At 34.7% G+C, this 69999-nt stretch overlaps 2 protein-coding genes across 2 annotated transcripts; both read right to left on the bottom strand.

Annotated features, from left to right (window-relative positions):
- Positions 1 to 10803: 10803 nt before the first annotated feature.
- On the bottom strand, positions 10804 to 15697 carry LOC145137452 (jasmonate-induced oxygenase 2-like). Its single transcript, XM_079071583.1, has 3 exons — positions 15098 to 15697; positions 11230 to 11560; positions 10804 to 11144 (listed from the first exon to the last, which is right to left on the bottom strand). Exons 1-3 carry the CDS (start codon positions 15595 to 15597, stop codon positions 10896 to 10898), a joined length of 1080 nt encoding a protein of 359 aa, XP_078927709.1. The 5' UTR covers positions 15598 to 15697; the 3' UTR covers positions 10804 to 10895.
- Positions 15698 to 63686: 47989 nt separating this feature from the next.
- On the bottom strand, positions 63687 to 66547 carry LOC145140550 (calcium-dependent protein kinase 13-like). Its single transcript, XM_079074002.1, has 7 exons — positions 65681 to 66547; positions 65106 to 65249; positions 64835 to 64987; positions 64646 to 64761; positions 64397 to 64564; positions 64098 to 64328; positions 63687 to 64005 (listed from the first exon to the last, which is right to left on the bottom strand). The coding sequence occupies exons 1-7, from the start codon at positions 66306 to 66308 to the stop codon at positions 63853 to 63855; spliced, it is 1593 nt and encodes a 530-aa protein (XP_078930128.1). The 5' UTR covers positions 66309 to 66547; the 3' UTR covers positions 63687 to 63852.
- Positions 66548 to 69999: the final 3452 nt, after the last annotated feature.

Raw genomic sequence — 69999 nt, 5'->3', positions numbered from 1 at the left:
TATTTTTTAATTAAATAAAATGATTCAATTGATTTATTGCCAAGTGAGACCCACTTGTAATCCCTTCCAGCTCCCACTCCCACCAACGGTCACCGGCCACCATCAACCATCACCAAGTGTCACCACCAACTGCCATTAGACTACAACCACTGGAAAATAACTCCACAACATGCAACACTACCGGTATCTAACCTCAAACAATTATCAAAATCTAATCGCAAACAATTATCAAACCATTATTTAACCTCAAACCTGAAAATCAACAAACTCTTCGAAAATCAAACTAGAATCAAATCTTAAAAAACGGAAATCAGGACAACCATTGCTGTAATCCTCTCTATTTCTTTCTCCGGTGATGTCGAACCTAATCTCCTACTCCTGATGAACTTCGTTTTCAGATTTGGTGAAATAGGTGCTGGCGACGAAGATCTAAAAAAAGGAAGAAGACAAAAATCTTGTGGGCAGAGCTTGCAGGTCAACAGAGATCGGAGATATGGAGGTTTCCGGCTCCGGTGGCGGCTATTGACCAAGATGTAGGTTTCCGCTGCAAGAGGATTTAGTCCCAAATATGTGGAAATCAAAAATCCATCTTCTTCTTCTCCGTTTTTGAATTGTCGAGTAGTAGAAATCAAAATCAAAAACCCCTTTCTTAATCGAGGCTTTTTTTGGTGATTTTGTTTATGTTCTTCTTAAGTAGACTCGAGATCGATGGTAGTGGTGGTGATATTAGGGTCAACGTTGGGTCTGTTAGAAGTTGATTCAAAATTTGAATGAGTGTTTGAATGAGTGTGATACTGACCTGGTCTAAGGCAGTAATTTTAGGAGTCATTTAGTTCTTGAATAAGTTCCCGTTTTTTTTGCTCTAGTTGTTATGCCTATTCAAGGGTATAAATAGGAAGCTTTGTTTTATGTATTGCTTATCAACGCAGATCAATAAAATCACACTCTTTTTCTGCATACGTATTCCAACATTGTGGTATCAGAGCACATGCTCTTTTTTTTTTCTTCAGAAAAGGAGGGTGATTCATGAAGAATGGCAAATGCAATGTCGTCCACACATCAACTGATTCCAGTGTTCAAGGGTGAAGGATATTAATACTGGAGCATAAGGATGACGACCTTACTCAAGTCACAAGATTTGTGGGAGATAGTTAAACATGGCTACCTGACTGAAGATAAAGATGACATACTCAGAGAAAATAAGAAAAAAGACGCAAAGGCTCTAGCGATCATTCAACAAGCTGTTCATGATAGTATGTTTTCAAGAATTGCAGCAGCAAGCACATCCAAAGAAGCATGGACAATGCTAAAAGAAGAATTTCATGGTGATGCCAAAGTTGCAGTAATTAGGCTTCAATCCTTACGACGGGATTTCGAAAATCTGGCTATGAGGGAAGATGAATCCATTGGAGATTTCCTGTCAAAATGTATGGACATTGTAAGCAAGATGAGGTCCTACGGAGACACGATAAACGATCAGACTATAGTGGAGAAAGTATTGAGAAGTTTGCCCGAGAAATTTGATCATGTGGTTGCATCGATTGAGGAATCAAAAGATCTTGCTGAACTCACATTTAACCAACTCATGGGGTCGTTACAGTCACATGAGGCCAGGATCATCAGAAGATCACATGTCAAGGTTGAAGAAAAAGCCTTTCAAGCTCAATACTCATCAAGTGGAGGTGAACGTGGAGGATTCAGAGGACGATCACGTGGAAGAGGTTTCGGTAGAGGCAGAGGAAGAGGAAGAAGCAACTCTCAGCTGCAATGTGATCACTGCAAACGGTTTGGCCATGTCAAGAATGATTGTTGGTTCAAAGATCAACAGTTAAATTGGGTTGGTGAAGGAGACGAGACAAGAAAAGATGAAGAAGAGAAATTGTTTGTTCTATGTGCAGGTCACACTGAAAATGATGTGTGGTTTGTTGATAGCGGGTGCTCTAATCATATGACGAGCAAGAAAGTATCATTCGATATGCTTGATGATGCACAAAAGATGATAGTACGAATGGGCAACAAGACATCCTTACAAGTTGAAGGCAGAGGTACAGTGAAGGTAGAGTCAGATGATGGAAGAATGAAATCCTTGCAAAGTGTTCAATATGTGCCAGACTTGGGGTACAACTTGCTTAGTGTTGGGCAAATGATGAGGGCCGGATATGCAGTTCATTTTGAAGATACAACATGTGTGATCAGTAAGGATAAGAAGGTTTTGATTACCATTGAAATCACTAAAAATAACATGTTCCCACTTGATTTTTCAAAGCTTCAGAGCGTAGCACTTGCTGCAAAAGGTGAAGACATGTCAAGAGTGTGGCACTTACGGTATGGGCACTTGAATCAACAGGGTCTGCAACTTCTCTCTAATAAATGTATGGTGCATGGGTTACCAGACATCAAGAATATGGATATGTGTGAAGGATGTATTTATGGAAAACAACACAGGAAGTCGTTTCCCACTGGCGGTGCGCAAAGAGCTCAAAGCCCACTTGGTCTGGTCCATGCAGATTTATGTGGACCCATGCAAAACAAATCACTTGGAGGTAGTTTGTATTTTCTACTTTTCACAGATGATTATGTAGTGACAAAGAATATGGTTTGGCATGCGGAATTAAAGTTTGCACAATTGAACACGGTGATTTGGGTGCTAAAAGATATATTCGATCATAGTAAATGAGTACAAAAAGGGATCTAGTCTAGAACTTCAAAAATATCTCACTCACTAATCACAATGAACTACATCTCTCAAGCACACCTCTACAAGTGGACAAACCCACCTTATATAGAGGTGTTTACATGTCTCTCTCTCACTCTCTATCTCACATGAGTCTAAAGGCTAATGCACCACATGCAAGTGGGTTTTACAAAAATCAAACAATACAAAGTCATTCAAGAATAACTTTGCACCCCAACATTCTCCCCCTCAAAGTTAGGAATGAATGACCCACTTCAAATCTTCCAAAATCAAGCAACTACGCGGTTCGAGCCTCAAAGGTGACACATGTCGAAACGAACTTCAATCTTCAATTCTTCCATGATTCTTCAATTTGGGCTTTAGGATGTGAAACCATACAAACCGAGCAGCAACGAATGATTAACTCCAAACAATAAGTTGCGCATAAAAACACATCCCAAAAATCTTTAATAATACCAAACCCATTTCGAAAATAAATCTTTTCGAACTTCCAATTGCATCATCTCGTAAGCTTCAAAAATTAAGATCACTTCGGTCTTCAAATCCGCGTAATATGAAAAATTCAAGTTCGAATTTCCATATAAATTTCTCCCCCTTTTTATAATCAAAATTTGATTATAAAACCTTCAAGGAAAGAGAACGTGCTCTATTCGGAATTTTTCGTGTCAAAACTCCCCCTTAACATGTGGCATAAACATTGTTCTTTAATCCGGAAAATCGAAAAAATATTCAATTTTTAGCTTCGTTCACGGATCGCCTTTGACAAAATTTCTCAAAAATGGGTAGAAATTGTCAATTTCAAAATTCTGCAGTGACCCGGTGCGCCCAAAACAGCAAAATATGCAAAACTCTCCCCCTTTTCTAAAGCTGGGTAAAAAGCGTCAATTTGCACAAACTACAGGGGCTTGAAATGCATTTTCTTCAATTTTCAGCAAAAATAGTCCTTTTTCGAATTTGTGTATGAACCGCCAAACATTCGAAGCCTCAGGGACTATTTTCGAAAATTCTGCCATTTGCACCAAACATACGAAGAATCCCCAAAATATTCGAAATTTCAGAAAATATTCGAATTTGGGTGAAAAGTGTCAAACATTCGAAACTTCAAAATTTTCGAATTTGGGTGAAAAGTGTCAAACATTCGAAACTTCAAAATTTTCGAATTTGGGTGAAAAGTGTCAAACATTCGAAATTTCAGGGGCTGAATTCGAAAATTCTGCTTTTTGATCAAAATGTTCGAAACTTTTGCCAATCATTCGAAGCCTTGCCCCAACATTCGAAGTTAGACCATTTGTGTCACTTTGTTAAAAGAGCAGGGACCAAAATTGTAACTGTTAGTTTTCTTCTCCAATTCACCAATTCACGTGATCGCTTTTTCTTATAAACGCTTCGTATGAAAATCTCAGGAACCAAACACACGAAAATTTTTCACCCAAACATATGAAGATTTTCCTTCTCTCTCCTCTTCGTATGAAAATCATCTTCCCAAAATGTTTCCCAAACACACGAATGCGAAGCATACGAAGACTCTGAATGTACAGTAACCTCTTAATCGTTCCTCTGAATCGACTTTTCCAGTTCGTTCTTTCAACCCAGTTCATACAGTTCTTCATTCTTTCTCAAACACCAACTGTTCGTCAATCTATCGTCGACTCTAGTTCTTCGTTCTTTTCATTACAGGGACCCCAAAATCGATTTCCTTTAGACACGAATGAGCACACATATAGGCACGAAATCAACCCCTTAAATCCAAAATTAACAATTTGCTTTTACAGATCATCGACTCCAATCATGCGAAATCCAGATTTCTTCGATCATTCATTCACAGCTCAAGGTTCGTTCATCCCCAAAACAAATCCAGTTTCTTTAATCAACCCAAATACACCTTCTTTCAAATCCCGATCACCCTTTGATCATTCGAATATCAAACCCAAAATACAGTCTTCGTTAATCAACATCACCCATTTCAATTCTTCGCATATGAAACCCAAGGAATTACACCGATTTCAATAACTAACACCAAATTATCCAAATTACCAGTCTAACCATTCGAATTCCAACCCAATCGATCATTTGTTCTAACCCAAAATTGACAATCGTCTTTACACATCAACAAACATTCGACTGTAAACCAAAGCTTCAACCATCGACTCCCAAAATTAATCTTCAATCGTTCAAACCTTCGATTTCATAGCCTTTGAAACACAGAAATCGACATACAAACCATGATTCGTATCCCAATGTTCCATCTTCCAAATAACGAACAACTGAGTTTGTGAATCTCAGTTCGTTCGTCGTATATCAATTTTCAAGAAGTAAAATCAAAATCAAATCTTCAAACTTTTGAAAAATCGATGAAAAGCTTCTTGCAAGATCACACACGTCGATTTCAACATCAAAACTCAATTTCGACTTTCATGCGACCATTGAAATCGATATACACATTCACTGGATACGAAACATGCGAATTAAGATATCCAATTCAATCTAATTGACTTTGAATCGATGCTTCAGTTGATTAACAAAGAAACATGCGATTTGATTTTTAATCGATATACACATTCACTGGAGACAAACTCAGATCAAAATTATCAAGAACAGAAGAAGATTAAGATATCCGATGATTCAATGGTACAAGTAATTGATGCGTGAAACAAGATCTGGAACGATGTAAATGATTTTTGGGCTCACAAATGAATTAAGATCAATTATATCTCACTTGTTGGGCTTAAAACAACAATGAATAGTAATTTCGGGTTTTTGGGCTCAATGATACGATATGAACAGTATCGATCTTTTGTTTGGGTTTCATGAACAGTAATTCTTGAATTTAAATTGATTTGGGCAAATGTAATTCAAATTGGGCTGAATCAAAGAAAATATGAGTTTGATCAACAACAATTAGGCACGAAACAAATATGATTGATCATTAAAAATAATAATTGGATCAACAATGGGGTTTTTCAAAAAGAATTTGATCCAATGATTCAAATCGATCAAAATTCAAAAATGCAACGCACGATTTAATGATTACGAGAGATCATAGAGAGAGACTCACCATAAATGCTCCAATTGTGACAGATTTTGCCAAACCGAGAATCGTTCTTCAAATATCACATTGATCTTGAAGACCCGCTCTGATACCAATTGTAGTGACAAAGAATATGGTTTGGCATGCGGAATTAAAGTTTGCACAATTGAACATGGTGATTTGGGTGCTAAAAGATATATTCGATCATAGTAAATGAGTACAAAAAGGGATCTAGTCTAGAACTTCATAAATATCTCACTCACTAATCACAATGAACTACATCTCTCAAGCACACCTCTACAAGTGGACAAACCCACCTTATATAGAGGTGTTTACATGTCTCTCTCTCACTCTCTATCTCACATGAGTTTAAAGGCTAATGCACCACATGCAAGTGGGTTTTACAAAAATCAAAGAATACAAAGTCATTCAAGAATAACTTTGCACCCCAACAGATTATACAAGGATGAGTTGGGTTTATTTCTTGGAAAACAAAGGAGAAACCTTCTCCAAATTCAAGCTATTCAAGGCCAAAGTAGAAAAGCAAGGTGAATGCAACATCAAAACACTAAGAACAGACAATGGAGGAGAGTTTACATCAAAGGAATTTACTTTGTTCTGTGAAGAAAATGGAGTACATAGAGAGCTCACGACAGCCTACACACCGGAGCAAAACGGAGTCGCAGAACGTAAAAATAGAACTGTGCAAGAGATGGCACATAGCATGTTGAAAGAGAAAGAGTTGCCAAATAAATTTTGGGCTGAGGCTGTTGCAACCTCAGTATATTTGCTAAATCTATCCCCAACTAAAGCAGTGATGAACATGACTCCATTCGAGGCTTGGACTGGAATTAAGCCATCGGTAAGACACTTACGTGTTTTTGGTTCAATCGCATATGCTTTGATCCCATCTCAGGTACGAAGGAAATGGGATGACAAATCCACCAAATGCATCTTTGTTGGTTATTCAATACAGTCCAAGGCATACAAGTTATATGATCCACAACAAGAGAAAATAATTACAAGAAGGGATGTGGTTGTAAATGAAAAAGAGAAATGGTGTTGGAAAGATGAAAGTCAAGCCCACGTGGAAAGCACTATACCAATAAAAGTAACCTCCGACAACGGCTCTATGGAACAATAAAATCAGTCAACAATCATTTCAACACCCAGCACACCATCAACATCAAGTGTGCAACCAAACTCGAACTCGGAAACAGATTCATCAGCAGAGCGCACTGGTCCACGAGGCTACAGATCCTTAGCGGATGTGTATGCTTCATGTCAATATGCTCTTGTTGCCACAGACCCACTCATGTATACTGATGCAGCAAGAAAACAAGAATGGCAGCAAGCCATGGAAGAAGAGATATCTTCAATTAACAAGAATGGAACATGGCAGTTGGAAGATCTACCAGATGGAAAGAAAGCTCTTGGCCTAAAGTGGGTTTTCAAAACGAAGTATGGTGCAGATGGTAAGGTGGTTAAGCATAAAGCAAGGCTTGTTGTAAAGGGATACGAACAACAACAAGGTGTGGATTTTGAAGAAACTTTCACACCTGTGGCAAGATTTGAAACGGTCCGAGTGATTCTTGCATTAGCAGCTCAAAAGCAATGGATGGTGTATCAGTTTGATGTGAAGTCAGTGTTCCTTAATGGAGAACTTTTGGAGGAAGTATACGTTGATCAACCAGAAGGTTTCATTGCCAAGGGTGAAGAAAAGAAAGTGTACAAGCTGCATAAAGCTCTTTATGGCCTTAAACAGGCGCCACGTGCGTGGTATAGCAGACTAGATAGCCATCTTAAGAGAAAGGGGTTTGATCGAAGTGAAACTGAACCAACCTTGTACACAAAAACAAAAACAGGTGTTGCACTTGACTTTCTTATTGTGTGTGTATATGTAGATGATATCATCTATACTAGCTCCTCTAGTGCAATGATTGAAGAATTCAGGGTCCAGATGAAAGAGGAGTTTGAAATGAGCGACATGGGTCTTTTGCACTACTTTCTGGGACTAGAAGTACATCAAACCAGAGACGCAATCTTTATTAGTCAAGCAAAATATGCAAAAGAGCTTCTGGTAAGAATGGGAATGAAAAACTGCAGCACGGTAGAAACTCCAATGAATTTTAATGAGAAGCTAAGTCTGGAGGATGGAGAAGAAAAAGTTGACCCAACAAGGTTCAGAAGTATGGTTGGTGGACTGATATATCTGACCCATACAAGACCTGACATCGCATTTGCGGTTGGAATGATATCAAGGTTTATGCATCAACCATCCACAATCCATTTTGGAGCTGCAAAAAGAATTCTAAGATATGTGGCTGGAACAACAGAATACGGATTGTGGTACACGCAAGTGGAAAGAGCTGGGCTAGTAGGTTTCTCAGACAGTGATTGGGCTAGCTGTGTGGATGATAGAAAGAGTATATCAGCAAGTGTGTTCATGTTTGGCACAACTGCCATCACCTGGAGCTCCAAGAAGCAGAGCATCATTGCACTCTCAAGTACAGAGGCTGAGTATGTAGCAGTAACTTCTGCAGCATGTCAAGCAGTATGGATCAGATCACTTTTGAGGGAACTACATGAAGTACAACACCAAGCAACCGATGTCTTATGTGATAATCAATCTGCAATTTTCATGGCTAAGAACCCAGCTTTACATAGCAGAACCAAGCATATTGACACTCGCTTTCATTTCATTCGCAAGCTAATAACAGATGGTGAAATTTGTGTTAAGTATTGTAGCACTCATGAACAGCCAGCCGATCTTCTAACAAAGGCTCTGCCTACTGCAAAGTTCATGTACTTCAGGAACAAGTTAGGAGTATGCAAATTTGAATCAAGGGGGAGTGTTAGAAGTTGATTCAAAATTTGAATGAGTGTGATACTGACCTGGTCTAAGGCAGTAATTTTAGGAGTCATTTAGTTCTTGAATAAGTTCCCGTTTTTTTGCTCTAGTTGTTATGCCTATTCAAGGGTATAAATAGGAAGCTTTGTTTTATGTATTGCATATCAACGCAGATCAATAAAATCACACTCTTTTTCTGCATACGTATTCCAACAGGGTCTTAACAGGGGCGACAATGAATCTTAACAGAGAGGAAGCATGGGCGATGATGGATCTTAACAGAGGCGGCATTAGATCTTAGAAATGATAAAGAAGAAAGATATGGTTGCGCTGATGTTAGATTTTATGGAAAATGATGGTGGTGTGTGGCATTCTTCAGATTTATGGTGTTCACCAAAGTATTGTTTGTCGGAGCTGAGAGAGGAGAGGAGGAGGCGACCCAGTGGTGTGTGGCATTCTTCGGATTTCTGACCGACGGTCCAGCAGTTCCGGCCGCATTTAGGTGGTCGGCTATGGTTCTGTTCACGTGATCAAGTGATGGGAGGTAGAAAGAAAGGGTTTAAGAGCTGAAGAGGTGGGATGAAGTATGACCTCTTTTATTTTCTATTTTTTTTAATTATTACGTAATAGATAAATAATAAAAAATTGAAAATTAAAATATATAGGCCAATATAGTCTTTTTCATGTATGTAAGGATGAAAAAGGAAACAAAACCATACCACATGGATGGCCCGAATGCAAAAGAAAAGATAGAGACCAAACGTGAAATTTTGGAAAACCACATCCTAAGCTCAGTTGATTGTTGAAGCAGTAGCTCTGGATCGAGAGCAGGATGCTTACCGTGGGTATTCTGAAAAGGGGAAAGGCTTTTTTTATAGAGAGAGGTATAGGAGAATGGAAGACCAAAGAGACAGCCAGGCCAGATAAGAATGTGCCCTCTCCTTGTTTCCATGATAGTCTAGATCCGGTTTAGCGCTTGATAGTTACATTTTTTTTGTTGGCATCCGATCACGTCGACACGCTGGGCTGAGTGAAAAAAGATATTCTGAGAAAGTAGGTTTAATACAATAATATCGTAGTATAAAGAGTGATGCATCAACAGGTCAAGGATGAGTAATTTGTTGTTGTTTTTTTTAACTGTTGTATTAAAAGAAAAATAAAAACAAAATAAAAAGGGTAACTTCATCAATTTAGGTATTTTCAAAACAAATTGGACAAAACTCGCAACAAAAAACTTATTTTGGATCAGTGTTGCAACTCCCAAACTTTTTGGACTAGAGTCTTAATTTTTGATATACCACAAAGACAATTTTTGTAATTTTGCCATTTTAATATAAAAAGTTTTATGCAAAGAAAAACTCTAAATTTAAATTTAATAACATATGTTTAAAGATATTACAAAACATAAAAACATTTATAGATTGCATAAATATTATAAACAATTTTTCTACGCAAATTTATATACATGGAAAATCAAGGAAAAAATTATCAAAAATGTTATTTGAAGTAAAAATTTAAAAATCAAGGAGAAAAAAATTATATACAATGTCAAATCAGATAAACGAAGAAGGAAAATTATAATTCTAATCAAGTAATTACTAATAAGTTGGGTTACTTTGATCAAAATTTAGGCATTATAAATTTTATAAATTTATAATACCTAAAATTATATATTTATCGGAGTCAGGTCCAATGTTGGGGAATAAAGGTAACCCAATCCCCATCCTCATCCGTGTTTTTTTATTGATTCCTTATCCCCAGTCAATTTGAGGATTCCTCGGGCAAAGCCGAATAAGGGTTTCAGGTTCCTAACGGTATGAGAATTTTTTCCATCCTTTCTAAAAAATACAATCGAAATAGTTTTTTTTTTTTTTTTCCAAAAAAGTAACCATTTTTCAAATGGAGTCCATTTTGATATTATAGTGATTATCCATAACTTATAACATTGAAGTTAATAATTTTGTTAACACAGTTTTGAACAAACATGGTTTAAAAGTGATCAAAACCTCCGACTTTGGAGAGATGATCGGCGCCTTTAAATTCTTGCAAGCCCTTGTTGATTAGTGCATGTAAGTCAAAGAACCGAGGAGCTAGCAAATACTCATATAGAAGATGTATCAAATCATATTTCTTTTTTGTTCGAAAGCAATGTCGGTAGAGAGAAAAGACAAAAATGGATGCAACCAGTTTATATATTCAATTAAATAGTTTTAAATTTATCGTACATGTTGAAATAATACGGCATAGAAGTGATCCAAGAGTCCACACTAAAAGTAATATGAAAGTTTTTTAACATGGAATAAGCATATGCGCGCAGATTGTCAGTGTTGACATTTGAGCGACTCAACTTGTGATTTCCCATGAAGACCATTTAACCTGATGAAAGTACGATACTCATTAAAAGTCATGGGATGGTACAAGGCAGGTTCATCGCCTGTTACTAGCTGCTTGGCTGGCTGAATAGGAACATCTCCCCTCGGGTTGTAGAAGAAGGCTAATGAGACTCGCTCTTCATTTGAATTAACAATCACACGATGCTCTACACTCTTGTACTTAGCATTGCTTAGAACCTTTAATTTCTCAACCAAAATACAAACAAATAAAGATCATATATAAAAAATGTATGTGAGTTCATATACAGATATAGAGCAATACCTGAAGTTGATCCGCAAGGTTTACAATGAAAGCATTAGGGATTGGCTTAACTGTGACCCAAGCATCATCTTTACGGACTTGTAGGCCATAAACATGATCATCAGGCAGCAAAATGATGATACCACCTGGATCAGAATGTGGTGAGATTCCCAAAGTCAAATCCGGCTGAGGGCATTTTGGGTAAAAATTAACTCTCAGTGAAGCCGAGATTTCATCCCCTCCAAATGCGTTTTGAAGATAATCCTCTTCTAATCCAAGGTTCAGAGAGAAAACTTTCATCAATTGTCGACATAGTTTCACGACTTCATCATTGTACTCGGCCACCATTTTCCTACACATCAATTTAAAGATTATGTCATTCGTTGATGGTACCAGATAAAGTTTTGACCATATGCATTGAAAAACATGCACCATTTAAGTTAAAACACCATCTACGTAGTAGCTTCACCCATGGACCACTAAAATGGTGGCTTTTCAAACCAAGAAATTAAACAAGTGTATTATTTTGTATTGAACGACCATTATCAATCAAAGATCAGATCTTCATTATTTATGACATTATTGAAATTGTGTGTACATTAAATGACCCCATTCAACTAAGTTGACATATTCTTATTGGGAAGATCAAAGTAAAAAGCATTACGAAATTTGGGTGCAAACATTTTTAGGATAGATCGGAAATATCTCTTGTTTTTATTATAAGACCGCTACTGGTTTTGAATAATATAAATATATGCTTCATCACAATTTCTTTACAATATATTACGTAAAACTTTTTTAGATGTACTAAATTAAAAGTCACATTATGAAGAGCAAAAATATCGTATAAAAAGTATGACTTTAGCCATTCAAAATATGATAGTACTGATAGCATACAGAAATAAGAAATAGAGATGGATTGCTTCTCATAAGTAATATAATAACTTGATAAATGTTAGTATATAAAAAGACATTTTTAGGTGATAAACTGATAACTGATACAAATAAATGATATAACATTTAATCTTTATTGATAATTTCAATCATATTTAATAATAAGTTAATTATTTCTTTAAAAATAATTAAAAGTCAATATTGGTGGGTTAAACTCATAGTTGTTAAGATCCGATTTTGATATTAAATCTTACAATTTTAAGATTCTACAAACAAAAAACGATCCAGATATCAATAGGATCTAACTGAAACAAGATCTATAGTGGGATCTTAAGATTCCGACTAGGATCTTAAGATCTTAACACGATCTAATTTCACTTCTTTAGTTTTATTATATAGTCGAGCTTCAAAAATTCTTCCATTTAACTTAAAATCAAGCATTGTAAGTTGCAAATCCTCATAGATCATCATCAATTCATCATTTCATCTCACATTAGGTAGTTACACTCATGATATTTCATTTGTGATCTTAAGGCTTTAGTTGTAAATCATAATGATCTTGTTTCTTTTTGTAATTAACATGTTTTCTTTCAAATTTTTATGGTTTACAATAACAAAAATCATGCTTCATGTTAAAAAGTTAATGTTCACTTTTAATCGACATCAAATTATAATATATAGTGTACACCCAAGAGCTTACGAGCAAACTTTAATATAAGTTCATTCTGGTAGGATCTTCCGATCTCGACTCGATCTTGCAAAATAGAAAACGATATTGGATAAGATCCCCATCTCGACAACCTTAGTTAAGCCAATCCTTTTATGTTTCATAAAAATTTGCATTCATTTCCCTCTATAATTTTGGGCAAATCTGGACATATGCTATAACCCAAACACCAAAAATCTCATTTTTAGTCCATTATAATTCAAAAATGATTATTTGTTGTGTCAAAGTAGTGTAAAAGAATAATAAAAATTGATATTAATTAATCTTTAAAGTCATTTTGACGTTGAACTTCATTTGTAAAGTTTAGTCCTTCAAACTTGAGTTTATGTATATCTAGTTAATTGAATTATATAAGTACATTTTACATATAATATTTGTTACTTGTAATATTATGCTAGCTGTATTAATTAATTATATTTTTAGAATAACCAATGAATATTATTAAACCTAAATTAGTAAGAAACTAGCAGAAAAAATAATTATATCATGTTTAATAAAAACAAATTAAGATATTACAACAAAAAGTATTATAGACAAATTTGTACAAAATTAATAAACATAAGGGGTATTTTTGAAAATTTATATAAATCAGAAAAATAAAAAGAATATATTTAGAATATTATTTTATTGTAAAAAATGGTGCAAGAATTTGGATGTGCAAAAATAGTAAAGAGCAGATAAGTATTTTTGATTATTTTATTAATTGAAGTAAATAATTTGTTTTAACTAAAAAATCAAACTTTCAAAACATTCTATATAAGGAAACAAGCTTTACATTTTTCATTTAAGGTAAACCAAACTAGGGGTGAGCATGGTGCGGTTCGGTGCGGTTTTTGGCTAAAACCGAACCGAAAATCGCAACTTCGGTTTTTTGAAATTTAGAAACCGCACGTTCGGTTTTTATGCGGTTCGGTTTTTGCGGTTTTTATTGCGGTTTTTTACGGTTCGGTTTTTTTGCGGTTTTTTGTTAGTTTTTTTTTTTTTTTTTTTTTGCCTTTTTACTAAAACTCAAGTAACTCAGAGAGTTACATTGACTCAAATGAGGAGTGCTAAACATTTTTTGGAAATAAATTGATACCACCACCTCTTAGTTTGAAATCAAATTACATAACCACTCATCCAACATGTTTCTAATGCTTGAATATAATACAAATTTAATATAATATTTGTTTCACAGGTACATGAGATAATATCAATTAATGTATTCATAAAAATGATACTATCACTAGTACTCTTCATATTTAAATGTTAAAAAATGCAATAAACATTATTTGTTATTGTAATTACCACTAAATGTATGCTTAAAAATATACAATCATCATCCGATAGATAATATATATATTTATATTTATAGAAATTTTAATTGTCATAAGTTCTTGGTTTTTACAAATATCAGCACTTAATATATATATATATATATATATATATATATATATATATATATATATATATATATATATATATGCAGTGCGGTTCGGTTTTTTGCGGTTTTTGCGAGATTAGAAACCGCACCGCACCGAGTATTTTCGGTTTTTGCAAAACTAAAAACCGCACCATCGGTTTTCATTTCGGTTTCGGTTTTTCGGTTTCGGTTTATACGGTTTTTTCGGTTTTTTTGGTTTGCGGTTTGGGTTTTGCTCACCCCTAAACCAAACTGTAATTTTCTTTTTCTATTTTGGTTGATGGTTTTGGTGAAAAAAGTTATATCAAACTCAATATAAAAAAATTATCTTATCCACTAATTATCGGATTATCGGTTACCCAAAATCGGAAAGCAAATAAAATCTGTTTACCTTAAATAGGTATTCTTAAGACCCGTTGTCTTAAAACAAGAAAATAAATTAATAAATATATCTAATTCGATAACATTTTTTCGTCCAGTTAACCCTATAGCTTTTAGCCTAAAAATAAGACAAGAGAAGAAAGATAGATAAACATATAAGTTAAAATGAGACTACTGTGAATGACAATACTTAATTAGAGCACTATCTATAAGCTAGGTGATGCTTAGACATGACTGAGAACATTCTAACTAGCATTATTTGGATCAAACACATATTCTTTTTCCATTAAACCAATAAAAGATTTAGAATGATATAACTTTAATTCAGGACCTTATTATAAATCTTTAAATATATAAGTTTGGACTTATATAGTTATATATAGAGTAAAAAAAACATGTAACATGTGGAGGCCTGCTCCATACGTTAATACCAGAAAAGAGACAGAACATGCAAAATTATAGAACACTCGTTTTAATGATCTAACCTGCAAGATGCTGGCTGAGCTGGCCACCTACGTTCATTTCTAACTGAAGTTGGGTGGCAGTGAAGGAAGAAGTAATCACTCCAATCCAATTTCGCACCTTTCTCCACCCCAAGACGGCTGCCGTAGCCCTCGTAGGTGGCCGGAGAGTTGGCATACTCCTGTTTCACGTCTAAAGGTAGATGGAAGAACTCCCGCCAGATATTCCTTGTTGCCGCCATCAGATGGTGGCTGACACCATGGTTGATGACCTGGAAGAAACCCCACTGGCGGCAAGCGTCTGAGATGAGATTCAATGTTGTTTGGCGTAAGGTAGGGTTACTGGTGTCAATGTTAGCGAGATCAATAACAGGAATGTTGGCTTCTGTTGACCGGAGGTCATGGGCGTAGGGCCGATCGTATATTGGTTTAACGTAGCACTCAGGAATAGAGTTTATTCCGCTGTCTGAGACTGATTGAACTCGCACAACAGGTTCGGGCCAGCTTTGCAAGATGCTTACCATATCTGTATAATGGCTATGGGTTCTCGATCTTACCGCCGTGAAAACAGAAAAAGATGGTCCTCCTCTACAAAAACAATGACTTCAATCGAATCTATATATAGAAATTAGAGAACGTTGACGCCACAAATTAAATGCTCTCTCTCTCTCTCTCTCTCTCTCTCTCTCTCTCTCTCTCTCTCTCTCTCTCTCTCTCTCTCTCTCTCTCTCTCTCTCTCTCTCTCTCTCTCTCTCTATATATATATATATATATATATATATATATATATGTTCAGGTTCATTTTAGACCATACTAATTTTGTGAAACGCAATATAAAAATAATTTTAAAATGCAAAATAAAAGAAAAAATTCGAAATTTCTTTTTTTTTTAATTATTATTTTCGTCATTTTATTTACCTAAAAAACAAAAATAAATAAATAAAATTTACCGTTTTTTTAAATAAGCGAAATATTTTAATAAAATATTACACTGTAGATATTTTAATGTGATTTTTAGAATATATTATAATATTCTACTATTCTACTAGATTTGTCATATATGTAAAATATTCTAATATTCTACTACAATATGTAAAAAAATGGTAATTTTTTTATTATTTTTTTATGTTTTGGAAAATATAAATGACGAATAATATTTAAAAAAATTCGAAAATTTTCAATTATTTTACATTTTAAAAATATTTTTTATCTATAAAATGAATGGTTGGGATTACGTCTTACGATCTCACAAAATTAGGCCGTCTCACATAAACCTATATATATATATATATATATATATATATATATATATATATATATATATATATATATATATATATATATATATATGGAGGAGGAACATAATATTCATATATAAATATAAATGTAAGTATATATTCTAACATATTTCTAATCCGCTTAACCGCTCCACGTGTCGGGACAACGGAACAAATAATATTCATATATAAATAATCATTTGAGAATATGAATATACTTATACGTATATGAATATATTTTCTTAATGAATATACTTATTTAAATATGAATATTAAATTCTTTCGTCGTGCTGGTGCGTTGGATGGTTTTGTGGTAAAAAGAAATATGTGGCCCAATGGTGGTTGCATTAGCTGCGGTGGTGGTGGTTTATATTCACGTATGAATATTAAGTTCCTCCATCACGCCGGTATACGGGAGGGTTTTGGAAAAAAAATATGTAGCCCAAATTCGTTTTTGCATTCTCAATTATATAATTGTTCTTATTTGAATCTAAGTCTCTCTCTCTCTCTCTCTCTCTCTCTCTCTCTATATATATATATATATATATATATATATATATATATATATATATATATATATATATATATATATTGCTCTTTATTATGCAAATTTGGTCAAATGTTGAATTTTAAAAGATACATGACCAAATGCAATGTGTACAACCATTTAAAGCATTACATCATCTATGGTGAACCATTGAATCCATCAAAGGTAATACAAATAGTTTTTGAATGTTTTGACTTCAAGGATAAGATTTATTATGTGTATCTTTTCGAAATTCAATAATCATGAATAATAGATCTTTATCTATCTTTATTTCAGCACCTTCGTCAATATATATATATATATATATATATATATATATATATAAACAACACCACTAATGAGAGTTAGAATATATATATATATATATATATATATATATATATATATATATATTCTAACTCTCATTAGTGGTGTTGTTTTTTTTCTTTGGTGTTTACAGATACCTCTTAATCTATATGCAACACAACCATCAATAACCTAGGAAAAAATATATTCAGGTAATGAAATCGTGCTTGTGTGTGTGTGTGTGTTTTTGTGTTTACATGTACCATTTTAACTTCATATTGAATGGTGTTTTTGTATGTTTTTTGTTGTTGACATGTACCAAAGCAGTCAACAACATCTAAAAAACAAAAAGATATAATTACTATTCTCTTTAATGGTGTGTGTGTGTGTGTGTGTGTTTTGTGTTTACATGTACCGAACCATTAAACCACCAAATCAGCCAGCAACAATCAACCAGTGATCTTCTTTTCCTATACAAAAAAAATCAGGCACAAAGTCTCTCTCTCTCTCTCTCTCTCTCTCTCGCACGCTTAATACCTGAAATTATCACAACTATGTTTATTCTTTATTAATTTTCTTAATACCCATCTCCAGTTTGTTTTCCTGCGTAAAAAAATACAACTCAGGTAAGTTCTTAATACCCAAAACCTCTTCTTGATTGAAGGCTTAAAAAGACAAGTGAAAAATGTTAATAATAATTTCATAAGAATGTGATTAGGTATTAGGGAATGTGAGATAGATACGTTAAATTGTTTTTTGCTACATGAAAGGTATAATAAATTCAACTTCATGCATCACACCATCAAATGCACGTTGCTCATCCTCATTCTTCATATTTGCTCATCCTCATTCACCTTCACACTTAGAAAATATTACGGAAACAAACATATGATGCCACTAACAAAAGAAATCAAAGATAGTGTTTGATATGATGGTTCCTTCCATTTGAATGGAAACAAACAAGGAAAAATAACAAATTCATATTTAAATAATTTAACGACACATCCTTTTTAGAAATTTCATACATAGGGAATATATTTTAAAATATTTGATGTTTACTTGGAAATGGATGTAGAAGTTGTTGTCGATGTCATTGTGTGTGATATATGTGGAGATGTAGGGTATGAGCATTTACTTACTACATGTAGTAGATTCATGGATGGCGCTGTACACACTTATTGCACGAAGAAAATGCCAAATAAAGTTCTCAAACATGGTTGGTTATGTGAAGAGTGCAAAAATGGCGAGGGCTATGATCTTCCAAATCATAGTGAAATGGTTCAAGTGCAACCTTTCAACAAACACGCCAATAAATTATCAACTTCAAATAAAAATAAAGAAGAAGAATGTACTACCAAAATTCCATCTGTACACCTATTACAAAGAAATCATTCATGTAAATGAGGAAGCGGATAAAGATCAAAATTAGTGGACAACGTATGGTCGTTATATGATTGTCGACAAAAATGGACTTCTCTTGGGTAAACACAGAAAATTGGATGAAGACCAATACATGAACATAACGTAAACATAGATTCATTTAGTTCCAATATAACATCCTACTTTTGTTTATTTATTTATTTGTAAATGATTTTATGGTTTATTGTTGGGTTGATAATTATTGAGTTTGAACCTAAATGCAAAACAAATTGGGTAAGTCTAGAGCTATTTGTAATCACAACTAATATATTAAAATGTTGTAATACAATGTTGTACTCTCAAGTTACTAGGGGTTTTTTTGCCAATTTATATTATATCAAGTTAACAAAGTTGTCTAACAAGTCTCAAATATCATAAACTAATTTATTAGCATTTTCATATATGTAATTTTTGTTCAGGAAAAATTACAAAATAACACAATGTACTTGCTCCATTTTACAATTTATCTATTAGAATATTACTATAACCAAATATACTAAAATATTACAAATGCATAAATACAACTTTATTGTTTTTAAAATTTCAACCAATGCATCAAATAGCATCCTACTTTCAAAAATTGAAATAATAAATTGCTCTTTCTTATGGGTACCTTAAAGTAAGCTGTTGTTTCTCGGAATAATTCAATATTTCTATTTGATTTTAAGAGGTACATGGCCAAATGCAATATGTACAACCATTTAAAGCATTGCAGGATCTATGGTCAACCATTGAATCAGTCAAACGTAATACAAATGTTTTTAATGTTTAAACTTCAAAGATAAGATTTATTATGTATATCTATTCCATAAATACTCTCATTATCCTATAACTTTCTACATTATCTATCCTAACTAAATAAATGTTTGATATTACTTTGACATTTATCATTATATATATATTGCAGTTAAATAGGATGACAATTGTAATTAATAAAGGAAGCCTTAATTACCGAATTTTTGTTAATGTTTTTTATTAATCGGAAATACAGGAAAATCAGTTTACACAATGGAGAATGGCATTTCTGGAAATCTATTTATATAGTTTAGGCGGGAAAATAGGATTGGAGGAGGTGGATCTAATGGCACGTGACAAACCACATTAGGATTAGGATTTAAAATTCAAAATTTAAATGATACCTATTTTATCCCTTAATAACAAACAAACTTTAACAGGAATATCATTATATATACTATTGTCACCAAATTCCAACTCTTTTTTTCAGTCAAATTGAATATTCCAATTATCAAAAAGTATGTTCATCTATTCGTTATTGTTTTGCATTTCATTTTGAAGTTATGTTTACTTATATTAATTAATAATCTTAACTTTCTCGACAGCCATCATGCAGGCCTTTAACAATGATGTGGATACAACAAAACATGAAACCGATGAAAAACAACTTTCTCTCCAATAAAAGAAAAAAACATGATTTGGCACTTAAATCTTGGAAATGGAATGAAGTTATTGATCTTGTAAGTTCTGATACTCAACATCATGATAATCAACATCAGTTGACTGGTGAAGATGTGGATACAACAGATACAACTGAGTCAGTAAAACCGTTCAAAATGGCCCGACACACAATCTAGACCCAAAACAGGTTCTTTAAGCTTCGTCATCTACCGGATGACGAAGATTGCGGGTATGTCATGATGTTTTAATTTGTATTTAAATAGTTATTTCATAATTTTATAAAAGTAATTTAGTTTATATATTATATTTTTAAATTTTAATCACTTTAATGCTAAATTGATTATTTCTAATGTTTTTAAATTGTAGGTGTTTATTAATAATATTTTTAAATTACCTTTTACATAAATTGGTTGGAGTCACTTGTAGATATGAACCATCCAATACAATGTGAAGATGATGCACCACATCAAGTTGAAGTTGATGTTGGTGTGATCCAGCCAAATCAGGTTGAAAATGATGTACGTCATCCAACAGGAGTTGTTGTTGCTTGGCCGGATGAAGAATGAGCCTAGCAAAGAAAGATCGTTAATTTTATTTTTTAATAATTTGAATGACTTTTGGTAGTACATTCAAGTCATAAATTTGGAATTTTATATTTATGACTATATGGTTTTAGCTGCTACGATATTGGGATTTTAAGTTTTTTCTTATGATTATTATTGAATTTATGGTTTTTTAATCATACTTTTCATAGTATATTTGTTTATTCTTTATTGTTTATTATAGCATCCTACTTTCATTTCTTATTACAGGATTATACAAATATTTAAGTACAATGCATGATTGAGATAACCATTGAAAGTAGAATTTGTATTATAAAGAAAAGAAACTACGATGTTGTGGTTTTCGGATACCTCGTCAGATATCCACTTTCTAAAACAAGATACGAAAAACAAAAGTATATTCGAGTCAAAGGCTGTTTTCAACAGAAAATGCTCTTACATGAACATGTATTTTCCAAATGAATTGTGTTTTAAACAATACAATGAAAGTACAATGTTATAATTTAGACTTTTCAAAGTAAAATTCTTACATAATAAACAAAATATGTATTAATGGGTTGTTTGGTAGGCATGCATACACTACTACACATGTTATAATTTAGACTTTTCAAAGTAAGACGCAGTTGGTCGGCATGCATACACTACTACACATGTAATATAGTGAGAAGATTCACCTCACATATAGCAGCTAAATCAAGATAGCTCTCACACAGTGGAGACTGGTACTACGAAAACACCTAGCAACAGTAAAAATTACCCACTCAGTCTACACCCTAAATCCTCTAAATTAACCAAAAGTCAACTATAGACACAAGTCAATGGTCAAAGTCAACTTGATCAGCCTCCACATCATGTCCCCTCACAGCCATGCCGTGGCCACTCCAAGACAAAACACTCGGCAAATGATCAACTCACATGTCGTGACCACTATGGGCCACGTCATGGCAATCATCCAGCAAGATGGTCACGAAGACACCATTTGTGGGCACTGGTCAGCAAAGACTTAATGGATTAAGCTGCTTTTCCATAATCCCAATAGCTCAAACTTCCAGATCTAGACCTCCCCATGGTCTTCATGGATAAAGTTTCCAACTTTATCCATTGAGACCTCTTATTATGACAAGATCTCAACCTCCAAATTCATAATAACAACACCAAGCCATGATTATACTCAAAGAGCCATGCAAACCAACTTTCCAACCAACCCCAAGGTCCAGAAGTTAACCATTGCACTAAAAGGTTCTAGAGCTCACTCCAACTCCATAAACAAGAGGATTTGGGACAAAACTCAAGAAATTGACCTATAACTAGATCTAGGGAATCAATGGTCAAGTTAAAGACTTTATACCTCCAAAGATGCAGAAATGAGATGTAGATGACGAATCTAAGTTGGAACTACACTCACAAGCAACTCCAAAAGCTCCTTCTTCCTTCAACCTTCATAAAAAAGGAGTTCAAGCTCACATAGCACAAAAGGGGGTTAGGGTTTGGATGGGGGTTCATTCTCAGAGGGTGGAGGCTGCCAAATTAGTGTCCTTAAATAGGGCACCAACCACGAGATTAGGGTTTTAGTCCCAAAACGGCTGCCACGCCGTGGCCAAGCGCGGATGCACGTTCTTCATTAATTGAGTGTCACGTCATGGCTAGGCCAAATTAAAACAAAAATAACCAATTTAAATTAATATATGGAACACAAATGTTACAAATTACAATTTAGCCCTTACACCTTTAATTAATTCCAATTAATCAGAATTAACTCTAGATTAGTTCTGATTTATAATTAATTAGTTCCAATTATTTCTACTTAATTTATTAATTATATAATAAATTAACAAGTCATTTTATCTCTCTCCTAAAGTCATTTCTAGCTATTTCTAGTTATTGAGAACAGACCAAAAAGTACTTTACTTTTATTCTATAAAGTTATACGGTTTTAGTAATAACCTTGGCCGATTTAGTTATAACCTTGGAAACGTATTCTAACAACAAGTACATCTACCCAAGAGGACAAAACTTGGACCAAAAATAATAGATTGCATCTATCTTGGCCTTACCATGATAGTACATCCTATATGTTCTTAGTGCATAAATCACATATTGATGATATCCTTAACAACACCATCATGGAATCATCAAAGACTGAATTCTTTGAAAGTTTTTTTCCTTACAAGGATAAAGGGAAAAAGGTTTCCTGCTCAAGGAAAAGACCTCTAGATGATGGATTGAATGAAACCATTATTGACACAAGTTTACAGTCAAATGAGGAGAGTTCTACCAACGTTCAAGAAGAGAACTTAGAATCTAGAAGAAGCAAAAGGAAAAAATAGCTAAAGATCTTGGACCCGATTACACGACATTTGTTGTAAATACTGAATCCCAAACATATAAGGAAGCTATGGATTCTTCTGAAGCATCTTATTAGAATGAGGCAATCAAAAGTGATATTGACTCCATTGTGCAAAATAACACTTGGAAATTTGTAGATTTGCCACCTGGGCAAAAACTAGTTGGGAACAAATGGATATCCAAGAAGAAGTTTAGACATGAAGGTACCATTGAAAAATACAAAGCTCGTTTAGTAGCTAAAGGGTATCGTCAAAAGGAGGGTCAATACTTCTTTAACACATATTCACCTGTTACAAGAATAACATCAATCTGTACATTGATAGCAATTACAATCATTCACAATTTGGAAATACACCAAATAGATGTGAAAACTGCTTTATTAAATGGTGAATTAGATGAAGAGATTTATATGAATCAGCTTGAAGGGTTTGTGGCTAAAGGTTAAGAAAACAAATTTTGTAAGTTGGTCAGATCACTTTATGGACTAAAATAGGCTCCAAAGAAATGGCATGAGAAGTTTGACAACACATTACTTTCTATTGGATTTAGATTTAATGAGTGTGATAAATGTGTTTATGTCAAACAATACAATAATGCTTGTGTCATCATATGCTTGTATGTGGATGATATGCTTATAATGGGTACTAGTTTGGATGTGATATATCAAACCAAGAAAATGCTACCCTCCTCCTTTCCTATGAAGGACATAGGAGTAATAGATGTGATACTTGGTGTAAGATTTAGAAGAAGTCAAGAAGGGTACACTCTTACTCGATCTTATTATATTGAAAGTGTAATAAAGAAATTTGGACACTATGATGACAAGCCGGTAGTCACCCATTTTGATCCTTCTAGTCATCTTAAGTTCTTGGTAGCTTAATGTATATTATGAATTGTACTAGACCGGACTTGGCATATAGTGTAACTATATTGAGCCGCTACTCCCACAATCTCGTAAAAGGTAATAGATTTCAACTTGACAACAATATTTTTTTTTCTTCCTTTTCAAACATCAAGGAACTAAATGTAAGGAGATGTGATCCACATATATTTGTATACAATGATAACAAATTCTTATTTCCAAAGTAATGAATGAATCCTTTGACTTAAAATTAGTGAAAACCAAAAAACATCAAAGTAAAAATATTGATAGATGAGGTAGATTATTAAGGAAATCTTGTATCTGTTGCATTCCACATTTTACATGCCATATCATTTTGAAAAGATAAATGTTATGTATAAAACATACAATATAAATCAATCAATTGGAAAATAAAGCATCAATTTAATAATAACGATCTGATTAATACTAAATTGAATTGATATGCTCTCCGTTATAAAAATAACACTAATAATGCTTACTTACTTAAAATATGTAATGACATCCTTTTGAAAGAAGTTTATTTTTCAATGTATAATTCTTTATTCACAAATAATATATGATAATAGAATAGAAGTATAAACATAATCCATAATCTGACCTAACTTTTTTTTTTATATATATTTTAAGCTTATGGTCAAACTCCAACTTTAAACTTATCACTCTATTATGCTCGAAATCATGTAAGTTTAAAATCAAAAACTTGATAAAACCTTGATTCCTTATAGTTACGTTTCCACTTAAAGCTCTAAATTTATGAAACCTAGAGGACAAAAAATCAACGACCAAAAATAAATTAAGCCAAAATGTAGGACTAAGAAAATGGAAACAGAAAGCATACCTGATGCATCTTGCTTCTGGGTTGACGTGTGTGTTTCTGTGTGCTTTCCTGCTTATGTAACGGAGAGAAAACAGTGGAGGCGATAAGGGTGGTTTCATGGGTACCGGAGGTGGATAATGGAGTTGACGAAGGTGGTGGTAGGCAGTGACATTGATGGTGACGATGGACATCTAGGGTTTCTTTAGAGAAAGGAGGAAATAAACTTGATTTCAAATTTTTAATGCACAATCAATTATCATATCAGTTTTAGGAACCAGACCCCAATATGTGGAGATTTAGGAAGAAGAAAATAATTGCCAAGAATAAAGAACATCAAATAAGCCAGAAAATAATAACAATAAGAAGACGCATGTAATTTCTAGAAGACATGTGAAAAAGAATATAAAAAATGACAAATGATATATTTAAGATTCTTTTATTAAGATAGGTAAAGGTCCTTGTTGTGGACGAGGAAGTTGGATCGATAAACGGATCGCCATATTTGATGTTCAAATTATAGATTTGGGGAGAAAATAACATCACAACATTAAACATGAGGATCACGTGATTAAATATGATTCTTTCATTCATTATTCAAGGAACCTTCTTTTTGTGTGAATGTGTGTGAACACACAATAGTCCAAGATGGAGGGTTTATTTTTGTGATTGTTGCTTTATTTCTATGACTTATTCGGTGCACATATAATTTTATTACTATGAATTTGTAACCGTAAATAGTAAATCATTTCTGGCCAAGCACTCTAAGGTACTTTAATGATTTTTGTAACTTATATATATATATATATATATATATATATATATATATATATTAGAAATAAGTGTTTTGATTTTTTTTTTTATATATTTTAAGATTATGGTCAAACTCCAACTTTAAACTTATCACTCGATTATGCTTGAAATCATGTAACTTTAAAATAAAAAACCTGATAAAACCTTGCTTCCTTTGCATCTATATCCCCGACTTCACTTTCTAATAACCATCGATATGGATGCGAACCATAAAGACATCCGATGTAGATAACTCCAATGGAAATAAATTTTCATTTACAACGATTTTGACACACTATTTTTTAAAGATATCCTCTTATAAGCCAAAGAAATTAGTATTCACACTAAATTTATAAGCACACAAATGGGTATCTTAAATCAAATAGACACACACATGGCATACATTCAAGCACAACGTGTCACGTCTTTCACACAACTTGAAACTATTGCTCCATAAGACATGCTAAAAACATCATCAGTTAAAGTTGAGACAACTTACAAAGTTGAAGCAAAACCTTAATCCAAATTGTATGAGGTAAAAATTCTTTTTTAATCCTAGCTACCTTGAATTCTTCGGTCCATAGTCTAAACATAGGAAGATTTCTTGCACTGTAAAAAGTCATTTGATAAGATTAGCAAGGAGAAATCAAAACATATTACTAACAAAAGGTATACTACTATTTTAAATCCATCTTATCTGTAATCATGTTAATCATCATTATTTACCATTTGATAAAGTTGGTAAGCCTTTCTCCACCCTTAATGCCTACATGGGCACACAACTGGTTGATGTGTCACAGCCTTGAATGAATATCCAACATTGTGTTGGACATCTTGATAACCATTAATAGAAATAGTAGGTACATTTTTATGCATAACGAATTATAGTTGAAAACAGTTGAGGGAGTGCACGGAGTGCATATAGTTTTTTAAGGCAATCCAGGTAAATGGCTTCAGAGCATGTATTTTCTCCGGGAGATAGATGAATAGCCACTGTATAGATCAGATTACAACAAATAAGTATGATTTTAACACCCAAAATGCTTCTCAATAATGCGATAAAACAAAAGAATATAAGAAAAACACCTTACCTTGTATATATCTTCTTTTAAAGGGTAGATAAACTCACAAAGTTTAAAGTTCCCCTTCTTAGTGATGAAGATTATTGCAACAGATCTAAAAAGAGAGGATTCTGACCTTGCTTTTTCTCTTTGTGGATCCATTAACCCCCTTATAGTTACGTTTCCACTTAAAGCTCTAAATTTATGAAACCTAGAGGACAAAAAATCAACGACTAAAAATAAATTAAGCCAAAATGTAGGACTAAGAAAATGGAAACAGAAAGCATACCTGATGTTTCTGGGTTGACGTGTGTGTTTCTGTGTGCTTTCCTGCTTATGTAGCGGAGAGAAAAAAGTGGAGGCGATAAGGGTGGTTTCATGGGTACCGGAGGTGGATAATAGAGTTGACGAAGGTGGTAGTAGGCAGTGACATTGATGGTGACAGTGGACATCTAGGGTTTCTCTAGAGAAAGGAGGAAATAAACTTGATTTCAAAATTTTAATGCACAATCAATTATCATATCAGTTTTAGGAACCAGACACAAATATATGGAGATTTGCCAAGAATAAAGAACATCAAATAAGCCAGAAAATAATAACAATAAGAAGACGCATGTAATTTCTAGAAGACATGTGAAAAAGAATATAAAAAAAATGACAAATGATATTTTTAAGATTCTTTTATTAAGATTGGTAGAGGTCCTTGTTGTGGGCGAGGATGTTGGGTCGATAAAGGATCGCCATATTTGATGTTCAGATCATAGATTTAGGGAGAAAATAACATCACAACATTACACATGAGGATCACGTGATTAAATATGATTCTTTCATTCATTATTCAAGGAACCTTCTTTTTGTGTGAATGTGTGTGAACACACAATTGTCCAAGATGGAGGGTTTATTTTTGTGATTGTTGCTTTATTTCTATGACTTATTCGATGCACATATAATTTTATTACTATGAATTTGTAACCGTAAATAGTAAATCATTTCTGGCCAAGCAATCTAAGGTATTTTAATGATTTTTGTAACTATTTTTTATATATTTTATTAGAAATAAGTGTTTTTTTATTTACAAATAAAAAAATCTAACTTTTTTACATCTTTATCTTTATGCTTGTTTTTTGAGATTTTTTTGCTTTTATATAATAGTTATTATTTTTAAATTTATTTTAATACTATTCATATTTTATGTTTTTTATTTATTATCTACATGTTACATAGACATCCATTATAATATTGTAAAAGTGTAAAGTATTACTTTACTATATCGTTTGTTTGTGTACCTATTTTATTTTGTTTTGTAGATATAATAAAGGGATAATGACTTGAGAGGGTAATGTATTTTAACTTTTGGTCATATTTGGTTACTAAATCATTTTTCACTCTTTAATAACCTTTGAACTTGTTAAAACGTGTACGTTATACCAATATAACTGGTAATAGTGGGTTTGCCGGTATCTGACGTTGTTTCCGGCCAAACATGAGTTCCGGCCAAGTATGATTTTCCGGTCATCTTCTCCGGTCAAATTTGATTTTCCGGCGAGTCACATCAGATAAGTTTCTTGAAGCTCGTCTGTTTTATTACTGAATATTCTACAAAAAAAAAAAAAAAACTTTGGTTGTGGTGACTTGGTAAAACATGTGGAAGATATGGTGGATAACCTATTGACCCATGTTCAAACCCTGGCACTTCTCAGCCCCTGTGGTCATGAAGGTTCGTCTGCAGTAACTCCAGGACATGAGGCATAGCCTCATGTTCGCAGCGGGGGACACCTGTTAGGGAAGTTCCCTTTCCAAAAAAAATATTTTACAAAAAAAAAAACAGGAAAATCAGATGGCTTTCTTGAAGCTCATCGGTGTGCCAAAAAGCTTGATGGGTTAACAAATCAGAAGAAAGACTAATGGATTTGAATCTTAATCGATAGAATCAAACCATCCAAAAGCCAAAAACCTTATGTTTCTTTTTTCTGCAACTCGAGACCACCACCAGCATACCTACAACTCGGAACCACCACCAACATACCTGCAACCTCCTACAAAGCTTAATCTTAAACACAAATGAAACCTAAATCTGAAATCTGAAATCCCTAAATACCTAAAACCAGTCACGAAAATCCCTAATTGGAGCTCCGATCTCACGTAAAGATGGAAAATACATCTTCTTCCTCTTCTCTTTACTCCCTTTTACCTCAGCCTTCTCCCCCAATCATTGCCACTTTGCACCACGATCTTCCTCGTTTAATGCTTCCCTTCATCAAATTAGTGGTTTCTCATCTCTTTTTGAGCGTTCTTCATCTATTTTATATTGATTAAATTTGGGTATTATAGCTCAAATTTGTTAATTAGTGAACATTTTACCGGAGAAACCCATCTGATGTGTCTTGCAGGAAAATTGAGTTTGACCGGAGAAGATGACCGGAAAATCATACTTGATCGGAAAACTCATGTTTAGTCGGAAACAACGCCGGAAATCGGCAAAATCCACTAATACTGGTCATACCGGTATAATGTACATGTTTCAATAAGTTCAAAGGTTAACAAAGCACGAAAAATAATTTAGTGATCAAATGTGACCAAAAGCTAAACTAAGTTACCTTCTCAGGTCATTATCCCTATAATAAACTTGATTAGACATAAAACGTTCAAAAAGAACATATCTATACCAAAAGTTCTATCTAAAAACTATTTTGGAGTCCAAAAAGGTAAAGAAATATTAAATAACAATCAAAGTTGGGTCAATTTATTCTTTTTGTCTTCTATCTAAGAACTATTTAGGTTGTTTAGACAACAATTATGACAACTTTTCAATAAATTGATGAGCTTGTTTTGCCATCTAAGGTGTGAAGGGTTTCAATCAAGTTCTTAGTATTATAGAGTAAACCTAACGAGGTAAGGTTTCCACTAGTTAGGAAATAGACCAACCTACATAGTGTTTGGACTACAACGTCTCTTTGCACCAAAACTTGTCTCCTACCTCCTTGCTTATTTGTTAGGTTTTAAACCCAAACCTAAAGAGATCAAGTTTCGATCATCTTTATTAGGGTTGTAAACGAGCCAAACGAACACGAACAAGAATTTGTTCATGTTTGTTCGTTTAAGTTAGCCGAACAAACGAACGAACACGTACAGATAAGCGAACGAGTTTTCTAATTCATGTTCGTTCGTTTAACAAATTATCTTATTCATTTCGTTCATTTATGTTCGTGAACATACTAAACTAACAAAAAAGAAAAAAAGATAAAAGAAAAAAAAACAATTGAACATATATGAATATAAACAAACAAATACTATATTAATTTAATAATTAAAAAAATGGAACACGAACATAAATTAATTTAAACGAATGTTCACGAACATAAGTAAACGAACGAGAACATTGTTCATGTTCGTTCATTTAACTAAACGAACAATAATTTGTGTTTATTTCGTTCATTTATCAAATAAAACGAACTTTCGTCGAATAGTTCACTAACGTGTATTGAACATTCAGTTCGTTTACAACCATTATCTTTACCCTTCAAAGACCTCAAACTTATATTTTATTAATTAGAAGAATGTGGACATGCCTGCATGAAATAATATTATATTGTTAAAAAAATTCAAAATATACATACTATTAAAATATTGATGTTATTATCAGTAACTGAAATTAACTATGAAATAGTAACATTTATACGACATGATCTTAATTATCTCTACTCTTTGTGCGTAAAATTTAGGCATATTTTTATTTAATATTGCTTTTAAATATTATTATTATATTTAATTAATCTAAAAACTACCCATTTATTTATTTTCAATTTCGACCATGGTGTTTTTTTCAAATACCAACATTTATTTTCAACTTCATGTTATAACTTAATGAAATACGAAACAAAAAAAGGGCTAAATTATGATATGTGATTTTAAATAACTAATATGTATATTTTAGAGTATAAGTTATGATAAAACTGTATTCATCTTTTAAAAAACAAATATGTTGTTTAATTATATTTACCTATTTTTTTTCTTTTTAATTTAAAATTTATATGATAAAAGATAATTATTTATATTGAAAAATATTTTGAATAAATTTTTTTTTGTTTTGTTTTTGTCTTTTTTTTTTGCAAAATATGGATTTGTAATATATTATTATTTTTTCATTAAAAAATTATTGAAAATTTATATATCAATGTGTTAGAATTAATGCATAAAAACAATAAAATTTATCTAGCATAAGATAATTCATTTATCTAAAGTTGTATTGAATCTCGTTTTAGATGACATCCTTTGTATCTATACTAGGTGTATATATGAGTGTTGCTTAAAAGTAAAACTTTTAAGTATAAAATATTAGCATGTCATGCATGAAACTAAAAACTTTAGATCTAATCTAAAAATGTATGATTAATTAAAACTAGTAAAAAAGTGAGCGCTATGCCACATGTTTGAATCGTATTTGAGAACGGCGAGGTCTGTATTTCGGGATTTTGATAACAAAAGTTGGGAGAGAAACAACCAATGCGTTTTCAAAATTTAATTTAAAGTACAATTCTTTAACAAAAAAACATGTGAAAGGAGGATGTTATAATTCGATATTCGGATATGGAATTACAATGCTATAATTAAAAGTGTAACAGATGTTTGAATAGAAGTTTGCATTTGTCACCAGTTTCTCTATTTCAGAATGAAAGTAGGATGTTATGATTGATAAAAAAAATGCAAGTATGTTGCGATTTAGTGTATTTAGCTTGTAGTTGACATGCAGGATCTCACATAATTATTGACCATCTTCTGGATTTCACCGCATCTTTCCCAGCATTAGCAAGATTATACCGGCAAAATCATTGGGCTTAGGGATTAGAGAAGAAATCAAACTAATAAGAGAGAAGATCGAATAGGGTGGCAATCCCCAATTATTAAACTTAATTACGAAGCAAAATAAGAGGAATATCAGTTTGAAAGACAAATTAAATAGCAAATTAAACCTGAATAATCGATTGTATTTGGTACAAAAGCATTTTGTTTATTGATCTGATTTAAAATTCAAGAAACCCCACTTGATTATTTTTGGCCATACAAAATGAATTATGGTCAAATGCATAAATAGATACTATATATAAAGACTTATGTATATAGTATGACCATAATGTGATAAAGAGTTACATGTATATAGAATGAGTACAATGTTCAGCAATAACATCATAACATCATGTGATAAAAACATGTACTTTCCTGCCAAGTTGGTCTTTATTTTATTTATCGAGTCAAATGTGATGAAATTATTACACATAAATAAAATCACAAATTAGAGGAAAGACATATCACCGACAATTAATTCATCAATTAACAAAAAAAACATGCGAATCATAGATCCAATTCTTTACATCAATGTCTTCAAAGACCCTCCGACTATCAAGTTATTCCAATAGCTCCTTTATACCAAAATCAAGGTTTCTTGAACATGCAAAAAAAACTTATAGTCGACAAACTCGTCAACAAATATTCTAGTAAAAAAATCGTTATATACACAAAACTAATATGATATATCCACATACTACTGTCGCTTGTATTTGACATTAATTCTATTAGACAAATGGTAATATGGTCATTTATTGTCATTTAGACAACTTTTTTACCCTCACTCCTTTTTTACTATGAAGTACGTGGGTTTTTTCAATTCATTGTCATTTGTATTCAACATTAATTTTAAACAAATGGTAAAATGATCACTCATTTATCATACCTTAATATCTAAAAATCCAATAATGTTTGCTTGGTGTATGGAACTAATAATAAAAGTGACTTGGTTGGATATTCTAACTTTGGTTATGATGGTGATCTATTAAAGCGTATGTCACGGACGTGTTACATATTCACTTTATCCGGATGTGCCATCAGTTGGAAGTCATTGTTACAAGATACCATTGCTTTTCCTACAGTTGAATCCGAGTACATGTCTATGATAGATGGAATAAAGGAAGAGATATGGTTGCACGGGCTTATTATGATTCTTGGTTTGAAGGTGGAGAAGCATGCCTTCTATTGTGACAGTCAAAGTGTATTGAGTCTTACAAAGAATCATGTGTATCATGAGAAGACAAATCACATTGATATCAGGCTGAATTTCATTCAGTGTATTCAAGAAGAAGACAAGTTTTCAATATTAAAGATTGATACCAAGGTAAACCCAACAGATATGTTGACAAAGTCGTTGCCCACGGAGATGTTCAATCATTGCTTGGACTTGGTTGATGTTCGTGGGAGTTAGGTCCCTTTAGGGAAGAATTGTAGGAAGGGAGAGGAAGTTCTTGTTTAAGGTGGAGTTCATGGGATGCTCAAGTCAAGGTGGAGATTGTTAAATGTCACTTTAGCATTTGTAGCGTTCTCATGGAGCATTTGAGTTCAATGGAGCACATGGAACTCAATTTAATACTTGGGACTCATCAATCATGTAACAAAGGAACGGATCATCTAAGAAGGGAATGGATCATCTGACAAAGAAACAGATCAAGTGACAAAGGAAAGGATATTCTAAAAGGGGGTATGGAGCACGTGGAAGAGGTATGGAGCACCTTGGTGCATAGATGTGTTGGGTTTTGAGCATTCTAACACTCCTATGGTGTACATGCAACCCTAAATACCTTGGATCTATGTTTTCTCTATTATACATGCAAATATCAATTTCCAAGGTATTGTTCTAACTAGCATAATATAAAGTACATATAATATAAAATCTAGTAGAATTACATACCTCTTGTTTGGTGCTTGATTCCATGTAGCTCAAGAGCCTAGTGCCCCAAGTGTGACACCTCAAATGGTTCACACAACATCATAAACACTTGGAATAACTTGAGAGAAAGTAGAACACTTCATGAAATCGGTTTGTCCTCCACACATAGACTTAGTGTCCGATTTTGACAAGAATGATATGTTTATATAGTGTGACACAATTTGGGTAAACCCTAATTGTCATGGCTTTCCATTTCCTTGGATCCATGGGTTCAAATACACCATGGAGCATCCATGGAGCATCCTATGGGTTTTAGCCCAACTTGATAATCCATGGAGCATTAACCCACTATATAAGTATGGAAGATTTACACAATCAACCCATATATTTAATTAGTCTTCTTTTGATCACTTAATTAATTCTAGATTAATTATTGATCAATACTAATTAAATAATCTTATTAATATATTAGAATTTATAATATATTAATAAACCTTAAGTGTTATTTCTCTCATTTTAGTCTATCCAAATGCATGATGCCATGCAACCCAAATGGACCATGCCGGGTCGGGTCAAGTATATACCAATTATAGTTATGGACTTAGACACTAATCCAACAGTCTCCCACTTGGATAAGTCTAATAACTATTATTGCAAGTACGCCTTCATAACCTGACCAACAATCGTAGCTCTTAAAAGCTGCTGCCGAACTCTGAACAAGTCAATGACGCGTCCATTAGATAAGTGATCATATATTCCTCCATTCTAGATATCATATGGACTGAGACATGGATTATAATCATTCTCTCTGTCCATCTGTTTTTTCCCGATTTCCGATTTATGATGACTGACTAATTGAACAAATCAAATAAGTCCAGGCCCGGCCGAGCACTTACGTTTTTGTCAACACTAAATCATCGAGGGGCCCACATATATCGCTTTTATCCCTTTGAGGGTAAAAGGAATGGATAAACTTCGACTCATATGCTTGTACTGACTACTTGTTGAATCATACACAAAGGCACGTTTTATAACATCGAGTTACCAATGCGTTTTCGTGCAATCAATGTATAACCAATTCGTAGTCAACAACTCATATCTCTAGGTTTGAAGAATATAAGATATTATCGTCTCATGATTCACTCGTGATAAAATCCATGAAGTGATTCAAATGAGCGTGGGTTGAATCCAATACTCAGGCCTTATGAGTACTCATGAATGTTGCATCAACCATTGCTATGTCTAATGCACATTAGACAAATCATACAAGCCAAATTCATGACAGTCTTGATTCATATCTACTTCCAACATATGACCGACTGTGGATGGTTTGAATAACTTAGTCATTCGGGAAGAATGACCTAGTTATTGTGGAAGTCAAAACATGCAAAGTGAAACACAAAATAATACTAATCTTGTATGGCCCCAACACTTTGAGTGTAAATAAAAACATCTTTTATCTAAGCACCATATTGATTACTCATTATTCATGTTTCGATTAATCAACTTAATACTTGAATTGAAACAATAGTCATGTCATGCTCCAAGCATGCACACTATGTTCGTCCAAACAATAGTCATACTCCAAGTATGCACACTATGTTTACATGTGGTCCTCTCTTTGTGAAACAGATCGATTGACAGCATTTCAATGATTCTCATTTCACAATCCCAAATCCTTTACAATAAATGTAAGAACACCAAATTCTTGTCATTTACTGTAATCTTGTTAGATTCTAAACTTATATGCAATGATCCTCTTGTAATGAATATGCACACAAGTCACAAAGACTTGGCAACAAACATTACAAAGAATTCCAATGGAGATCAATTCCATGGAAACGAAGTCTCAAATTCAAAGTACATTCCTTTGAACATCCTTCTTGCATTAAGTTCTCTAATCTTACACAGATTCAAAGAATAACTTCCACCTATGGAAACAATTCCACATTCCCATTTTGACCATCACTTTTGAACAAGAGTTACCTCTTTTCAAAATATGTCAATATGGTCCTTACTCTATACTTCCAATTGTCCATGAGTAACCAATCTTTGGTAAACCTCAAATTAACCTCGAAAATTGCTTAATCATTTTAGTCATATCCAGTTCTAATCCTTTTTCCCCTCTTAATGCCCTAAGCATTGGGAAAATTTAGAATGGATGAATATTATAACACATGCAATCGGTCCTATATCCGAAGCATATGGGACACGATTCATGCTATAAAAATGTTTATTTGCCATGTTCTCACAATTCGAACTATGAAGAGGTATGCCGTAAGAACGCAACATATATAGAATTTCCTTATGTTGAACCATTCCAACATAATAGTCATATATATCCTTGACTAAAGCTGATTAAAATCTCAATCTAAGCTTGTAGAATTGGAATGAAGTATAAAATCTTCTCCCTTAATTATAGGGAAACAACTTTTCAAAGCGAATTGAAACTTTTGTTTTCTATAATTAACATTGCTAACTTGCAACATAATCATCATGCTCCCACTAGCATAATGATTATTATCTTACTATCATAATACTTATGCTCCCACTAGCTTTGACATGTACTCAGAAATCAGCTGGACTTCTAGAAAAACAATACTTTATTGACTTTCTTACCAAAGTTCAGATTTCTGATACGAGATGTTTTGATAAGACTTTATCAAAATCATACACCTTTCTTTAGATAGCTCATTTGTGTGTCTAAACAATTATGAAGAGGTATGCCGTAATCATAATGTTTAGACCGTTTGTCATTCTCATAATTGCTATCTACTTAAAATCTACTTAGTGAAAGAGTTTCCTCACCATCATTTTCATGAATCGGAGAGAAACCTTATGACACTTAGATTTAATGGTGTATGTGTTCCTATCCATGTGAATTTGTCATAACCATAATTACAAGACAAGGTTAGTGGCAAATCCAAACACATATGGACTGAACTTGTTTAATCTTAATTTCTTGCCACCCGGCAGCACAAGGGCCTACCATTGCTTCCAGGTTGATATGCAAACAATTGAGAACTCTCAGAACTCATATGCAAAGCCAACTTTAACTGGAATGGGCACGGAAATATGATATGTCAACACGATAGGTTACAAACCTCAAGTCATGGGCTAGTGCTTAACAAAACTCTTGATTAGTTCTTGAAACTATTTCAGGATCTTTTAAACTCCCACTGTCCTCTTGACATATAAGACTCTCTTGCCCAATATTCCAGAGATAGTGCGGATTCTTTTACAAACACTTCAAACAATTGGCCTTAGTTGGTCTTTGTTTTATCCAAAACATCACAACTTACCAAATTTCAAATGTACAAGAGTAAGAAAACATTTTACTCTACATTTGACAAGTGTTTTAAACCTTTCTTAAGATTATGTCACTCAAGGCTCAATCTTGGAGTATAACTCCAGTATTTGTTTTTGGAACGAAGTATGATTTATTTTTTGATTTAACCATTTCAACAATTCACGATTCCTCTCCTTAGGCAAACAAATGCACTAAGGTGTCCTTAGAGGATCAATTGTGATATGGTTCCATAATCACTAAGATAATCATAAAACAAGATACACAAGTACTCTCCCATCTCTTCAGATTGGAGAAACTTTTATCTTTCTGCCTTATTTGATTCTTCTTATTCATTCTGCCATATGCATTACACTTAAACTTGTAAGCATAATCATATTTACTAAACTTTAGTAAATCATAACGAATAATCTTATCAACCTTTGTGGTGGACCTGACTAGTGCACAACCTAATGTACCCGATCTTTTAGTCATTCGCTTGACTCAAATGCGAATGTGAACAAGGAATTAGTCTTAATTTACCAAAGATGAAAAATCTCATTCATCACACAATACAACTTGCATTATTCCAATTTCTATCCAACTGAAACTTGGGTGATGAGAATCTTTCCTTATTTGATAAATTATGATACTACCACAAACGAAAGAATCAAATTCATTTTTCAATATTGCTTATCAATGGAAACATATAAACAACAATTTTTCACAAATGCCTTTGTAAGGATACTTAAAATAAATAAAATCAAAACTTTTCTTTTATTTTAAAACTTGCGGAAAAACTTATCCTTACAATGCAAATTCATATGAAAACTTTGTTGTTATCTATTCCTAAGCAATATCTCATAACTCTTATGCAATGGCTCAAAATTCTGGTCATCGAACCATGCGATCAGAATCAGCACACCTTTTCTTTAAGCTTCCTTTGATTCTTCAAAAACATCAAAATGTAATTACATTACATCATGTATTAAGAATCTCCAAAAGAGACTTAATAGAGTTAGATAACGGACTTTACCTGAAGTAGAGTCAAACTTTTGACTTTACCATCCTTATGAGGTTTCAGGTAAATTACCAATGCCCCTTTCCTTTGGAAATAGGCACATATGGACTCTTTGGGAATGGTACATGGGACTATCTCATACTTAGCCTTTCTCTTTACCATTTGGTCAACCGAGTTGACTATGGCCGATCCCTTTCTATTGGGAAGAGAAAGTTTTTCTGGATTTCCAGTGTCACCATTGTCAATATCCATGAAGTTTTGGGAAGTCAATCTTCTAATCAAATTTTCTTTATCAATGTTCCAAATCATTGTTGATTCAGCAGCACCAAGCAAATAGATAAGATCTTTAAAGGGTCATGTCGTGATCTGTCATCAGGAAGTGACTGAAGAACCAAGTCAACAGCCAGCTACCTCGAGACTTCGACACCCGACTCTCCCGGCTTGTCAATATGTGACTTAATCTCCAAGACCTAAGCACATATAGACTTTGTTTGCCAATAGGGATTGAGTGACTTAGAACTATTCAAGTCTTGAAACTTGTGGGATTGGGAGAATTATTGAAGGAGGTGGAGGAAGTGAAGTATGATTTTCAGTCCCATTAGTGCTCAATAAAGGGATTAGTCTTTCACCTTGATTGCCTTTTGGGATATCATCTTCATTAGGAAGCTTGTTCCTAAAGATATGAGAAGACCATAGTTGTCTGAAGGAGACATCTATAAGGGAGAAATTCAAGTTAGTTGATTTAAAGTCCTTAATATAACACCCAATATGAAATATTAAGGCTAGGACCCAACAATCTATTTATAACTGGAAGAGGGATGCCGTAATCCAAGTTATAAAATAGTTGAAGGTAGGTAAATGACGATTTACCAATTTCCACCATGAAAAACGAAATATAATTAAGTTTTAATTGGATTTGAAACTCCTAGATCTTTTGAGATACATTGAACTTTCAATGACATGTTTGAATCTCGATTGTGCCCTCTCAAGTTTGTGACTGGGATGCCGAGGATCACAAACAAGGTGTGAATAACCATGCAAATTGACTTGGTACCCTTAACTTTATCACCTAATCGATGTGCCGGTTAGCCACACAGCTCCACCGATCTATAATAAGGTCAAGTTACCCTTTTCCACTCTTACTAGTCCTTATTAGCGTGCCGGGTAACCACACACGCTCCACTAATCGACTTGGTAAGGTACACAGTGTAATTTCATGGGTTAGTACCTATTTCACATTTTCCTAAGTAACTAAGATTGGGAATTTATAAGTGTTTAGTTACTTAGTATTTTTCATTATACTTTTAATGAAGGGATAATTAAAGTCCTTTCCTACCCATTCGGCTAACGACCCTCCACCAGTCAAGGAAGCGGTGGGTGAGAATGGACACCCATTAAACTGCCATTTTATAGGCAGTAACCTTATACCCCCCTTATAGACTGGCTTCGTGAATGAGGCCTACTAATGGTAAGACTAACTTAATCTTATACATATCTATACAATTAAAATTATAATAATAGTATAAGGGTGTATTTTAAACATTTAAAATACTTGGTGGTTTAATCTATTAATTAAACTATACTCTTAATTTAATTAAACTTAAACCATGTCTTTATGGAATTATTAACTCTTTTAATTAAACACTTTAATTAATTTAATGAAGTCCATAAAGTTTGAATTTTAACTTTTAAAATTCTAGAGTTTAGAATTAAAGCATTAATGTGTGTGAGACTTTACAAATTCCAAAACTTGAGGGCAAGTTTTGAAACTTTTCAAAACTCTTGGATTTTCATAACTTATGAGTTTAATTAAGGTTTAATGAAAAACTTTTCAAGTTCCATAACTTGAGGACAAGTTATGGAGGACATTAAATCATTTTATAATGACATTAAAAATAGAGACTCTTCCATTTTCATAACCTACGAGACTTAATGACACTTTAAAAAGAAAAACTCTTCACTTTCCATAACTTGAGGACAAGTTATGGAGTTCATAAAAACCATTAAGATCAAATATTCCAATTAACACAATAATCAAATAATTTTTCTATGATCTAGATTAAACTCATAAGTAAAGATAATTCACATCAACAATTTTCAAGAAATTAGATAATCATATAAACTAATACAAATCTTGAAACTTTGACAATTATCCTTTGAAGACTCTTGCAATTCATAACCTAAAGAGTTAATGAATGAGACATTTCACATCCATAACTTATGGAAGTTTCAAAACTCTTAAGATCATAACTTTTAAAAAAAACTTTTGAGTTCCAAAATTTTACGACAAAATTTGTAACTCCTTAAAAACATTTAGATCAAACTTTTAAAACAAATAAAATAATCATATCATTCTATCTTTTAATAAATTGATTTAATTCAACTCTTGTAGTAAAGTGACTCAAATTTTAAAAATAATTAGTTTTTCATAAAATCAAGTAATTATCTTAAAATATGACAAACTTCATGTTTTTTTTTCTTTTTTTTTTCTTCAACTTGAAAAAAAATACATTTGCATCAAATATAATAGAAAACAACTCATGGCTCTGATACCACTGTTGGGTTTTGAGCATTCTAACACTCTTATAGTGTACATGCAACCCTAAATACCTTGGATCTATGTTTTCTCTATTATACATGCAAATATCAATTTCCAAGGTATTGTTCTAACTAGCATAATATAAAGTACATATAATATAAAATCTAGTATAATTACATACCTCTTATTTGGTGCTTGATTCCATGTAGCTCAAGAGCCTAGTGCCCCAAGTGTGACACCTCAAATGGTTCACACAACATCATAAACACTTGGAATAACTTGAGAGAAAGTAGAACACTTCATGAAATCGGTTTGTCCTCCACACATAGACTTAGTGTCCGATTTTGACAAGAATGATATGTTTATATAGTGTGACACAATTTGGGTAAACCCTAATTGTCATGGCTTTCCATTTCCTTGGATCCATGGGTTCAAATACACCATGGAGCATCCTATGGGTTTTAGCCCAACTTGATAATCCATGGAGCATTAGCCCACTATATAAGTATGGAAGATTTACGCAATCAACCCATATATTTAATTAGTCTTCTTTTGATCACTTAATTAATTCTAGATTAATTATTGATCAATACTAATTAAATAATCTTATTAGTATATTAGAACTTATAATATATTAATAAACCTTGTTTATCCAAATGCATGATGCCATGCAACCCAAATGGACCATGTCGGGTCGAGTCAAGTATATACCAATTATAGTTATGGACTTAGACACTAATCCAACAAGCTGCACCATCCATGCTCAAGGTGCGCCAATCTAGGCATTGATGTGTCATTCTAGAAGCATGGTGCGATGTTATAAAGGATGATGCACCATTGACCAGATAGATGTGCCACTTATGAAGGAGGGTGTGCCACTTAGAAGCCTCACGTGCCATTTGTGAGGAAGGTGTACCATTCTTGGAGGAGATGCGCCAACCCTTGCACAAGATGCCTTATCATCATACTAGATGCGCCATCTTGGTGCAAGGTGTTCCATTTGGTTCCTTGATGAGCCATGGTATCCCTTGATGAGCCATGTATGCTATAAAGTCCTTTATGATGCTTAATATTGTTCAAGGATGCTCAGAAGTTAAAGATGCTCAAGGAATACACCATGACGGATGATGTGCCACTTTTATTCATGATGCGCCACCTGTACATCATGATGCTCCATTATGGATCATGGTACTCCATCATGTACGTTGTTGATGCTCACGCGTTGTTTGACATGGATGAATGTTCCACATGTTGTTTCATGGAGGATTGTGATTGGTTAACACCATTCATGGGCCAATTGGGGTTTTAGGTCTGATCCCTTCATTATAAATAGGGATGCCTGCTGGTACTTTGAAAGTATCTTGTATTCTAGAGTGATAGGCGAATCTCTGTGGATTGTACTTGTAACCTCTGTTTGAGAGATCATAAATAAAGAATAATCCTCTTCTGCCCGTCGACGTAGGTCACCAGGACCGAACCACGTAAAGAACGCTCAAATCTAACTTCATATGAAGAAGTTATAATTTTTTGAAGTTTTGGTGCAGCAGTGTGCGACACAGAAATCGAAATTAAAATCGGTTGAGTGTTCGAAACAAATGTAAACGAGAGTTGAAGATCCTGTGAATACGAATCTTTCGATATGAATACAGTCGATAACATAGTTCGTATGAAGGAGTTATGATTTTTACACAGATTTTAACATTGTAAACTCTATAAAATAAGAATTTAAAATAGAGCGAGAATTAGTTGTTGAGATCTATAGTAAAGTTGTAGTAGTCGGAAATCCCTACGTGTGGATATAAAGAACGTAAAAAACGGAGCTCATATGCGAAAGATATGATTTTTTTGAAGATCTGTGATTTTACTTGTTAATTATGATGTAACACCACTCATATCACGCCACATGTCATCACCAGAGCCACTTCCCACACCTACCCATAAGTGCGGTGCGCCTTGTTCCTTGGCACAACGCGCATCTTCTGCATAGCCTCTATAAATAGCAATCAAAGGTCGCTTCATTTCTCAAACCTTCACATTCGAGTTTCTCTCTCTAGAAACCTTTCCTCCCCTAGATTTATGACTGTTTAGAGTTCTGATTTATTTACAATAAGGCTATGTGGCAGCAGAGAGCCGGACAGAAGAAGTGCTCGATATCGAGGTTCCGCCGGCGACTTTTCGGGTTTCGTTAGAAATTTATGTAAGTTAAGTGCACTTACTAGACTTCAAGTGTAACTTATGTTTAAGTTCATTATCATTATTATGAACATGTAAACAAGATTTATCAGTGATTCCATTCATAATACTTATGGATCTACTTACAGGAATGATGTCTAGGCTAGATTTAGTGAGGTGTTTAAAGTAGATTTTCCAAACAGTATACTTTTTATACCAAACGGATCCTACCTCCCATATGATCTTACCTGGTTGATTCCCTATTGGATAGAACTTGAAGTATTCATTGGTATTAGTGAAAGATCTAACTTTTATTACCAGATTGTCATAGAGGTTAATAAGTTATAGTATTACAGGTTAATACTTGTTAGACGTGTTACCCGCCAGTAGGATAGCTAATAATCGTCGAAGTAATTATACAGGTGAGTTATCTCACTATACTATGTATTACAATATATATCCATGTATGTTATGATATAAGAGCTAGTAGAGTAGAAATTATAGTCTCTATGTGTTTAATATTATTGTACTTGAGTTATTGAGTAGAGCCGGAAGTATAGTCTCTATGTGCTCATATGTTATTGTACTTAAATTATTTGTTACGGTTAAGTGAGGGGTTGACCGCGGAACGGCGACAGGTCGGGAGCCTATAGACTTGTGTTAATGAAGAAATGGAAAGTAGACTGTAAGTCTAAATATACATATTATTGGTGGATCAGCGAAAGGTCGTGATCCAATTGGTGGATCGGCGAAATTTGTGAACCATTATTTGCATGCATGTATATTTATTGTGATATATGGTATTTTGGGGATATCACTAAGCTTTATGCTTACCTAGTTGATTACAAATGCTTTCAGGTAATTCTTCGGATCGTGAGGAGGGCAAGGTTCGACTGTACACGAACATTATGTCTTCCGCATAATTTAATTATACTCTAATTTAAATATAATTCCACCAAATGAAATTGAAAAAATTTGTTATGGAAATTGGGACGTTACACCGCTGACTTTTTGATTTTTTTTACTCAAGTTTTACCTCGGGTAAAACTTAAGGTTTTAGAGTCCTAGAATGAGGTTTGACTTTCCATATGATGTCTAGGTGGTTTGTGAGGATAGTCATTACGTTTCTGTGAGCTGTGGAGTTTTGTGGAGCTATTATGTGGTGAGTTTTTTCACTATATTACCTATATCATGTTTGTTGTGATTGGACTGTATCTTTAGCTGTGCTTGATTGTTGTTGTATGTTATATGTTGTAATCGAGTCGTTGATGACTCAGGGTCGCTGAGGTCCTGGACATACTACATTTGAGTCGTTGATGACTCAGGGTCGCTGAGGATTCGGATATGTTGTTTTTGAGTCACTGAGTACTCGAGGTTGATCCGACCCGTTGATGTTATAATTGTTTATTTGTGTTATTTTGTATGTGATATTTTGGGGAACTTACTAATCTTTGGCTTATAGTTGTGGATTTAAATGTTTCAGGTACGTCTGATGATCGGGGAAAGGCAAAGGCATGACTGTACACTCTCGCTGACATCTTCAACATTTTATGAATTTGTGTTATTTTGATACTCTGATTTGGATGATTGTATTTTGGAACATATGATTTTATCAACTTGGTTTTATGATGATGGATTTTTAACTTAATTAAAATTTAAAAAAAAAATCATTGTGAAACTGGGACGTTACAAGTTGGTATCAGAGCCCTTGTTTGAGAGATTTGGATGAACACTCATGCGATTCCGATCTCAAACTACGGATCTGAATATTTTTGTAAAAACGTTTTGGAAAAGAATATGTTTAAAAAGGAGAAAAGAAGATGCAATGTGTACAAGCATCCGGAGCTCAAGGAAAGTGATCTCCCAAAATATCCATAATTGTTATATATATGCTGATATATGAACTGTTAAAAATGCATGCTAGATGATAAGCTAAGGATCCCCTTAGGAATCGCTTGATAATATTGATTGATTTTGTGAAGCCTAGGAGATTTCTTACTATGAATTACTTGAAGTTTGGATTAATACAGCTAGTTGTTGAGTGTATGCTTTATAGTGGTACACGATTAGGATTATATAGCCTTAGAATTCTTAATTTGGACTTACTTCATGTTCCTTGTTTGGTTGTGGACTTAGGGTAGAATCATTTATTCGACCGTCTATCTGATCATGTATTGTGTACGACTTACATACACGACGCTACTAGTAGCGTTGATAGAAACTTCTAGCAATCCGAGAGTGTGGTTGAGGAAAATCCTAGATTGAGTATCTAGGAAGTTTAGCAGAGACTCTTTGGAGTTTTTAGGTGTGTGTTAGTACACCTTGCAGTGGACTAGTGTAGTGACTTGTGACTTTGGGATGAAATCTGAGACAAAGATGGATATGTGTGAAGGTAGTATGGGATAATACTATTGGAAGCACAGGATCCATACGAGGACCAGAAAGAGTCCCAAGACTATTGAGGAACTAGTAAATAAGTGTATGAGCACTACGATCTGATTTTTTACTATTCTCTTGTATATTTTCAGTATGCTGATGACCAGAGGATCAAGTTCATGTGCTAATGGCTAGGAGAGGACATGTATGAGTGATGTAGAGTTAGCAAGTTGCTTTCTGCTCAGGTGACTGCAACGGTCACAGAGGCGATTCCAGATTTTTTCGGGTCTATCAAGACTGCAATGATAGCCATGTTTGATAAGCATTATGTCGATGTTACTGATGTTGTTGCCGCTGCAGCCACTGCTGCAGTTGCTACCGCAGGACGGACGAGTGGGGCTTCGATGCACTATCGGGATTTTAGTAACATGAAACCCCTAGAGTTTGACGGTGTCAGGGACCTGATCGTGGCTATGATATATCTCGAATGTTGAGGGTGTTTTTACATGTGTGCTTTTTTGGATAGCCAGAGGTTCAAGTTCATGCAGAACCTTCTTCGTTCAGGGGCGAAGGACTGGTGGAACTTGGTCCCTAAGGACCTTTCGCCTACTCAGTAGATCGTGATGAATTGGGAGCGGTCTATTGAGATGTTTAGAGTTGAGTATGTACCACCAATGGAAAGGGAGTGACAAACTCGGGAGGTATCAGTCGCTCAAGCAGACGACGGATTTGGTGACCGAGATCACCAAGATGTTCACTGATAGGGCTTTGTTTTGCCCTGACTATGCATCCTTAGAGTAAGTGCAGATGTACCGATACTTTAGCATGATTAAGACAAAGATTAGAGTGTTTTTGGCAAACACTCGGTATCGAACCTTAGCTGAGTTGCAGTCGCATTCTATAAAGGGAGAGATAGAGTTTGAGACTTAAGGAGAGAGAAGAGGCAAACCCCGGTTCAGTTGCAGTAGGCGACCAAGAGGTTTAAGACCACCGATTCTATATCAGGAGGCCAGAAGGATCGCACTTGCAGCAAGTATGGGAAGGTTCATGTGTGTTCTTGTCGGACAGCGTCCGAGTGTTTTAAGTATGGAAAGGAGGGTCATCAGGCGAAGGATTGTTTCTAGGGCTTTTGAGTTGGTTTCCATTGTGATGAGGTGGTCATGTGAAGGCCAACTATTCGTTACTTGCTGCCAAGCCGGTGTAGGCACCAGCTCCTATGACTTTGTGGATCATAGACAGCCACCAGGGTAAGGTTGTGGCTCCGAAGGCCAAGGGTCAGGTCTATTAGCTGATAACAGAGGAGGTTAGGGCAGTGTCTGGTGTTGTTACTGGTATGTATCTATTTATCATTCTGTCAAATATTATTTTTGTTGGATTAGGTGTCTAAGCCATAACTATATTTGGTATGTACTTGACCCGGTTGTAGCATGGTCCTTTTGGGTTGTCTTCACCAAAGCAACTTGACTGGAAGAATAATAGAGAAAGAGGTTATTATGGTTTATTAATATATTATTTGAATAATATATTAAAAAAGAAATCATATTATTTAATTAACATTGGTCAAGAATTAATTTAGAATTAATTTTGTGGTCAAAAGAGGTTAATTGAATTAAGGGGACTGATATTGTAATTATCGGATAATTGCAGAGTGGGCTGAGGAACCCTAAAGATAGGGTGGATGGAATCTTATGGAAGCCCATAAGGATTTCGTCCAAGGGCTAGGTTCTGGAAGGATCTAGTGGGCTACTTAGAGCCTAAGCAACCGGATTAGGTCTTTGACTGAAACCCTAATTCCTCACCTATATATAGAACCTTTGGCTTCACAATTTCGGCTACCACAACCCTAGAAGGATTACTAGAGCCGACTTTGTGCTTCCCCCTGTCTCTCTCTTGCATTCTCCAATTGCTTTGGTGTTTGTGATCTACTAGAGGCATCACACTTGAGGTGCTAAAGTTCTCAAAAGCTCAAGATCTTCAAACTACAATCAAAGGTAATATCTTAACTCTTCATTAGATGTAGATTTCGATTTTTATTGTATGCTAGATTAGGGTTTGCAAGTCTTGGACAATTTGCCTGTACAATTAGAAAAAATTAGATCCAAGCATTAGGGTTTGCATGTGCACCATAGGATTGATGTAATGCTCATAACCCAAAAGTGGTATCAGAGCCTAGATCGTTTTTCTTTTGTATTTGTTGCATTGCTAATTTGTTCAAAGCTTGAAAATCGAAAAAATTGTGCCTCTGACTGATGAACTCGTCGAGTCACCTGATGAACTCGACGAGTTAGATGAACTCGACGAGTCCAATTAGTGACTTGGCGAGTCGGGTCGTCTGGTGGCTAATTTTTCGGGATTTTGACTAAAATTGAATGAGGATAGTTACCAAAAATGTTTTTGACTGATAAAATCTGATTTTTTTCAATAAGGTATTGATTATCCTAATGCAATTCAAAGATAATTGTCATAAATAAGATAATTACTTGTTTTATATGATAAAGATTGATTATTTGTATTTTGATTTGAATTATCTTGTCATGAAAATTATGTGATAAAGATTAATAATATGATTAATTAATTATTTTTCAAATTTGATATAAAAGATGTTTTGAAAAGTTTCAAAACTTGCCCTCAAGTTTTGGAATTTAAATTTTTTATTAATAGTTTTAATTTTGAAATATTTAAATTCTAAACCCTAGAGTTTTAAAAGTTAAAATTCAACCCTTATAATATTATAATATTAAAAGATTAATAATATATATATGTAGAAGATAAAGCTAGTCTTACCGTTAGTAGGCCTCATTCATAAAGCCGATCTATAAGGGGGGTATAAGGTTGCTGCCTATAAAATGCTAGTTTAATGGGTGTCCACTCTCACCCACCGCTTCCTTGATTGGTGGAGGTTCGTTAGCCGAACGGGTCGGATAAGGCAACCAATTCCTCATTAATAAGTATAATGATTATATAAAGTAACAAAATGTTTTTATAAATTCCCAATCTTAGTTACTTTAGGAAAAATGTGAAAATGTATGCTATTCTATGAAATTACACTTTGCACCTTGCCAAGTCGTTAGTAGAGCGTGTGTGGTTAACCGACACACTAATTTGTGACTAGAAAAAGTGGCAAAGGGTAACTTGATGTTTATCATAGATCAATGGAGCGTGTGTGGCTAACCGGCACATTGATTAGGTGATAAATGACATCGAGAGTGTCAAGTACATTTGCACGGTTATTCACACCTTGTTTGTGATCCTCGATATCCCAGTCACAAACTTGAAGGGCATAATCGAGATTTAAACATGTCATTGAAAAGTTCAATGAATCTCAAAAGAATCTAGGAATTTCAATTCATTTAAAACTTAAATCCTTTTCGTTTATCATGGTGGAAATTGGTAAATCGTCATTTACCTACCCTCATATTATTTGCAATTAGATTACGGCATCCCTCTTCTGAATTGTAAATAATCATGTTGGATCCTAGCTCTAATTTCTCATTTGGGTGTTTAATTGGGGATTATTATCTAATCTAAACTTTGTTCCTTTTCTATTTCAGATGTCTACTTAAAACAACAACGCTTCTGGCTCATTCTCACTCATGAACTCGTGTAGGAGGGTGATATTCGATGGGACCAATTTCAATGATTGGATCCGCAACATTCGCATGGTCACCCGCTACGAGGACAAAGAATATGTTCTCGACAAGGAGCTGAAGGAAGTCAAGGTGAACACTGCTACTCCTGAAGAAATTGTTGCGTATGGAACTCATGAGCGAGATGCTACGAAAGTGTTGGATTAATGTCTAAGTCCATAACTATAATTGGTAAGACTTGACCCGACCCGGCATGGTCCATTTGGGTTGCATGGCATCATGCATTTGGATAGACTATAATGAGAGAAATAACACTTAAGGTTGGTTAATATATTATAAGTTCTAATATATTAATAAGGTTATTTAATTAGTATTGATCAAGAATTAATTTGGAATTAATTAAGTGATCAAAAGGAGACCAATTAAATATATGGGTTGATTGTGTAAATCATTCATTCTTATATATGTGGGCTTGTGATCCAAGATTCCTTATGTTGGACTAAGTCCATGGGGTGACCCATGGATACTCCATGGAGGTTAAAATCCATGGAGCATAAGGAATGGGTAAAGTTATGAGTTACATGGTGTAACCCTAATAGCCACCATATAAAAGAATCCCATGGCTCAAGAAATCGTGCACTAATGTGTGAGTGTGAGGGCTAGACGATTTCAAGGAGTGTTCAAGTTTCTCTCAAGTTATTCCAAGTGTATTTGGTGTTGTGTGAACCATTTGAGGTGTCACACTTGGGGCACTAGGCACTCAAGCTTCATGAAGACATTCTACATCAAAGAGGTATGTATTCTATCTTGTTATATTTATTATTTTGTATGCTAGATTAGGATAATACCTTGGATGTTCATAATTGTATGTATAATAGAGAAAACATAGATCCAAGGTATTTAGGGTTGCATGTACACTTAGGAGTGTTAGAATGCTCATAACCCAACAGTGGTATCAGAGCCTAGGCTTGTTTTCTTGTTATACTTGCAAAAGTAGCTGAAAAATCGAGTTGGATGCATATATTCGATTGTTTTGGCTGGAATTGGACTAGGAACATTACCCTAAGATGTTTTTGGACTTATAATATTGTTTTTGATGTGGTAATGTTCATGCTAATCCAATTTCTAAGATAATTGTCATAATTTCAAGATTTGTATTAGTTTGTATGTTCATGCTAATTTCTTGAAGATTGATGATTTGAATTATCTTGTTCTTATGAGGTTCTTAGATTAATAGAAAAGTTGTGTGAAATAGTTGTTTTCAATCCATTTTAATCTAAGAGTTGATTCCAAAGTGTGTTTTTGTAACTTGTCCTCAAGTTATATGAAAAGTCACATTTAAGAATTATAAAACTCATAAAAGTTGGCAAAGGTTACAAAATGAAGAGTCTCTTCATTAAATTAAAAAAAATGTAACCTTAATTAGTTCCATAAGTTACAATAAAAAAAAGTTATTTTTTTTATTAATTATTTTTTTTTTTTTTAAATTAAAACTACTTTAAACTCATAAGTTATGGAATTAATTAGTTTTGAATAGTTTCAAAACTTGCCCTTAAGTTTTGGAATTTGAAAAGTTTTCACTTATGAATACTTTAATTCCAAGTTAGCCCTTAGAATTTTAAAAGTTAAAATTCAACCCTTATACTTTATAATATTATAAGTTAATAATATTTATATATATGTATAAGAGTAAAGTCAGTCTTACCGTTAGTAGGCCTCATTCACGAAGCCGGTCTATAAGGGGGGTATAAGGTTACTGCCTATAAAATGGCAGTTTAATGGGTGTCCACTCTCACCCACCGCTTCCTTGACTGGTGGAGGGTCGTTAGCCGAACGGGTAGGACAAGGACTATAATTCTCCTTTCATTAAAAGTATTAATGATAAATACTAAGTAACTAAACTCTTATTAATACCCAATCTTAGTTACTTAGGAAATGTGAATTTGGTGCTAACCCATGAAATTACACTTTGCACTTTGCTTAAGTCGTTAGTGGAGCGTGTGTGGTTAACCGGCACACTAACCTGGACTTAACAAGGTAGGCAAAGGGTAACTTAATATTTATCATAGTATCGGTGGAGCGTGTGTGGTTAACCGGCACACTGATTAAGGGGTAAATATTAAGGGTACCAAGTATATTTGCATGGTTATTCACACCTTGTTTTGTGATCCTCGGCATCCCAGTCACAAAACCTGAAGGGCACACTCGAGATTGAAACATGCCTTTGAACAGTTCAATGAATCTCAAAGATCTAGGACTTTCAAATCCAATTAAAACCTAATAAATTATTTCGTTTTTCATGGTGGAAATTGGTGAATCGTCATTCACCTACCTTCAAATATTTTATAGCTTGGATTACGGCATCCCTCTTCTAAGTTATAAAATAGTTTGTTGGGTCCTAGCCTTAATATTTCATATTGGGTGTCATATTAAGGACTTTAAATCAACTATCTTGAATATCTCCCAAAAAGATGTCTGGTCTAGACATTTATGATCTTCCCAAATCTCTTGAAACAAGCTTTCCTAAATGAAGATGATGTCCCATGGATATCATACTTCTTTCACCTCCTCCAATTATTCTCCCTAACCCACAAGTTCCTAAAAAGTTTAAGGTCACTCAAGCCCTATTGGCAAGGCAAGGTCTAGGTGTGATCACATCTTGGAGATGTAGTCACATATTGACAAGCCGGGAGAGTTGGGTGTCAAAGTCTTGAGAAAGTTGGTGGCTCAACTACTTTCTAAGTCACATAGTGAGTTCTTTTGGGAATCCTATGAAACAGACTAAGACAAGACCCTTAATGATCTTATCTATTTGCTAAGATCAACTTCCTAAAACGCTATGGACATTGACAATGATGCCATTGGATATCCAGTAAAGCTCTCTCTTCCCAATGGAAAGGGATCGGCCATAGTCAACTCTGTTGACCCAATGGTAAAGAGAGAGGCGAAGTCTGAGATAGTCCCATTATCAAGGATCCATAGGTAACTATTGCCAAAGGAAGGGGCATTGGTTACGAAGCTGCCAAATTTACCTAAGGATGTTAAAGTCAATAAGTTTGGCTCTACTTCAGGTAAAGTCCATTGTCTAACTCTATTAAGTACATGCTGATTCTGATCGCGAAGATGGATTTCAATCGCATGGTTCGGTGATCAGAATTTTGGGCTATTACTTAAGAGTTATGATATTTATATTGCTTAGGAATAGATAACAACAAGGTTTTCATATGGATTGTAAGGATAAGTTTTTCCGCAAAGTTTTAAAATAAAAGAAAAAGGTTTTGATTTTATTTATTTTAAGTATCCTTACAATGGCATTTGTGAAAAGTTGTTGCTTATAAGATTCCATTGATAGCAATATTGGAAAAATGGATTTGATTCTTTCGGTTGTGGTAGTGTCTAATATTACCAAATAAGGAAAGATTCTCATCACCCAAGGTTCAATTGGACCGAAACTTGGAATCATGCAAGTTGTATAGTATGATGAATGAGAACTTTCAGCTTGGAAAATTAAGACTAATTCCTTATGTGAATAAGGAAAGGACTAAGGGATCGAGTACACATTCTTGTGCACTGGTCAAGTCCACCACAAAAGATCAAGAAGACTATTCGTCATGATTTACTTAAGTTCAGTAAATATGGTTATACTTATAAGTTTAAGTATAAGTCTGTAGCATTGGAGAAGTTTCAATGTGAGACAGAACGAATAAGAAGAATCAAAGTATGGCAGAAAGATAAAAGTTTCTCAAATCTGAAAAGATGGGAGAGTACTTTAGTATCATGTTTATGATCATCTTAATGATTAAGATACCATATCACAATTGGTCCTCTAAAGTCAAGAAGAGGAGTCATGAATTGTTGAAATGGTTAAATCAAAAAGATGAGTCATACTTCGTTCCAAAACAATTCTTAGAGTCATACTCCAAGATTGTAACTTGAGTGACATATCTTAAAGAGGGTTTGTTAACACTAGTCAAATGTAAGAGGAAAAGGTTATCTACTCTTGTACATTTGAAATTGGTAAGTTGTGATGTTTTGGATAAAACAGAGACCAACTTAGGCCAATTGTGTAAAGTGTTAGTCTTGATAAAGAATCCGCACTATCTCTTGAATATTTGACAAGGGAGTCTTATATGTCAAGAGGACAGTGGGAGTCTTAAAGCTCTTGAAAGTTTCAAGACTTAATCAAGAATAAAACCTAAAGTTCTTCACTAGCACACGACTTGAGGTTTATAACCTATCGTGTTGAAATTTTTGTGCCTATTCAAGTTGGCTTTACATAGGAGTTCTGAGAGTTCTCAATTGGTTGCACAACTACTTGGAAGCAATGGCAGGCACCTGAGCTGCCAAATGGCAAGAATTTAAGATTGCACAAGTTTAATCAATATGAGTTTGGATTTGTCACTAACCTTGTCTTGTGATTATGGTTTTGACAAATTCACATGGATAAGAACACATACACTATTAAATCTAAGTGTCATAAGGTTTCTCTCCGATTCATGAAAATGATGGTGAGGAAACACTTTCACTAAGTAGATTTTAGCTAGATAGCAATTGTGATATTTGCATTCTCAAAGTCGTTAGTGGAGCATGTGTGGTTTACCGGCACACTAACATGGACTTGTGAGAAGTGGCAAAGGTCTAAACAATTGAGACTATGATTACGGCATCCCTTTTCATAGTTCTAAAATTGTTTAGACACACATGTGAGCTATCTAAGAGAGGTGTATGATTTTGATAAAGTTTTATCAAAACAATCTAGTATCAGAAATCTGAACTTTGGTAAGAAAGTCAGCTGATTTCTGAGTACATGTCAAAGCTAGTGGGAGCATAAGTGTTATGCTAATAATCATCATGTTAGTGGGAGCATGATAATTATGACAAAGGTTGCAAGTTAGCAATGGTAATTATAGAAAATAAAAGTTTCAATTCGTGAGGTTGCAGGGGTTGAAAAAGTTGTTTTGCTATAATTAAGGGAGAGGAAATTATACTTCAATTCAATTCTAAAAAGCTTAGATTGAGATTTTAATCGTATTTAATCAAGGATATATATATGAATTTCATGTTGGAATGGCTCAACATAAGGAAATTCTATATATAGGTCCATTATTTGCGTTCTAAAATTCGATTATGATTACGGCATCCCTTTTCATAATCTGAATTTTGAGAACTTGGCAAATTGAAATGGAAATATTATAGCAAAAGACTGGTTTAGTCTTTATGTGAGACATCATGAATCGTGTCCCATATGCTTCGGATATAGGATCGATTACATGTGCTATATTCATCCTTTCTAAAATTTTCCAAATGCCTGAGGCATTATGAAGGGAAAAGGTCTAGAATTGGATATGACTAAAATGATTAAGCAATTGTCGAGGACAATCTAAGGTTTACCAAAGATTGGTTGCTCAAGGACAGTTGGAAGTATAATGTTAATTCTGGAAGGACCATATTGACATAATCTGTAAGGAGGCAACTCTTGTTCAGAAGTGATAGTCAAAATGGAATATGGAAATGTTTCAAAGTTAGAAATTATTCAATCTGTGTAAGATTAGGAAACTTAATGAAAGAAGGATGTTTCCAAGGAGCTGATCTCCTTTGGAATGCTCTGTAATGATTGTTGTCAAGTCTTTCTGACTTTGTGCATAATCATTAAGAGGGTCAATGCATATAAGTTTAGAATCTAACAGATTTCAGTAAATGGCATGAATTTGGAATTCTTGCATTTGCAGTAAGGATTTGGGACTGTGAAAAGAGGATCATTGGAGTGATGTTCAATTGATCTATTTTACAAAGTAAAGATCATAGACAAACATAGTATGCATACTTGGTGTATGGCATGACTAGTGTTTAGAAAACATAGTGTACATGCTTGGAGCATGGGACAACTATTGTTTTAAATTCAAGTATAAAGTTGATAAAACCGAAACAATGAATAATGAGTAATCAGTATGGTGATAAATAAAAGTGTTTATTTATATTCATAGGGTTTGATACCATATTTGATTCATTTATTCTTGTGTTTCACTTTGCATGTTTTGACTTCCAGAATAATTAAGTCGCTCTTCCTGAATGATTAAGTTATTCAAACCATCCACAGTCGGTCATATGTTGGAAGTAGATATGAATCAAGATTGCCATGGGTTGGTTTGTAGAGGTCCAAGTTGGTGGACAAAGTGGTGCTACAACACTCATGAGTGCTCATAAGTTCTGAGTATTGGATTCAACCCGCGCTCATTTGAATCACTTCATGGATTTTATCACGAGTGATCATGAGACGATAATATCTTATATTCTTCAAACCTAGATATATGAGTTGTTACTATGAGTTGGTTATACATTGATTGCACGAAAACGCATTGGTAACTCGATGTTATAAAACGTGCCTTTGTGTATGATTCAACAAGTAGTAGAACAAGCTATATGAGTCGAAGTTTATCCATCCCTTTTACCTTCGGGATAAAAGCGATATATGTGGGCCCCTCGATGATTTAAAGATGATACATGTGAGTGCTTGGCCAAGCCAGGACTGATTTGATTTGTTCAATCAGTCAGTCATCATGAATCGGAAATCGGGAAACAACAAATGGACAGAGAGAATGATTGATAATCCATGTCTCAGTCCATATGATATCTAGAATGGAGGAATATATGATCCCTTATCTAATGGACAAGTCATTGACAAAGGTCAGAGTTCATCGACAAGGCCAGAGTTCGACAGAAGCTTTTGAGAGCTACGATTGTTGATCGGTTCCTGAAGTCATACGCAATAATAGTTTTAGACTTATCCAAGTGGGAGACTGTTGGATTAATGTCTAAGTCCATAACTATAATTGGTAAGACTTGACCCGACCCGGCATGGTCCATTTGGGTTGCATGGCATCATGCATTTGGATAGACTATAATGAGAGAAATAACACTTAAGGTTGGTTAATATATTATAAGTTCTAATATATTAATAAGGTTATTTAATTAGTATTGATCAAGAATTAATTTGGAATTAATTAAGTGATCAAAAGGAGACCAATTAAATATATGGGTTGATTGTGTAAATCATTCATTCTTATATATGTGGGCTTGTGATCCAAGATTCCTTATGTTGGACTAAGTCCATGGGGTGACCCATGGATACTCCATGGAGGTTAAAATCCATGGAGCATAAGGAATGGGTAAAGTTATGAGTTACATGGTGTAACCCTAATAGCCACCATATAAAAGAATCCCATGGCTCAAGAAATCGTGCACTAATGTGTGAGTGTGAGGGCTAGACGATTTCAAGGAGTGTTCAAGTTTCTCTCAAGTTATTCCAAGTGTATTTGGTGTTGTGTGAACCATTTGAGGTGTCACACTTGGGGCACTAGGCACTCAAGCTTCATGAAGACATTCTACATCAAAGAGGTATGTATTCTATCTTGTTATATTTATTATTTTGTATGCTAGATTAGGATAATACCTTGGATGTTCATAATTGTATGTATAATAGAGAAAACATAGATCCAAGGTATTTAGGGTTGCATGTACACTTAGGAGTGTTAGAATGCTCATAACCCAACAGGCTCCACCTTCCCAAGTTCACCGCCCACAGAGGCGTCGGGCCTTAAAAAACTGAACGAGGGTTAGGATTTTCAGCAACTTGGGGTGGGTTATAGACCTCCGGTTCTGAGTCCGAGTCTTCTTGGAATTACTCTTCGATCTCTTCATCAGAACTTTCCCCGGGGTCTTCTACTGTTGGGACCACCGGGTTCTCTTCCTCAGGCTCTACATCAAGCCATCCACCAATCCCTTAATCGGGAAAGTACGGGTCGCCAGGGAGATGGAATCCATCTATGTTATCTAAGCGATAAAATGGATGTAAGAAACATATACTAGACGTACTACTTAAGATAATTATAGGATGATCCTTACTAGTTACTTCAACATTTGCGTAGTGCATACCAATCATATGTAACCAAGATATAATAGACCTTCGAATAAGTGATCCTAACTCTAAGTCCACAACCAAACAAGGAACAGGAAGTAAAGCAAAGATCACAGATTCTCAGTCTATGACACCTTAGTCACATATAACCCTAGCGTATCCACTCAACAACTATTGACCTACTAATAAAGACCGTTTAGCTTTCACACAAGTAATTATTGTACCACAAAATACTCCTATAGTATTTTAAGTTTATGTTATTTTCTAAAGTTTTCATTGTAGTAGTGTTGGTAAGTTTTTTTAGACTTGCTGCAACACCACCACCATTCCTAGACACATGCTAATCACTTCTCGTAAAGATATAGTTGATCAGACTATATCACTCCCATATATGATTATATGTCCCCAAGCCTACTTGTGTTGTCCAACAACTGCAATACTTTTGTTTTGTTCTAGTATGACATTGATCCTAGTATGAATGCATGTATGTATACTTTAGTAAAATATTTTATTATTTTAAAAGTATAACTCTTGGTCACAGTGTTTTAATCCCAATGTGTTTATAGTTGTATATCTTTTATGGGTTGATATACTCAATTCACTATAAACAAAGCTTTGATACCAATCTGTCACACCCCCAAACCAGAATGGCGGAAACGTTCGGGGGCGGAGGACGTCATGTACAGTATCATAACAATGCACAATAGTAAAACAAGCAACAACATTATCCATTGCATTAATAATATAGTTAATACAAGTGTGTTCTGAATGTATTTGTAAGACACCAATATATATATATATATATATATATATATATATATATATATATATATATATATATATCAAAAGAAAAGACGAGTCTTGAACATGCCCCATCTTCTCAAGACCTGGTCCAGTGTACCTGTCTACTGGTGACCTGAGAATACAAGTTATTTTCAAAGAGTAGATCAGCATTTAAGCTGGTGAGTTCATAAGTATTTTTGTGTCAAATGTTTGCATTAGTTTGATGAAAATGTTTGTAAGTGTTTTGATGTACATGTTTGTATACTTCCTAGAAAATCCTATATTTTCTACTAAGTTGGAAAGTAGTCTTCTACCAAGACCCAACTGTGCTATAAGTTTGTTCTCTCGTAAAAATGAATGTTTTCCCAAGTTTATGACTATCTTTACTAGAAAATAGATTGCATTACCTTTTATGTCAGAATATCACTATATGAATGTAATGGGAAAAATGAAGATGTACAGTAGTATTGTATAAAGTAACTACTGAAGTACTAACTACCTTAAACCCAAATAGTTAAATTAAGGTAAAATGTGATGAGGTTATAACCATGCTTGATTGACTAGTATAAAACACGACATTCCAAAGACATCGAAATGGTATGACATTTGTCACCCGTAGACCTGCAGGTCCCACTGTAGCTAGCAGCAAGGTGTAGGATGGTCAATCCCATATAGATCTATACACAAACTCACGCTCTCCCTCCAAGAGACTTTGGTTACAAAACGTGACACAACAAGTATATTGATATGCCATGAAGTAGTGGCTCACATTATTGTTATCTTGTTCTTGTTATAGTATGTATGTTCCTTTCTGTTCTTGATATAGTATGTTCCTTTCTGTTCTTGTTATTGTATGTTCCTTCCTGTTCTTGTTATAGTATGTTCCTTCCTGTTCTAGTTATAGTATGTTTGAACTGACTCCTGTAATAACTGATTCATGTACGTTTCACTGTTCTAGAAATAGTAGGTAGTAATCCTCTAAACTATACCTATTATAGTTTACTAGTATGATTGTTTGACTGTTACTGATTTATAGAAAAGACTCAATTACTCACCAAGCAACTAAGTTAAGTATAATCCTTAAAAATGGGTTTAATATTCATATATGTATTTAATAAGTATAACTATGATTTAACCGACATTCGAACTAGTGATCCTACCCCAAGCCCACAACCAAACAAGGAACAAGAGTCAAGGTATCTAGAAATAGTCCTAAGTCTGTCAAAGCATAATTATACGTAAATAGATAGACGAATATGATTTGATATAAAAGAAGTTTATTAAAGCTTTAAAAAAGTTTTAACAAGTTTTGAGTATAAGAAATCCTTTTGGATGTTGTTTTCACATGTAAATGGTTAACACAATTTCATTGTGTTCTACTTGTATTCCCCCCTAAAAGCATTTAATAAGTATTTAAAAGTATAGTTGTAGGGGTATGAACTCACCTGTAGTGAGTGATTCGAATGAAAGATCGATATAGGATGCTAAGTATGCCACGTGAAGTCTCGAGCATAAACGGATCCTATTAAGCATATAATGACACATATATGTATACAATTAGTGTATATAACAACTAACATGTAAGGGAAACAACCTTAGGAACTAGGAAACACTCTCAATGGAGTGTTAGAATCGCATATGATTGAATGAAGGGAGCTCACGACCACACAAGGAATGTTCATGACCTTAGAATGGTTCACAGCCATAGAACACATGATGTGTTTACGGCCCAACCTTGATCCTATGAAGGGTTCACGGTCATAGATGGAGGGTTCACGGCCAAACTTGCATCTAAGAAGGGTTCACGGCCCAATGAAGGGTTCACGGTCGTGAACTCTTGAAGATTCATGTAAAGTGGTGTTTGTTTCATGGGGAATCAAGTGTTTCTAATGGACAAAAAGAAGATGAATGAGATACTTACTTATTGGAAGCCTTTAGTGTGTTCACGGTTGAAGAAAGTTAAGAGAAAATGGGTGTGCTCATGGATAGAGTTGAAGAAGTGAAGAAATAATGAGTCAACTCTATATATATGAAGGATGCTCACGGCCAAGGATGGGTTCACGGTCGTGAACTCCTTTTTGATGGTTTCTCCGGCTCGATTTCAACTCAATGAACTCAATCTAACATTTCATAACACACACTCCTTGAGTGTACTAGGCTTAGAAACTCTCAAACAGACCCTTAACAAGGCTAAAAGATAACAAAAACAAGTGTGACTTGTAACTGAATTGATTGAATTTACAAGATAGAAATTTCGGGTTGTCACATGTTGCCTCTTGGAACACGGCGTGTTGATGGCTGGAATGAAACCCTAATCTTCTGGGTTTTTGCTCCCTGTTTAATGGAATGTGGAGGCTAGGATTTGTTCACCCTCAGCCCCCATCATCCCCTCAAGCCCTAAAAGAAACCCTAATTATCTTTCCCTCCCATTTTGAGCTAGTTTGGTGTTTTTGAAGTTAAAGAAGGAAGAAGGTGGAAGAAAGAAGAAAAGATCCAGCAAGAAAGCCCCCATTCCTCAGTTTGACACTCTTCTGGACCTTTGTAAGTGTCCAAGACTCGATTTTTATCATTTGAAGTTGTTAGATCTTGGGTTTTGTCCCTTTTTGCTTCTTTTTCTTGAATGTTGGAGCCGTTAGATCTCATAAAGTTTGCAACTTTATGAATCTCCAGGTCAAGGTGACGTAGTAGTGTCTTGGATCTGGTCTATAATCAATTTTTGATGCCATGCATAGAGATTAGGTCATAAATCCTCATTTTGACCTAATATGGGTTCAATACATGCATTGGACATGTATGTCTAAAAAGCACCAACCTTTGGGATGGTTTAGGTGTTTGAATCACTTCTGGAAAGGATGGACTTTGGACTTTAAGGATTAAGTGCTTATTGGTTAAGACCTTGCATTATTAAGCTTTATGGATTGGGTGTTGGACCTTTTAGGGTAGTCCCAATGGATAAAGTTGGAAACTTTATCCTTATGGATCACATTTCGGACTAGATCTGAGCTTTGGAGCTCTTGGAATCGAGGAAAATGGCTTAACGTATTAAGTTTTTGGATCTTCGGCAAACACGGCGTGCTGGTCGGGATTTCCCGACTGTTTGGGTGCAGGCGGAACACGACGTGTTTCTAAGATAACACGGCGTGTTGGGTCAACATGGACTGTTGACCTTGATCATTGACTTTGACAAAGTTGGACCTGGAGGTTATTTTGAGTATTTTGGGATTTTGATTGAACTGGTCACTTGGTGGAAACAGGTATCGGTTAGAGAGCTGAGATTCGGAGTCGGCCCTCATCAGTTCGGTTCAGTCTGTGAGGTGAGTTTTCCTCACTGTACTTTCGGATCGAAGGCACCAAGGCCGGCCCATTGGTTTGATAACATGATAGTGGCTGATATGCTGAGTATGTAATAGATATGCATGATTATGCTAGTTATTGATATGCTAGTCTGGTAGATCGGTATGACTACCTATGATTCTGTCTGCATGATTATATGTATATGTTGTTATTTGTAGACATATTGTGTTGGGTTGAGGTTGTACTGCTTCGTCTAGAGCATTCCATATATGAGTTGAGGGTCGGGTGGGGCATGACATACTCATATTAAGGGCTTAAGGGTATTGGAGCATTCCAGATATGGTTGAAGGCCGGGTGGGGCATACCAGACTCATACTGAGGGCTTAAGGGTATTCGATCATTCCAGATATGAGCTGAGGGCCGGGTGGGGCATGTCAGATTCATACTGAGGGCTCAGGTACATTCCAGATACGAGCTGAGGACTGGGTGGTATGCCAGACTCGTACTAAGGACTTGAGAGTATTTCAGTTCGATGACTAATTGGGTCAGAGAGCTAGCCATACATAAGCTATGGTCCCGGAGGCAAGCCAGACTTATGTTGTGGGCTCAAGAGCAAGCCAGATATGAGTTGTGGTCCCGATATGCAAGCCAGGCTCATAATACGAGCTTAGGGGTAATCCAGTCTTTTAGTTGTGGACCTAGTATATGATTTTATTTGAATATGTTAATTGTTCATGTGTTGGTATTTTAGGGGAACTCACTAAGCTTTGTGCTTACATTTTTGGTTTATGGTTTCAGGTACTTCTGTGGACTGTAGCAAGGCGAAGGCATGACCGTACACAATATTTGGGTTTTACAACTAATTGGATCTTGGGAGACTCTGATTTAAATAATGTTTTGAAACAATGATTTTGTAACACTTCTATTAGACAAAAGGGTTGTTTTGAAAAGTTTTAAATTTGTTGAAATTTTGGGATGTTACACGATTTTCTGGGGTGAGGTTGGTCAGAAAGTGTTAGGGAGCACAGAGGTAGTGCTCAAGACCATGAAGTTAATCCAGTAGGTGTATAAGAGGTTGTTAATTGTGCAGAGTCAGCATAAGAGTTATGCAGAACGACGTCGGTCTGATCTTGAGTTCTAGGTCAGGGATTTTGTACTCATGAAGGTATCCCCATGGAAGGTTTTCATCCGGTTCAGGAAGCGGGGAAAGATGGGCCTAAGATTCATTGGACCCTTCAGAGTGTCAGCTCGGGTGGGTAAGGTTGCATACTAGTTGGATTTGTCTGATGAATTAAGCAAGATTCATAACACCTTTAACATTTCTCAGTTGAGAAAGTGCATCAGGGACGAGACTTCCATTGTTCCATTGTAGGATATGTAGGTTGAGGAGCGCCTAAACAATTTTGAGAGGCCGATCGTGAGTATAGACAGGAAGACGAAGACCTCGCACAAAAAGGTAGTGGTTTTCGTGAAGGCGCAGTGGCAGCATCGGAAGGGTTCTAAATAGACTTGGGAACCTGAGGAGGAGATGTGAGCACTATCCAGAGCTTTTTGCCACAGTGGATTTCGAGGACGAAATCTGATTCAAATGGGAGAGAATTGCAACATCCTTATTCCCCGTATGTAATTTCATTGTGGCTTTAATTTGAATATTCGTTGAAATATGAAAATCTGAAGAATCAGGAATTAATCGAAGGAAGCGCAACGCGTTTCTTAAGGGTGTGGCGTTCAGGACCATGGGTTGAATGTCTTTTTAGGATTTTGAAGGTTATTTAACCACCCTTAACCCTTAGGGTTTGCTCATATTCAGCCTCAATCACTCCTTAGAGATATTTTTAGAAACCATAACCCTCTCTCTCTCTCTCTCTCGCTCTTTCTCTCTCAGTTTGAGCTTAAACCTCTCTTAGAATCTTATTTCTCTTGATTTTGTATGAAGCTTGAAGAACAAGGTCTTTGCAAAGTGTCTTGGAGAAGGATCGAGTGTAGATCCAGCAAGGGTGCTTCATTTTCTAGACCATTGTGAGTAAAAAGCTTCTATCCTACTCATTGGTTTCATAGATCTTGTTGTTTGTCAAATTTGTCATTTTTTGGTCCCTTTGAGCTTATGTTTAGAGTTGAGAAAATTGTAGCACCTTTTGAGCACTATGGAACACTCTTTGGACTTGTTGGATTACAAAAGTTATGTTTTGGTGCTTGTCCTTTTGTAGGCGCGGGGCGCCCAGAAGGAGTGTGGCGCGCCCGTTGACCAGACCACTGACTTTTTGACTTTTTGACTCAAGTTTGACATCAGGTCTAACTTTAGGGTTTGGAGTCCTAGAGTACGGTTTGACTTTCCATATGATGTCTAGGTGGTTTGTGAGGATAATCCTAATGTTTCTATGAGTTATAGAGTTTTATCGAGCTATTGTGCAGTGAGTTTTCTCACTATATTACCTATTTCATGTAAGTTGTGATTGGATTGTATCTTTAGCTATGCTTGACTATTGCTCTATGTTATATGTTTTAATCGAGTCGTTGATGACTCAGGGTCGCTGAGTGCCCATATATGTTGTATTTGAGTCGCTAAGGACTCGGGGTTGAGCCGACCCGTTGTCTTATATATGTTTACTTATGTTGTGTTATATGTGATATTTTGGGGAACTCGCGAAGCTTTGGGTTGCAGTTGTGGATTTAAATGTTTTAGGTACTTCTGAAGATCAGGGAAAGACAAAGGTATGATTGTACACTCTCGTCGGCATCTTCAGCATTTTATGAATTTGTGTTTTTTATATTTTGATTTGGATGATTGTATCTTGGAACATATGATTTTATCGACTTGGTTTTATGATGATGACTTTTTAACTTAATTAAAAATCAAGAATTTTATTGTGAAATTGGGACGTTATAGTTTTGATTTGGTCCCCAAAACAGTCCTTATGAAACTTTTTTTTGCATGAATGGTCCCTTTGGAGAAAACCTTACACACTAGTGGTCCTTGTGACTAACTTTATTAATAGATTTTGTTAAGTGTTTGCGAAATGATTAAAATATCTTTTTTTTCTTTATATTTACTTTAAGGAAAAATGACACATTAGCCCACCAATATATTTCGAACCCCCCAATTCAAACCTTCCATACCCCCAAACTACTACCAACAACAAAAGACCACAACAATTCAATGAACCCAAATCCAACCTTTTCAACAACCTTGAATGGGAAAGTAGGGTCCAACTAATTACATGGATTAGATGGGGTCCTCTACTAGAACTCATGCCAAAATATACTCAATCTCATCGAAACATATAGCTAAACGTTGGTTTATCACTTTAGAACCTATGAAATGTAAAAGAAATGTGTAGCATCATAGTACTTTCTATCAGCAAGACAGCTAGACTACCGTCTTGTTTTCAACCGTATAACAAAAAACCACCAACTTGAAAGTCTCCATCTGTATAAAAACCAAAACCATACAACCGGTTTTCCCAATTCGATTCAGATTTTTATTTTTCGGTAAGATTAGTTGGTGTGGAGGACAGTTAATGCTTAGTAAACAAACAAACCAATCAATACATACACCTACATCAAGTTCAAAACACTATTTCTTTAGCAAGAAAGAATCTATTAACCCACCCACAAAAGTTCTCCAAAACCATACACTAGTGTAACCATATGCTACCAACAAGATATAATTACAAAACAAATTCAATCCTTACTCTGTGTTCCCCAAATTCAGAGAACCATCTTTCATGAGCTTTACACTCAAGCTGTTAAATCGCCCCCTCGAATAATGTCGAGAAGCTTTTCTCCAATCCGTTCCTGTTTTCATCATCGCCGCAAACTCCTCGTAGCTGATTTTTCCATCCTACATCATTCAATTCATTTGAGTTACAATGACAGTGACAGACTGACAATGACAATGACAGTGACAGTAACAACAGTGACAGTGACAGTGACCTTATCTGTGTCAACTTCTTGGAAGATGTCATTTGCGATATTTGAACAGTCGTCGTCTCCGTCTTCCATTAAGGAAGCGCGAAGCTCGTCTGGCTCTATGAAGCCGTTACTGTCTTTGTCAAAATATGAGAAAGCCTTGTGAAGATGTTCGTCGTTTGCCATCTTTTTAATGTGGAGTGAAACAGCAGCAAATTCTCCATAATCCAAACTACCTTTTCCATTTGTATCTACCTGTTACCAACAAAAAACTTCCATTATATAAAGGCTAAATTGCAGCTTCAATAAGCAGTTAGACTTACAGCTTCAATAAGCAGTTGTACTTCTGACTCAGCAAGTTGTGTATTCAATTTTTGTAATCCGGTTTTTAATTCTTCAATTGTAATAATACCATCATCATCCGTATCAATCTTTTTAAATGTGTCCTTAATGTCTTCAAGTTCTTCATTGGAAAAGAAATCCGCAATAACCTAAACATCAAAGAAGATTACAAAGTAACAATTAACAAAGTAACTATTTTTGATAACAATTAACAAAGTAACAAAGCCTACCCTAAGAGCCTTTCTCTTGAATCGATTCATTAATGAGAACTGTTTTAGTCTTGACTTGACAACATCACCAAGTGGAACATTAGGAGCTTTTTTAGCATTTTGGAGCCAAGGATGGTCTGCAATGCAATTATTAAAATCTTACATTAAGTAAATGTATGGATTAAAGATTATGATCATAATTAAACATACCAAGTACTTGCATAGCTGTAAGGCGAAGTTTTGGATCTGGTTCTAACATTTGGCGTACAAGACTCTTGGCACCTTCTGAAACACTGGGCCATGGTTCACGTTTGAAATCAATTAGTCCACGAAGAATAGCCTGTGCAACACCTTGTTCAGATTCTGCAACAAATAGTCAAATAGCATCTTCCTATTAAAACTATAGCAATGTCATCCAAATACAAAAGATAGATTTGTCAAAGTATAAGGTCCTAATAAGAAAATATTTGAAAGTAACTACCTGCCCAGAATGGAGGAACACCACATAAAAGAATATAAAGAATGACTCCTGCACTCCATATATCAATCTCTGGTCCATAGCTACGCTTAAGTACCTCTGGAGCCATGTAATAAGGGCTTCCAACAATTTCAGAGAACTTCTCACCTATATTAATAAGTGATATCAACATGGTCAAAAATTAGCACAGCAAACAAATTAAGTGGATGAAAACTAATCTTCTTGTCTTCCAAATGCAACTAAAATTCACTGCAACTGAGACAGGGTTTAATTATATGATTATTTAGACGTGGAAGCTTCCGTTTTGAATTATCAGTTTAATAATGGCTGCAAGAAAACCCCCTATGGCTAAAACTGATTATATTACACTTGTTCTATAAATGAATTCTTTAAAGCATATCATAATCTCCCCAAAAATACCCTATTGTTAAAACTGAAGCAAGCAGTTACCGGTTATTATCTCATTTTGAATATCAAGATCACCTAATAATGGCTTTCAAAATGGACATACAAACACCCCCTTTGGCTAACAATAAGCTTTAACCCTCAGCTTCTGGAAAATCTTGAAGATAATTTACCTGGCTTAAAGAAGATAGATAGGCCGAAATCAATAGCTTTGAGAGGCGAGTTCTCCTTCTTGTTCGCAAACAAAAAATTCTCCGGTTTCAAGTCTCTATGAATCACTCCATGCTTATGACAAAGCTGCACAACTTCCACCATCGTCCTGGTAACAGCAGCAGCCGCACGCTCCGTATAATGCCCCCGAGCAACGATCCGATCAAAAAGTTCCCCGCCCTCACACAACTCCATCACCAAATGCACAGCATTCTCATCCTCACAAGCCTCTCTAAACGTCACAATACTCGAATTATCCGGCAAGTGCTTCATGATCGCTACTTCCCTCCTCACATCATCCACATCCACCGCCGTCCGTAGCTTCCTCTTCGAAATCGACTTGCAAGCAAGCAACTCCCTCGAACTCCGATCTATACACAGGTAAGTAACTCCGAATTCACCTCGCCCAAGTTCCCTATCCACCATATACTTTTCTTCAATATTTTCTTTAGATACATCAGTCAAGACATTGATCGGCGCCTTCTTCGCGTTCGCCTTGTCCTTCTTGTTGTTATGATCGTGTCCGGAGTAGTTAGATGACTTGACGTCCTCCCTGGCCACCGCCGCCGGAGATCTGCAACAGTTCCCCATCCTAAACTGAAATCAAGCTCAGGTTCTGAACAGGAAAAACCCTAACACAACCTAGGGTATCACATCATAATGGTAGTCAAAATCAAAAGGCTATCAACAGGTATGGATTGCAGAGGATAAAGTTGAAGTGAGTGTGTGAAAAGCAGGGTGATTTTGGTGTGTGTTTGTTGGTGCTCGAGAGAGAGAGAGGGTGGGGGTTCTTCTGCGCCTGTTGTCGGCTAAAATTAGAAAGTGGGGTCAGAAGCGGCACGGAGAATTTGAACAAAAATGAGGGAGAGTTATATTTAAATTCATTTATTAGATAAAATAAAGTAAATTTTCAAGTTTATTGAATATAAAAAATTACGAGTTATATCAATATAATGTATAGAAAAAAAACTATAAAAACAGTCTGTTTTTGTATTTTTTCTGAGATTTGATTTAAACCATAACTTTTTTGGATAGCTAGTCTTTATAACCATATTTGTAGGTGAAAAATATATCTTCACTAATTGAACAGACTATTATACAATTCTTCATTTTTTTAATATTTAATAAATATTAAAAATAAATGGATACATCTCTCTCTTTCTCTCTCTAGAACACATCTTGATATAAAGTGAAATTGATTACCAGTTGTATACATACAGAACACACACTCCCTTCTCGTAAATCCATTTTGCATCTCTCAATACCATCCACACCCACCATTCCAACTACCACCAAAAATCATCATCAGTTTGTTTTTTGGGTACCTTTTGGCTTTTAAGATCCAAACTTGGAGGAAAAGTCTGAAAATTAATGAATTCAAGTCGCAACCAAACGGATTTCAGAGACTCGATGATAGTTTTGCGATTGTGAAAACTTCATTTGATCCACAAAAATGTTCATAGAGTCGATGATGAAGATGATAATGGAGAAACAAATCATGGAACCGCAAACACAAATAAACCCACCTCCACAACACGGGTTTTCGTTTTTTTATCTTGTGTTCAATTCTCGAAGAAGCTATGTTTGGCGCTCCATTTTAGAAGAACCTATTTTGCATCGATTTTCGTGGTAACTGGTTTTGAAGAAACAATTTCCCCATCAGCACAAACCTCGATTCCCAAATTAACCCACCTCCAATCCATTTGATTCTGATGAAGAAATCGACAACAAATCAACCCTAAAACCTATTACAAAAAAAAATCTTCCAAGCCCACAATGTTGCCGTAAATATCGAGCAAAATCATGTTGCCACTTCTCCCTCCCTCTGGGTCAGCTCAGATCCGTCTGTGTTCTTGATATGGTTTTCATCGGAACCTCATTGTTTCAAAGGGAGAAAGAGACGAAAGAGGGTGGAGGAGATAAGAGACTGCGATTTTGGTGTTGTCGGAAATCCAAGTGTATAGGGGGTTCGTAGAGGGAGGGGTGACGGAGATGAATTGTGTAACAACGTGATTTTTCATCCAATTTTTTTAAAACGACATTTAATAGAATATTGCAAAGGAAATCTCTTTATTAGTTTATTTGAAAAAAAAAACTCACAAACCTTACTTATATATCAAAACAACCACTTTCAAAAGTTCCAAATTCATCAAAGCCATTACCAACACGTTTTTAAAACCAAAGTAGATAAAATCTCAACGACAAGTCAAAGTGGTATCATTAATAACAATAAACTAATGTAATTACCCCAAAAAGGTCCCCATCCTCTCCAACGCATCATATCATGTTACTTGTTCCAATGCAAGGAAAATAACAAGAAAAGAAACAAGTGTCAGCATAAGCTAAGTGAGTCAATCATAGTATAGTGTTATGAAAATGCACATATCCCAAATGGGTCAAACAAAACATGCACTCAACATCTCACATAGCATGACACTTAATACACCACATAACCATCACAATAAAGCTCGTTATATAATTCATCATTAGAGCCTTTTAGTTACTTTTCATTATTTATCTCTATAACTAATTTTAATAATACTTCCTATGATGGGTCTATATGTTCATCACTAACCCCAAGGCAAGTATCTCATTCACTACTAACGTGACCAGCACGACCCAATTCACTAAATGAGGCATGACTCTCACCCGTAATATTACTCATGGTTCGTTGTGTTTGCTACACCGACATTGCATATAGTACACACATTTTCGTTAAGGATTGGTACAAGCGGTGCCAATTCCACCATGGCATACCTACCAAATCACATGTGATGTTTGCGATGGCCCCACCGCATAGCCAACATCACTCTAGTCCACCCACCGCAAGGACCATGTCCCGAGTGATTGTCTAGAAAAACCACTCACCGTCTCTATTGGCTTAAGATCTTATCCTATATGTATCTTTCAACCCACTAGGTCATCAAATAATCTGGATAGGATACACACATATGTCTAGGTTGCTACCCTTCGCCCCACTAGTGTATTCCCCTTTTAATTAATTTATTATTAATTCATCTTTTAAAGAATTACACATTTGACCTCCCTAAGTAATCATGCATATTTATTAACATCTTTTACTAGCATGTCACTTCACAAGTTCTTCTTATGTAAACATGCAAAATATTAATGACAAGTTATACCACTTTACATCACATCCAATTTTCGTGAACATATCATCTTTATGGATATCACCTCACTAGCATGCTTTTTCCTAAATTGTCACAGAAAAATATTTCCAAGAAATCATGACATGCACACATCATATAAAATCAACACAAGGCATTCTTTCTATCATGGCCCAAACACACCTCTAACACCAAAAAGAATAAGAATTTAACGTATATGCATCCTAAATTCTCATACACATAAGGAATCATAATAACCAATAACATATCACACACCACACGACTACATGAAACCTAAACAACCTAGGTTCATTCCAATCTATCTAAGATATGGAATTCCCTAACAATGTACTTAAAATCCACAAAGATTAACTCGCCTTTGTAAAAAACACGTCCTTTTCACACTTCAAATCTTGTAGGAACCGAGGTATCATGATTTCATCTAGTATAACACAAATAAGTAGATTACTAGAAGTCGACAAGATCAAAAATAGCAATTATGTACCCCAAACATGCAAAGTAGTTACCAGGCCAAATTCTCAGATTTTGACCTGAAACAACAGCATGTTCAAGGCCACTTTTAGCACCACTAAAACTAGTAGAAATTACATTTTTCTTTCATATTCCCGTATCTTAGCCTTTTATCTTTTCAGGAAGTGCTTATTCAGGTCCATAATATTTTTCTAGAATTTTTTTATGAATTTTACAAAATCACATATCCATGCAGCTAATTTCTGACCAGTCAGTGAAAATAACGATTTTCACCTTGGTTAGAGAGAATATCATATCTTGTGGATAATCATGGACAAACTATACTCAAAATGTAAACTTTAAGAGTTTACGGATCCTAAATCCGACTCCCGATGATTTTTCTAGATTTTCTATAGTACATGGGCAGAATAAGCATTTTCCTACAATTCCCAGCTTTGAGTTTTAAGGTTTAAGTGACAACTTAACCCATTAATCCATAACCAAAAATTACTAAAGCTGAAAATTGAGTTCTTAACGATAAAAACATGTCAAAGAGTCAAAAGAACAATTTTAATCTCAAACCATGACTCAAAGTATATTGCTTTGAGGGAAAAACAAAATACATTGCTAAAAGAGAAAACACCATTAAGGGCTTGGGTTTCCTCCACCATTAAGCCACTTAT

This window comes from Lactuca virosa, chromosome 9 (genome assembly GCF_052849685.1).
Source record: "Lactuca virosa cultivar CGN04683 chromosome 9, Lactuca_virosa_CGN04683_v6, whole genome shotgun sequence".
Classification (NCBI taxonomy): domain Eukaryota; kingdom Viridiplantae; phylum Streptophyta; class Magnoliopsida; order Asterales; family Asteraceae; genus Lactuca; species Lactuca virosa.
This window is presented reverse-complemented; position numbering and strand designations above follow the sequence as displayed.

Coding starts and splice junctions, on each gene's coding strand:
- LOC145137452 (XM_079071583.1), bottom strand. CDS start 15,597: ATGGTAAGCATCTTGCAAAGCTGGCCCGAACCTGTTGTGCGAGTTCAA. Junction 11,561..15,097: donor GCTCAGCCAGCATCTTGCAG/GTTAGATCATTA, acceptor ATTGATGTGTAG/GAAAATGGTGGCCGAGTACA. Junction 11,145..11,229: donor ACCTTGCGGATCAACTTCAG/GTATTGCTCTAT, acceptor GAGAAATTAAAG/GTTCTAAGCAATGCTAAGTA.
- LOC145140550 (XM_079074002.1), bottom strand. CDS start 66,308: ATGGGGAACTGTTGCAGATCTCCGGCGGCGGTGGCCAGGGAGGACGTC. Junction 65,250..65,680: donor ATCTATCTTCTTTAAGCCAG/GTAAATTATCTT, acceptor TTATTAATATAG/GTGAGAAGTTCTCTGAAATT. Junction 64,565..64,645: donor TCAAGAGAAAGGCTCTTAGG/GTAGGCTTTGTT, acceptor TTTGATGTTTAG/GTTATTGCGGATTTCTTTTC.